The 52,365-nt window shown below is 41.1% G+C and overlaps 2 protein-coding genes across 5 annotated transcripts; one reads left to right on the top strand and one right to left on the bottom strand.

The window, feature by feature from the left end:
- Positions 1 to 239: 239 nt before the first annotated feature.
- Positions 240 to 29,646, bottom strand: PECR (peroxisomal trans-2-enoyl-CoA reductase). 2 transcript variants are annotated; one of them, XM_077885709.1, is made up of 8 exons: positions 29,444 to 29,643; positions 26,244 to 26,377; positions 25,165 to 25,330; positions 18,839 to 18,920; positions 13,936 to 14,032; positions 11,094 to 11,204; positions 3,656 to 3,767; positions 240 to 643 (listed from the first exon to the last, which is right to left on the bottom strand). In XM_077885709.1, exons 1-8 carry the CDS (start codon positions 29,565 to 29,567, stop codon positions 558 to 560), a joined length of 912 nt encoding a protein of 303 aa, XP_077741835.1. In that variant the 5' UTR covers positions 29,568 to 29,643; the 3' UTR covers positions 240 to 557. The 2 variants fall into 2 exon arrangements, with proteins under 2 accessions (XP_077741835.1, XP_077741836.1); XM_077885710.1 differs by lacking the exons at positions 240 to 643; positions 3,656 to 3,767 and adding an exon at positions 9,360 to 11,010 and having other exon boundaries at positions 29,444 to 29,646.
- Positions 29,647 to 29,721: 75 nt separating this feature from the next.
- Positions 29,722 to 51,784, top strand: TMEM169 (transmembrane protein 169). 3 transcript variants are annotated; one of them, XM_077885763.1, is made up of 4 exons: positions 29,722 to 29,831; positions 30,271 to 30,394; positions 46,934 to 47,298; positions 49,414 to 51,784. In XM_077885763.1, the coding sequence occupies exons 3-4, from the start codon at positions 47,028 to 47,030 to the stop codon at positions 50,034 to 50,036; spliced, it is 894 nt and encodes a 297-aa protein (XP_077741889.1). In that variant the 5' UTR covers positions 29,722 to 29,831; positions 30,271 to 30,394; positions 46,934 to 47,027; the 3' UTR covers positions 50,037 to 51,784. The 3 variants fall into 3 exon arrangements, with proteins under 3 accessions (XP_077741889.1, XP_077741887.1, XP_077741888.1); XM_077885761.1 differs by having other exon boundaries at positions 30,271 to 30,499; XM_077885762.1 differs by having other exon boundaries at positions 29,734 to 29,831; positions 30,276 to 30,499.
- The last annotated feature ends 581 nt before the right edge of the window (positions 51,785 to 52,365 follow it).

Here is a 52,365-nt window from a genome sequence, read left to right as displayed (position 1 = left end):
TAGTTTTTGCATAAGTACAATTTGATTTTCATTTTTCAAATATCTTTTTTTTTTTTTTTAATTTTTTATTTATTTATGATAGGCACAAAGTGAGAGAGAGAGAGAGAGGCAGAGACACAGGCAGAGGGAGAAGCAGGCTCCATGCACCGGAAGCCCGACGTGGGATTCAATCCCGGGTCTCCAGGATCGCACCCTGGGCCAAAGGCAGGCGCCAAACCGCTGCGCCACCCAGGGATCCCTCAAATATCTTTTTTTCAAATATCTTTCTTAGAAATAAATATTCATTTTTCAAATATCTTTCTTAGAAATAAAAGGCACAATCACAATGTATGCTAAGCACCATTCCTAAAAAAGAAATCTTTAATCACATGGTGTTGGTTGGGGCTTAAAAATGCACTTATTTTGGGAATAGTTTTTGCATAAGTACAATTTGATAACGTTAAAAAGGCAGATAGTGATTGCTGCATACAAATTATTAGCTCCCGTAAAGTACCAAGGTGCATTCTTGATATATTAAGGCATTTGGAGACCAGAGATACCTCTATAGTTTCCTTAGCTTAGAGCTTGCTTTTACTCTTGAAAGTATTCTTCAAATGTTTGACAAAGGAAACGTCCCCTGCTCCATCAGGCCAGTTGTCATGATCTGTTAAGGAAGTGGAAAACTTCATGTCAAGCGCAAACCTATAACCCTCCTTAGTCCCCTTAGTTTCCAGCAAACCCCCTTATTTTCCCTGGCTTACCCCTTTTCTCAGCAAGAAAAAGAAATCATTAGGACAACTGGCAAAGGTCTTGAGAAAATCCCGGTTTTGAATCCCAGCCCTGCCATGCACTGGCTTTTTCAAATTTGGAGACGTTCCTCTTCCTGAGCCTGTTTCCTCATCGATTGCAGACACTTGTCTTCTAAAGTTGTGAAGATTAAATGTGACAGCCTATGTAGAGCACTTGGCATACTGCAGCCACTCAATACATACCACGTCCTTAGTAACCAGGATGACTTGAAAACCACGTGTGTACTTGGTACCGGGCACACATAGTTGCCTGCCCAGCATCTAGTCCCTCATCCTCTCTTTCCAAGTAAGCTTCCACTTCTACTTGGGAATCCATGAGGTTCTGGAAAGTGGCCCCACTTAGATCACCAACTGAGCTAAGTCAATCAGGGCACGCCATCCCCCTGGGTGAGGGTGGCCACTCACATAAGCTTGTCCAAAACAGAGTAGGTCTCAGAACTCTGCTAGAAATGCTGTAACAAAGTCATTCCCCTCCCCTCTCTCTGTCCAGCTGCCTGTGAACAAAGAAGCGAGGGGCTTTCAGGGTGGCAGGCAGCCATCCTGCAACCAGCAGAGTCCATCTTAAGATAAAGCCAACATTACAGAAAAAAAAAAAAATTGTCCTGATGAGCTCAATGAGCAGATGATTCTGTTTGCTGTTCAGTGCTGTGGGCCAATAAATGCCCTTCCTGCTTAGGCCAGTGTGAGCTGCAGCTAAAAGCATCGGATCTGATACAGGGCTTTAAATGTGCATTATCTAATTAAATACTCCCAACTGTTTACTCAGAAAATGCTGTAAGTGACCACACTTTGCAGAAAAGAAATCGGAAGGCTACAGAAATTAATTTTCCCAAGATCACACAGCTAGTAAGAGTCGAGTGGGGCTTCCACCCCAGGCCTTGTCACTCCAGAGCTGGCAATCTTAAAGAAAACACAGGACAGAAAGGCTCCCTATTTCCACTCGTTGTTTCGGGGAAGTATATTCTTGAAAAATTGCTGTAGGGATCCCTGGGTGGCGCAGCGGTTTAATGCCTGCCTTCAGCCCAGGGTGTGATCCTGGAGTCCCGGGATTGAGTCCCACATCGGGCTCCCTGCATGGAGCCTGCTTCTCCCTCTGCCTGTGTCTCTGCCTCTCTCTGTGTCTCTCATGAGTAAATAAATATAAAATCTTAAAAAAAAAAAAGAGGTAGAAATAACTTTAAAAAAAAGAAAAATTGCTGCAGCTGATTTTGCCAAAAACTTAAAAAATATTTTTACGCTAATAAATACAGTGTTTTGGACATCTACGAGGTGCAGTCTGTTAAGCTTCTGGCTCTTGGTTTCAGCTCAGGTCATGATCACAAGGTGGTGAGAGGGAGCCCCCACATCCAGCTCTGAGCTCAGCATGGAGTCTGCTTGCGATTCTCTCTCCTGCCCCTCCTCCTGTGCTCACTCTCTCAACTAAATAAAATCTTAAAAAACAAAAGTGTTGGAATTACAAAAGAAAATTATTTCACTGGAGGCCTGGAGAAGCAGCCACCTGGGGTTACTTTCCCTTTCTAAAAGAAAAGTGACAAATACCCTCCCGCCCTGGCCACTTTAAATACTATCTGAAAACTACTGCATAACAGGTCGGCATTTCTGTTTTTCAAAACACGAGCCTTAAAACCACGATATCTTATGCACATTACCACACTGATGTTATTAGTAAAGAAATATAGATGGGAGGGGGAAATAATAAATAATGTTGAAGTCCCATACTAATCACTTATTAATGCAAAGAAGGTCTGAAGCCTTGTGTAGATTGTTAGTACTCTTCTGTGGAAGAGGAACCTAGGTCCCTGCTATGAAATTAAAATACACATGTGGGGTACCTGGGTGGCACAGTCAGTTCGGTGTCCGACTAGGCCCTTGGTTTCAGTTCAGGTCTGATGTCAGGATAGTGAGATCGAGCCCCTTGTCGGACTCCACACTCAGTACAGAGTCTGCTGGAGACTCTCTCTCCCTCTCCCTCTGCCCCTCTCCCCTGCATGTGCATGTACTCTCTCTCTCACTGAAATAAATAAATCTTAAAAAAAAATATACATGCATTACATCAGCTACATTTTAATTTGCTAGTAGCCACTTAACACTCTTTAGCAACAGTGAAAATACTTCTGAATTTTATATTTGTATGCAACATCTATATCTGGTTGAACCTTTTTTTTTTAAGATTTTATTTATTTACTCATGAGAGACACAGAGAGAGAGAGGCAGAGACACAGGCAGAGGGAGAAGCAGACTCCCTGCAGGGAGCCCGGTGTGGGACTCGACCCCAGGACCCTGGGATGGTGCCCTGAGCCCAAGGCAGGTGATCAACCACTAAGCCACCCAGGTGTCCCTGGTTGAGCCTTCTAAAACTACTGCTTTTGTATATTAAATATAGTTGAATACAGCAAAATCATATGGTCTCACTCAATATATATATCCCAAAGATCACGTAAAATAGTACCGTGGACCCCACCCACCTAATAGGTCTGATTCTTCTGCTCAGATATACAAGCCACTTATTAAAGGAAAAAGAAGGAATTAAATCTTAAAAATACAGCAACCTTTTGCCTCTTCTATCTCCTCCTTATACATATATCATATCGAGTATATTTTTCAAGGTTAAAATTCCACCAACCTCTGCACACACAGGCAATTTTTAAAATATATAAAGCAATGTACTACGATAAAAAAATACTTAGATGTTTTCTTCGACTGGGAACATTTCCTTTAAAGATCCTATCAGGAAGATAAACATTTTGTACATTTTTGATGTGCCATGAGAGTCAACCCTAATCATTTACACGTAACTGCTTAAGAAATTAAGCACCTGCACCTGCAAGGGCAGACAGTTAGTGATGGCGCATCTCTTGAGGGCTCACCTGGTACGTCGAATATGTGCGTATACAGAGACTGGCCCCCGTCCACGTTCACCAACTGTCCAGTGATGAAGGAAGCTGCAGGAGACAGCAGGAAGCAGACCACCGAGGAGATCTGGAAACAGAAGCACACATGTGCATACAGAAAAGCAGAGGCTCCCCACCGGGGGCTGCCTCCCCGCCCAAGGAAACACATCTGGAAACACAACTGTAACATGAGTCCTGAAGTCGGCGTGCACCACAACCTGACAGCACATGGACAAATAAATGCCTTTTTCTATCTGAGAACCATTAAAAAACGTGACTAGCATGGCAGGAGGTGAAGGAACATTATTATTATAATATATAATATATTATATTAATATAATTTATTATTATTATATAGGGTCAAATAAGCCACACAATGTGAATAAGCCAGGTGAACACATGGCTTGCTTCTTCCTGACAGCCCAGCTCCTCCCATCTATTGTTGCCCACCATAACCCACTTGTCCACACCATCCTGTGCCTTTTCTGTTCTTGTCCCTGAAATAGCCCGCGTGGTTACTCTGAATTGACATGTGCTGTAAGCGCAAAATACACACTAGGTTTTGAAGAACTGGTATGGAGAGAAGAACGCAAAGTCTACAGAACGTAAAATGATGTTTAGATATATTGGATTGAGTAAAACCTTATTAATAATAATATATAATTATTTATATTATTATCTATTGTATATTAAATTACTATCACAATCTTCATTTCATTTCTTTTTACTTTTCTTAATGCGGATACTAGTTACCTTAGAATTACCTATGTAACTATTACGATATTTCTACTGGACAGCAGTAGTGCAGATAATTTTTAAAAAGACTTTATGTATTTATTCATGAGAGACACACAGATAGAGGCAGAGACACAGGCAGAGGTAGAAGCAGGCTCCCTGCGGGGAGCCCAACGTGGGACTCGATCCCGGGACTCCAGAATCAGGCCCTGAGCCAAAGGTAGATGCTCAACTGCTGGGCCACCCATGCATCCCTAGTGCAGGTAGTTAATCATTGAAAACTTCCCCCAGCCCTGAGAAGGGACAGATAGTTCTGAGCTATGATCAAAAGTAACCACCAGGACTGATTTATATTAGCCTGTATAATCAATCAATGACAACTCACCCCAAAAAGCTCCTTTCTGATGCCAGCCAAACAAGAACCCTCTCGTCCCCATAACCATGACTTCCAGACCCCTAAAACCACACTTGCCCCCACCAAAAGAGAAAGAGTTCTAGTTTGCTCTGTTCAAAGAGACTGTGCCTGACCTGCAATAAATGTGGCTTTGTGCTGAATTTTGTTTGAAAGATTGACTGATGGCCTCCTGTATTTAAGATAAAAATAAGTACTTAATACATGTTCATAGAATGAAGGATCTTCATCCATCTCTCCCCTTAAAATGAAGGGATGTTGCATCACCCAGCTCCTGCTACAGCATTTTGTCCACAGACCAGGCACCATTAAATGATACTGAACTGAACCGAAACCATGTGCTAGGTAAAAGATAAATATTCATGATGCCTGATTTGCTTTGGGAGCTCAATGCAGAGCTAAACTGAACTAATACAATTTTTATAATTACCAAATTAACGAGGCACTATCGTACTATCTTCAGATAGGTTCTCCTTAACTTTCATTTTAACAAAATCCATTTGATGGATGGATTTGAGGCACCAAGCCATTCACAAGAGTTGTATCAATCAGTAAACATGATTAAAGGCTAGCAGTATCCTTTAATATCCTGTGTTATCAAGTGGGAACTACACATTAGCTTTTCTGCTCCATAGCGAAGTCTAACAGTTGAACTAGTTGAACTAGTCACTCTCTTCATGAAAGACCATTTTTAACTTGAATGACTAACATACTATGGTTATTCATACCGGGATACTTGAACCACCCTTGCAGCCCAGGAATAAATCCCACTTGGTCATGGTGAATAATCCTTTTAATGTACTGTTGGATCCTATTGGCTAGTATCTTGGTGAGAATTTTGACATCCGTGTTCATCAGGGATGTTGATCCGTAATTCTCTTTTTTGATGGGGTCTTTGGTTTTGGGATCAAGGTATTGCTGGCCACATAGAAAGAATTTGGAAGTTTTCCTTCCATTTTTATTTTTTGAAACAGCTTCAGAAGAATAGGTATTAATTCTCCTTTAAATATTTGGTCAGATTCTCCTTGGAAGCCATCTGGCCCTGGACCCTTGTTGGGAGGTTTTCGATGACTGCTTCAATTTTCTTGATTATGGGTCTGTTCAGGTTTTCTATTTTTCCCTGTTTCAGTTTTGGTAGTTTATACATCTCTAGGAATGCATCCATTTCTTCCAGATTGCCTGATTTGTTGGCATATCGTTGCTCATTATATGTTCTTAAAATTGTATTTTTTCACTGTTGGTCATGATCTGTCCTCTTTTATTCGTGATTTCATTTATTTGAGTTCTTTCTCTTTCCTTTTTGGTAAGTCTGGCTAGGGGTTAATCAATCTTATTAATTCTTTCAAAGAACCATCTCCTAGTTTCATTGATCTGTTCTACTGTTCTTTTGGTTTCCATTTCATTGATTTCTACTCTAATCTTTATCAACTTTCTTCTCCTGCTGGGTTTAGGCTTATAGACATGGAGGCTAAAAAGCATCCTACTGGAAAATGAATGGGTCAAGCAGGAAATTAAAGAAGAATTTTAAAAATTCATGGTAACAAATGGAAATAAAAACACAACTGTTCAAAACCTTTGGGATGCAGCAAAGGCAGTCCTAAGAGGGAAGGATATAGCAATACAAACCTTTCTCAAGGACAAGAAAGGTCTTAAATACACTTCCTAACCTTATACCTAAAGGAGCTGGAGAAAAACAGCAAATAAAACCTAAACCCAGATAGGCTGGCAGCAGACCTATTCGCAGAGACCTGGTAGGCCAGAAAGGACTGCCATGATATATTCAGGGTGCTAAAGGAGAAAAACATGCAGCCAAGAATAATTTATCCAGCAAAGCTTGTCATTCAAAATAGGAGAGATAAAGAGTTCCAGGAGAAACAGAAACTAAAAGAATTTGTGGTTACTGAACCAGCCCTGCTAGAAATATTAAAGAGGATCCTTTAAACAAAGAGAGAGCCCAAAAGTAATATAGACCAGAAAGGAACAGAGACAATACACAGAAATAGTGACCTTGCAGGTAATACAATGGCACTAAATTCATATACATAAGGCTGCTGCCAGCCTTATGTTTCTACCCTTGTAGGTTATGGGCCTCTTGTTGCAAGGGGCTTTCAGGATTTTCTCTTTGTCTCTGAGATTTGCAAGATTCACTACTATAGGTCAAGGTGCTGACCTATTTTTATTGATTTTGAGGGAGGTTCTCTGTGCCTCCTGGACTTGAATGCCTGATTCCTTCCCCAGATTAGGGAAATTCTCAGCTATAATTTGCTCAAATATACCTTCTGCCTCTCTTTTTCTTTCCTCTTCCTCTGAGATCTCAATTATTCTAATATTATTTTGCTTTACGGTATCACTTATCTCTTGAATTCTCCCTTTGTGATCCAGTGGTTGTTTATCTTTTTCTCAGCTACTTTATTCTCTATCATTCGATATCACTAGTTCATGGTATCTTCTATATCGAATTCTTTCTTCTTATTTATCCTAGCAGTTAGAGCCTCCACTTATTGCATCTCATTAATAGCCTTTTTGATTTTGACTTGATTAGATTTTAATTCTTTTATTTCTCCATAAAGGGATTCTCTAGTGCCTTCTATGCTTTTTTCAAGCACAGATATAATTTTTTTTAAGATTTTATTTATTTGTTTATGAGAGACACACAAAGAGAGGCAGAGACACGGGCATAGGGAGAAGCAGGCTCCCCAGAGGGAGCCTGATGCAAGACTCAAATCCCAGACCGCGGGATCATGCCCTGAGCCAAAGGCAGATGCTCAACCACTGAGCCATCCAGGCATCCCCACGTAGTATCTTTATGACGATTATTCTGAACTCTAACTCTGACATCCTACTTATATCTATGTTGATTAGGTCCCTGGCAGTCAGTACTCCCTCTTGTTCTCTTTTTTTAGGTGAGTTTTTCCATTTTGTCATTCTTTTTTTTTTTAATTTATTTTTTATTGGTGTTCAATTTACTAACATACAGAATAACCCCCAGTGCCCGTCACCCATTCACTCCCACCCCCCGCCCTCCTCCCCTTCTACCACCCCTAGTTCGTTTCCCAGAGTTAGCAGTCTTTACGTTCTGTCTCCCTTTCCGATATTTCCCACACATTTCTTCTCCCTTCCCTTATATTCCCTTTCACTATTATTTATATTCCCCAAATGAATAAGAACATATAATGTTTGTCCTTCTCCGATTGACTTACTTCACTCAGCCCATTTTGTCATTCTTGTAGAAACCAGTTGCTTTTCTATTTGTAGAACTGCAGCAGTTCTCTTTTAGATCTCCAGCTGAGTTCACAGGTGTTCAGGACGATTTGATAGTTATCTAGCTGAATTCCTGGGACCAGACAAAATGAACTCCTCTGCCATCTTGGACTCCTCCCACATGTGATCTTTTGATATTGTATAATGGATTGTGTGTCAACATCTAGAAGATTTCCATAACTTGGTGGACCAGTGTTTCCCAAAAAAAGAGCAATAACTGATGTCACAAAATCATCTGTGGGTGAGAGATCTAATCAAAGTGCAAAGAAAGCCCAATGGATTTTAATGTAACTGATTACAAAAGGTTCACTGACATGGTTTGATATCCCCCTACATTGCAACCTTATCTTTAAGAAACAGCCACTTGGGATCCCTGGGTGGCGCAGCGGTTTGGCGCCTGCCTTTGGCCCAGGGCGCAATCCTGGAGACCCGGGATCGAATCCCACGTCGGGCTCCTGGTGCATGGAGCCTGCTTCTCCCTCTGCCTGTGTCTCTGCCTCTCTCTCTCTGTGTGACTATCATAAATAAATAAAAATTTTAAAAAAAATAACAAAACACACATAAAAAAAAAAAAGAAACAGCCACTTGTCAAACATCAAAGAATATCCACAATCATCTAAAAAGATTGCTAAAACACTCCTCCCTTTTCCAATTGTACATGTACATGAAGCTGGATTTTCTTCATATGCTTTAAACAGAACAACATATAGCAATATATGGAATGCAGACTCAGATGTGCGAGTCCAGTTGTATTCTGTTAAGCCATACATTAAAGTGACTTAAAAAGTGTAAAGCAAATGCAAAAAAAAAAATGGCTTTCTTTTGCTTTTCAAAATACAGCCATTTTTAATTAAAAATATTTATTCTTTAAAAAATATTTAGGGATGCCCATGTGGCTCAGCAGTTGAGTGTCTGCGTTCAGCCCAGGGTGTGATCCTGGGGTCCTGGGATCAAGTCCTACATTGGGCTCCCTGCATGGAGCCTGCTTCTCTCTCTGCCTGTGTCTCTGGCTCTCTCTCTGTGTCTCTCATGAATAAATAAATAAAATCTTCAAAAAAATTTTTAAATAAATAAATCTTAAAAAATAAAAAAACAGGGGCTGCCTGGGTGATTCAGTGGTTGACTGTCTGCCTTTGGCTCACTTGGACAGTCCCACATCAGCCTCCCCATGGGGAGCCTGCTTTTCCCTCTGCCTATGTGTCTACCTCTATCTCTGTGTCTCTCATGAATAAATGAATAAAGTATTTTTTAAAATTAAAAAAATAAAAAATATTTATTTTAACATGTAATGCCTTTATTACTATTATCTTAAATGAACAGATAAATATTTCTTACTTCTCAGTTTTGATTTCTATACAGTAGAGACAATATAGTTCATGTAAACAAAAGGAGTGTTCTGTCCAAAATAAAAATTTGATCATATCATCCCCTTGATTAAAATCCTTTAAAACCCTTCTCGGTTTTCAGAATAGAAATCTAAGCATCTTGCTTAAAATGGCCCATCAAATGTCTGATTTAACTATATCTTCTAAAAACGTATTTTGCAGAACTATTTTACTTCAGGAATTCTAGAAGTTACCCCTCACACAAGAGTGCATATCTGTGTTCAAGGATGTTCACTGCAGATATACTACAATATTGAAAATATGGAATCTAAATGTGCAACAATGGAGCCTAATTAAACATAACATGGTATATCCGTAGCAAGTTGCAGAAAAGTACATACAGTAGAATCCCATTTTGTAACAAAGTCAATAAACACAGGTATTTTGGGGTATGCATAGCAAGTTTATGGAAAGAAATATATCAAAATAACAATGAAAGCTCATTTAGAAATTAGAAAACATTTTAAGAGTTTTATGGTTTTGCTTTTACATTTAGCACGTTAATATATTTGAAAATTGTTTTGTATGTGATATGAGACAGGAGGCCTAATTTATTTCTAATTAAACAGCCAATTGCCGTAAGTCTTATGCTATCCTATCTTCACAGATTTGAAATGCTACTTTTGCTGTATAAACTCCTCATATATACATGGTACTGATATAGGAGTGCATTCTCTTCCACTAAAATCTATTCTAGTGCCAGCACCAGATATCCTAAATAAGTACAGCATTATAATATGTTCTAATATTGCAAAGGTCAAATCCCCCCATTATTCTTTTTCAAAACATTTTTTTGGTGTTTTTGCATTAATATTTTTCTAGACCAACTTTAGAATCTGTGTGTTTAATTCCAGTACAATATTAAATGTGTGCATTAATTTAGAGAAACTTGATTTTATTTATTTTTATTTTTTATTATTTTTTAATTGAAGCACAGTTGACACACGATGTTACGTTAGTTTCAGGTGTACAACATAGTTTTTCATAACTCTGTGATGCTACCCTCAGCACAAGGGTAGCTACCCTCCGTCACCAAAGGGAAACTTGATTTTAATAAAATTGATTCTCTCCATTGAGGAATATGACATGTCTCTCTATGTATTCTTGTTTTCCTGTTCTTCAGGAATAAATTTCATGTCAGTGAGAGCTAAGCTTATGTCAAGTATTTCCATTTTTATTATTGTTGTAGAAAAGATAGCCTTTTTTTCATTGTATTTTAAGACTAATATTGCTGGCCTTTAAGAAAACTTCTGATTTCTACATACTTAAATCTGGCCACCTTACAGAAATCGAGTATGGAACTCCACCCTAGCCATAATCACCTGATTTGGTTTAGGGTCCTGTGTACCAACAAAGGCCATGTGATTAAATAACACTACTGAAAAGTGCAATGAAACAATAAAACCATGCTGTTCTTGATTCACACTGCAGTCAATCCCGGATAAAGACTGCTGTGAGTGTGCAAGTCACAGAGCCAGAAAGTGCAGGGAAAATGGGCTGGTGGCAATGGGAGCACTCATCTCCATCAGCCAACCAGACTGTGTGAAAAGGACACCAAGTGTTACAATTTTCCAAAGTATAAAAGAAAGCAATTGGAATCGATGTTAGAAATATACATTACCTCCTCAGGCACTCCAATTCGCTTAGCTGGGATTTTCTCAAAGTACCCTGCAAACGTGTTTTCTGCCAAAGGACCATAGTTGTCAACAGCACTCGGGGAATAAATGGTTCCCTATGTTTGAGAATAAAACAAGAACAGAATAAAGTACATAAAACTAAATTTTATTTTTTTAAGATTTTATTTATTCATAAGAGACACAGAGATAGAGGAAGAGACACAGGCAGAGGGATAAGCAGTCTCCCCCCAGGGAGCACAATGTGGAACTTGATCCCAGGACCCCAGGATCACGACCTGAGCCTAAGGTGGATGCTCAACCACTGAGCCACCCAGGTGGTGCCCCCATAAAACTAAATTTTAAAGTCACAAAGACATCAAGGAGGTCATTGACCAATGCCAGAAAGTAAGTGGCTTAAGTTTAATAGAAAAATCAACATTTCTAATATTAATTTTTCTCAGTATCATCGAAGTACCATTAACCATAATTATAAATGGAATATCTGATGAACTCATTTTGTGACTTCCTCTCCCTTAATGACCAGCCAAGCCCTAGATTTTTCCTGAAAAGACAGGTTTTCTAAAAACATAATTAAATGAATAGATCAGAGAGGCACTTCTCTGGGGATAGGGAGATAGGGAACTTCCACCAGGCTTCTCTGTTTTATAATAGAAGCCTGGGCTATTGTTATGGGAGACTTAGAAAAGTCAATGTTTTCATGGGTTTTTCACTATGGTGAAATCACAGAGAAAACATCTGAATCCAATATAAAGGAATTAAAATTTTAATTTTGGGGGAATTCTTTTATTTAGCTTTTACTAGTTTTCTAGGGTTTATAAAGTCAAGAAAATTACTCACAACTGTGTAACACATGATAAAGCTATTTGTTACTGACTCATAAGTACAGCAGAGGTTATGGGGAGGAAGAGAGTGAACAAAAGGAATGAAAGGAAGATGGGAGAATTTGGTGGCATGAATTATTCCAAATGATAATGGGTAATATACTGGTTTCCAATCAAACAATTTGGAACCTTCTATTTAAAGAGTATGAGGGGTGCCCAGGTGGTTCAGTCAGTTAAGCATCTGACTTTTGATTTCAGCTCAGGTCATGATCTCAGGGGGTGAGATTGAGCCCCACATAAGGGTCTACACTCAGCAGGGAGTCTGCTTGTCCCTCTCCCTCGGTCTTTCCCCATCCCTTCTTCTCCCTCTGCCCCTCCCACCCCTCAAAATAAAATAAAATAAAGAGGGTGAAATCTTCTAGAAATATTAAGGTTTAGACAAAATGCCTCTAGAGAACAAATGTGATTTTAGTAACACTAACATACCATTAAACGTTTTCAAGAAATGCACTTTTGGGGGCCAGTATTCCAAGATATCAACACAAAGAATGGAACTGTAATGATTTTTTTTTCCTAGAAATACATGAGTGTAGTGTGGGTAAGGTCAGGTCAGCTGTGAGGTACTGAAGGGAAATGAAGTTTCTGGTGGCAAGTCTGCAATCTGTTAGAGATGAGATTTCTCCAGTGACTTGCTTAGTTCTCACCGAGTAGCATGGGTAACAATATCTGCAGATACTATATAGAGAGACCTGTAGATAATACCCACAGATGTTATTATAGTTTCAGATACAGGGATGATTACTATCTTAGCAATAACCAAAAAACATCACAGAGAAGTGGATACGAGCTGAGTTTTGCAGGATGAATGAGATGTTTCACGTGACCTTTCTCCTGGAGTACATGGCCAATATGCAATACCCAAGGAGGCTTAAGCTATATGTTGTCTCACAAAAAATGAAATTGAACATATCATGATTTGAACGTATTATGATTTTTTCCTCTACAATTTACAGTATGTCGCCGAGACATTTTCTCTTGACTTCTAATCGATCTTTAACTTGAACTAGACTTTGGTTTTTTTCTCTCTCTCCTAATGAAGCACTAAGGATATACTGAGAAATAACAAAATAATCTGGCAAAATTCGTTCTTTAAAACAGTGGTTCTCAATCTTCACTGTACATTTAAATTTCCTAGGTGGCTTTTAAAAATACCAATGCCTAGGGACACCTGGGTGCCTCAGCGGTTGAGTGTCTGCCTTTGGCTCTGGGCATGATCCTGGGGTTCCGGGATCAAGTCCCACATCAGGCTCCTTGCAAGGAACCTGCTTCTTTCTCTGCCTGTGTCTCTGCCTCTCTCTGTGTGTCTCTCATGAATGAATGAATGAATAAATAAATAAATAAATAAATAATCTTTTAAAAAAATAAAAAATACTAAAAAATAAAAATACCAATGCCTAGATTCCATAGTTTGGAGTCAGGCTTACATATCAATATTTTTTAAGCATTTCATAGATAATTCTAATATATTGACAAGATCTAGAATCATTGGCTTAGTGCTCACTTCAGCAGCACATATACTAAAAAAAAAAAAAAAAAAAGAATCATCGGCTAAATGTAAACTTGACAGTCTGGTTGTAAATCACAGAAATCACAGAATACCTCTTTCCAATTTTATCTATTTTTATTTTATTTTATTTTATTTTTTTAATTTTTTTAAAGATTTTATTTATTTATTCATGAGCAACAGAGAGAGAGAGACAGAGAGAGAGGCAGAGACACAGGCAGAGGGAGAAGCAGGCTCCCTGCTGGGATCTCCAGGTTCACGCCCCGGGCTGCAGGCGGCGCCAAACCGCTGCGCCACCGGGGCTGCCCTAATTTTATCTATTTTTAAAAGCCAATCTTTTCTATTATACACGTGTATTAACAAATACCTCCATTGACAACACAAAGGGAATCCTCAGAAGAGCACAATTTGTCAACGGCTTTTGTATGGAAGTTTACCTACAGGGGCAACACAGTTGATCCTTATTCCACTGCTGGCCCATTCCACAGCTAAGGATTTGGTGAGGTTGTAAACCCCTGCTCTGGCAGCTCCACTATGCCTTAAAAGACAAAACATAAAATTACAATTGGCTTCCATCAAATGTTTTTCTCGTTAACTAAATGAACAGGTTTGTCAGTGACCTACCAGAGCCCCACCAATATATTTTTGTTGAGTCTGTCTTTTGGACTCTTGAACAATGGGAAAGAAGTGGACGCTTCGATGCTAAAGCCAAAACACAGCTATCTGACAGTTGAACAAATCTTACATTACAGGCACACATAAGATCCTCCAAAATACCATGACCATAAGAAATATTCCAAAAACCTTTTTATGATGTAGAGAAACTATCAAATTGGTAATCTTGAGGGTTACAAGTGTGGTTATTTTTAAAATGATTTATTTAGACGATAGGGATAAATTTATATATGAGGCTAAAAACAGTATTGATAGAATTTCTAGACACCCTAACATTTAATTAAATTTTAACATACTTCCAGATAGGAAGTTCAAAATATTTAAGTTTTCATCTCTATGGGGTCTTATGCATAAGGTACAGATACACTGTGGCTTAGAACTTATTACGAGGTCCTTAGAAGCAAGTATGTGAGATCTGGGGATGTATCCATTTCTCACTAGAGAAGACTTAGAGAGCCCAACCTTCCTGAAGAAACCCATCACTGTCCCAGTGTTGGCTGCAACAATCCTCGTGGGACTCCAGGCAGAAGCCAATTACTTTGTCAGAATTCTCCAAGCAATCCCACCACCATCAGATGTGGCCACAACTTCTGTTGCTATTGCCATTAAGCAGTCCTGGGTCAATCTACAGGATATGCTCCCTTGCCCTGCCTACCGCCACCAATACTAAGAGGGGCCCTAACCAACACTCAGCTGGGAAGAATAACTGAAATTGCCAGGCTTCTCCATAATACCAGGAGCAAGAGGCAGGGGCAGGACCAGACATGCTTATGTAGAAGTACAATCAAGTCCTGACCCTTTTCTGGGAGGAAGACCTAGAGTCGTTTGTCCCTTGCACTCAGGCCCCTGATCACCAGGGCCACCACATGAAGTCCTGCCTCTCATCATAGGAAAAGGCTAAACAGTCACATGAGGCTGAAGAAGCAAGTGGCAGATGTTCCGAAACTGGTAGCTGCCCAAGAGAGAAAGCCACTAGAACTGAGAGACAGAGCTGGAAAACCAGAGACTGGAATTATTGAATTTCAGCATCTGAATTAGTTTGTAGCACATGAGCAAGAGGCAGTTGAAGGGCAACAGAATAAGCCTCTCCAAAATATGACAGGAGCTCAGGACATGCCACTCAAAATATGCTGCTTTGATCAATTATGTTGACTGTAGGCATTTGAAAAACAGCAAATGCAGGGAGACACTTTCTCTGAACTCCCCTTATCTGCCTAAAGATAGACTGGGTTCCTTCAAAAGCAACTTAGTTGCCATAAATCCCCTCCCCAAGAGTTTCATCAACCAGGGAAGATGGTCTGTGGTCACAGGTATAAAGACTAGCAGTTGACTCCACACCCACACACAGTCTGTCACAAATTACCAGACTTCCCATCTATTCTTCCAAGGGCCCAGGCATCTTTCTTAAAAATTACTTTCTTTTTCTCTACAAGGCCCCCATTTCCCATTCCCTTTCCTTCTAAGATAATGGTTCAGTCTGTAGTCCAAGCTACTCAGGGAGGCTACTTGTTTTCCCCTGGGTATCTCCCATCACAGATACATGATGTGTGTGTGCGTGTGTGTGTGTGTATGATCAAAGTTGTTTTTGTCTTGTTAATTTGTTTTTTATTACAGGGGTCTCAATAAGAACTCAGAATGGTAGAGGGGTAATTCCTTTTCTTCCCCTACACAGTGTTCGCAAGCTTCACAGCTTCACAGATGAAGAGAAGGCACTCAGTAGAAACTGAACACAAACATAACAGTATTTTCAGACTATGTTTCCATACTCAAAGATCTACTAGAGAAGGTAGCAGAGAAGGGGGTGATGTCGGAAGTGAAATGACTGATGATGTCAAAAGCATGTGCAACAGGTGTGAAAACCTGAGGCCCCCCACTCTATACCCGTTCCAGTTAAGGAAAGAAGGATGCAGTCTTCCTCCATGGTATTCAGTTCTGCAGAGTTATACTGAGAACTCGAAGAAGTTACTCTGGATCCCAAAACAGCACATCCTAATCTACTTATCTCTGGGGATAAAACAAACAAACAAACAAACCAGCAAAACCAAAAAACCCAAAGAACAAAACAACAACAACAAAAACCTATGACATTTGTGAAGAAAAAAGTGAAGAGTTCATTCAAATCCAGAGAGACTTACAGCTGATCCAGTACTGTGTTCTGAAGGACTTGATACTGGTGGCATCCCTGGGAGGTCCAGGTGGATGAGAAGCCTGAATGGACCATGGGGGTTTTGTAAAGACTCCCTTTCCAGGAAGGGAGAGTGGTCCCTATCAGGACAAATTCAGCTTGGCAGTGACATGTCATATGAAGTGCTGCTGGCCCAGTCACTCTTCTTCTAAAGGAAAAGCCCAGAGGGACTGACATTTATTTGAACTATGAGTTGAGTGAGATTATATGTTACCATTTCCACGACAGGTCTCACATCCATTCTTTCAATGACCAATTTTCTGAAGTATGAAGGTCTTATTTCTGTATCAGATATGATTTAAAACCTCTTACAATCTGTGTGGGAACATATTATAAGTGATAAACTGTCTTGAAGTCTGTCACACTGCTTCATTTTCTTCCTCTAATTTATAAATAGGAGGGAGAGGGATGTACAACTCTCAGTGAATATAGCACTAACGAATGTTTTCAACGCTTCTACAACTTAAACACATAAAACCATACAGTATACGCTCTTTTTCATCTGGCTTCTTTCACTCAGAATAATTATTTTGAGATCCATCTAGGTTGTTGCATGAGTTAATAGCTCATTCCCTCTTACTGCCAAGTGTAGTCTGTTATGTAGACATACTACAGAGCTTAGTCATGCGCCGAGTGATGGGCGTTTGGTTTACACACTCTCTGTCCATGGGAGATGTGAGTTGCTTTTTTTTTGGCTTATCTTTTGCCCTTGTAATTATTGACAATGACCCAAAAGATCAACAGCAGGCTAAACTCCCCTGTGTCAATGTAATGGAAAATAAGACCAGCCTCAGACAACATTAAGAAAAATATGCCAGGACAGCAATACGATTCAAACACATACAGAAGACATCCAGATAGCTTTTCAACAAATCAAAAGATGCTCCATGAGAATCCCATTTCTTGCCCATCAGAGTTGTCTAGAAGTTGATGACACACACTTTGGGTCAGGCTGTGGGGAACACACACACTCATACTGTGCTGGTGGGGGAGCAAGATGGAAAGAAATTTGGAAATACCTAAAAGTATGCATTTATCTTTCACCTGCACCCAGCAATCCAACTTCCAGGATGTACCCTGAAGATATAACTCCACCAATATGAAACAAATATGTACAGTGTTATTCACTGCAGAATTACTCGTAATGCAAAATGTAGAAACAATACAAGATTTCTATTAAGTTTGAGATCTTACATGCCATTTGAAAAGAAAAATTTGAAAAGAAATCCGTAGACCTGTAATAGTGGTATACCAAAAAATTTAATAATAATAATAATGATAATAATAAATACAGAGAGAAAGGGAGAAGGGCTGTTGCAGAAAAGTCTCTTTTATAAAAGAATATCAGCTAATAAATATAGAAATAATCATGACATCAGAAAAATCAACATTTTCTCACCCCTAATGTAAGTGATTCAGGTAAGAATCAACAATGGTTGCAAAAATCATGATGGCAAACAGAATATTCATCACCCTGTAGATCATGGATTATACACTACTAATAAAGAAATTCAGGTCACTGTCTTACTTGGTTACACAAGTTATTTCTGGGATAAGAAGGTAGAGTATTCAACTTTGTATCTTACACAGTTTTATATATATATAAAAACTAGCATGCTTTGATTTTATAATACTAAAATAGGCCTATTTCATAAAAAGAAATATTCTATGTTGGAAAATAAAAAAAATCCTTAATTAAAAAAATGGAAGGAATCAGAATTTACTAAAGATATGAAAGAAATCAGCAAAACGATTTATTTGTAAACCAGACTTTTTAACTACTAAACGTGTGGTTTTCAAGTAGCTTCCTGGCACACTGTTTTTCTCTGTGGTCTAGGTGGATGCCCTTTTAGGTTATTATGAAAGAATCGACTGAGCCACTAGGCTAATTAGTTCACTGATTGACTTTTTTTTTTCTTTTTTAATCCATTTCCAAATTCCACATCAGAATAAGAGTCAAATATGTCAAATTCCATTATGGAGTAACAATTTAGCAGTTTTGTCTAAAACTGAATAGGTATATTCACAGTATTCAAATCTAAATCAATCTAAATTAGTTTCATTTCCACACATTAACAAAAAAGATATCTCCAGGCAATGATGACCAGTTTAGTGACATCTGGATTAGGATTACTGGATAAAATATAGGACATTCCATTAAATTTGAATTTCAAATGAAAATTAAAAAAAAATTTTAACATAAGTATGCCCCATGTAATATTTGGGGCAGACTTAAAATAAAAAATTTAATGGGGTGTCCTGATTTTCTTTTCATGGTAAACCTGGGAAGTCTAATAAGGATGGGAATACCTTGGAAGTATATTTTTAAAGTTCAAATAAAGGGCAATGCTAAGTATTAAGATCAAAACTCATTAAAGAATTAAGGATTGTGACTTAAGAAATTTTCTCCACTCTCCTCCTCCTCATTCACAGGACAAAACCCAAAGACATAGGAAAAAATAAATATACATTAAGTATGCTTACGTAAATCCTGGATATCCATTTCTAGTAAGGATAATAATATTGACAATAGATCCTCCATGCTCTTTCATCCAGGAATTGTAAACTGCAGGAAACAGAACAATGACAATCACATGAAATAGTGTTCTGACTCTTTTCTCATCCACTATCCCAGCACATTGCTTGTTATTTTAATATTTTTAATTTAAATTTCCTTTAAAAAAAAGGATTTTATTTATTTATTCATGAGGGGGAGAGAGAGAGAGAGAGAGAGAGAGGCAGAGACACAGGCAGAGGGAAAAGCAGGCTCCAGGCTGGGAGCCCAAAGCAGGACTTACCCAGGACCTCAGGATCACGCCCTGGGCCAAAGACAGACACTCAACCACTGAGCCACCCAGGTGCCCCTACATTTCCTTTTTTTTTTATAAAAAGCCCGATTGAAAATAATTTACATATCACAAAATTCATTCATTTTATGTGTATAATTTAATAACTTTTAATAGAGTCATGCAACCACCATTACAATCCAGTTTTAGAACATTTCCATTACCCCCAAAAAGTTCCTTTGTGTCTATCTGCAGCCCAAGCCATCCCTAAGCAAACCTTCATATACCTTCTGTTTACATAAATTTGGCTTTTCTGGACATTTCATATAAATGAAATCACACAATATGTGGTCTTCTGTGTCTGGTTTCTTTCAATTAATGTTTGTGAAAAAATTTTAAAAAAGAATAATGTTTGTGAAGTTCATCCATGTGGTAACATGTATCCATAGTTAACTTTTTATTGTAAATAGTATTCCAGTGAATACATATGCCATATTTCATTTATCCACTCCTCAGCTGATGAACATTTGGTTTCCACTGTTGGGTGTTTATGAATATAAATCTTTGAGAGGACATGTTTTTATTGCTCTTTGGTAGACACTTAAGGGTGGAACCGCTAGGACATATGGTAACTGTATGTTTGACTTTTAAGAAACTGCTGAACTATTTTTTGGTGTTTCTACTATTTTCTATTCCTACCAGAAATGCAAGAAGGTTCCAGGTTCTCCATACTATTATTGTCTGACTTCTTGATTATAGTCACTCTAATGGCTTGAAGTGATATTTCACTGAGACTTTTTCTTAAAAGATTTTATTTGAGAGAGACAGAGAGAGAGAGAGAGAGCCATGTGTGCAAGAGCAAGAGGGGTACAGGGAGAGGGAGAAGCACGCTCCCCGCTGAGCAGGGAGCCCTACACCGGGCTCAATCCCAAGACCCAGGGATCATGACCTGAGCTAGAGGTAGACACTTAACTGACTGAGCCATCCAGGCACCCCCCACTGAGGTTTTGATTTGCATTTCCCTCATGACTAACAGTGTTGAGAATCTTCTGATGTACTTATTAGCCATTCATATATATTCTTTGGTAAAATATCTATTCAGGGACCCCTGGGTTGCTCAGCGGTTGAGCGTCTACCTTTGGCTCAGGGCATGATCTTGTGGTCCTGGGATCAAGTCCCACATCAGGCTCCCTGCATGAAGCCTGCTTCTCCTCTCACTGCCTATGTCTCTGCCCCTCTCTCTCTCTCTCTCTCTCTTTGTCTCTCATGAATAAATAAAATTTAAAAAAAATCCAAATCTTTTGCCCATTTCTTAATTGATTTGTTTTCTTAATATTGAATTCTAAAAGTTCTTTTTATACTCTGGATTTGAGTCCTTTATCAGATATGTGATTTGGGAATCTTTTCTCCCAGTCTATGGCTTATCTTTTCATTTTCTTAGTGTTGTCTTTTGAAGCACAAACATATTTAATTTTGATTGATTAAGTCCAATTTATCAATTTGTTTTACTCTGGTATTTTGTGGTGTATCTCAGGACTCTTTGCCTGAGACAAGGTAGTAAAGATTTTGTCCTTTGTTTGCTTCTAAAAATTATACAATTTTACTTTTTACATTTAGGTCCATGGTCCATTTTGTATTTTTGGCTAACTTTTATTTATGGTGTGAGGTAAGGGTCTTTTTGCATGTGGACAGCCAATGTCCCAGAACCATCTGCTGAAAACACTATCACTTCCCCATAGAATTGGCCTGGTCCCTTTGGCAAAAATCATAAATAAAAGAGTTTGACTTTTATTTCTGGACTGACAAATTTGTGCCAATGATCTATACATCCACCCATACTATACAGTACCATACTGTCTTGAAGTCAAGAAGTATTAAGTCCTCCAACTTTCCTCTTTTGCAAAACTGTTTTGGCTATTGTGAGTCCATTGCACTTGCACATATATTTGGGATCTGCTTGTCAATTTCTGCAAAAGTAATAGGAACTACACTGAACCTACAGATCAATTTGGAAAGAACTACCATCTTAACCATATCAAGCCTTCCAATTCATAAATATCAAACGTGTTTCTATTCATTTCAATCTTTCATTTCTGTCAGCAATGTCTTGTAGTTCAGATATGGGTCTTATCCTTCTGTTAACTTAATTCTTTAGGTATTTTCTTTTCTTTTCTTTTTCTTTGGGGAGAGAGAGTGGGAGTGGGAGGGAGAGGGGGAGAGAGAGAATCTTAAGCAGGCTCCATGCCCAGCACAGAGCCCCACACCCACACAAGACTCGATGTCACGACCCTGAGCTCATGACCTGAGCTGAAATCGAGAGTCGGATGCTTAACTGACTGAGTTACCCAGGCATCCCTCATTCTTTAAGTATTTTATCCTTTTTCAAATAGGATACTTGATATTTAGTCATCAACTCTATTCATACAAATCAAGGCAATGCCAGATATGTACCCTCAAGACTCACTTCAACAGAAATCTAATTTTTAGAATATAAAGGCCAGAGAACAATGTAAGACCCATTCCTATTAAAGGCTTGGGCAAAAATAAGAATGCTTTCCTATTATTACTTATTCCTTTCCAGTGAATTCTTACCAATACATAATATATGACCAAAAAAAAGGAGGTAAAGCCACTAGAAAAGAAGACATAAAGTATAGTATTTCTGAACTCTATGAGAATTCTTTCTTATTATCTTCACATTGTTGAAACGGGGATATATCTCATAGTTGGTGGCTTCTTAAGATTCAAATGTACGTTCTTAGGGATATACTGTACTTTCTTAGGGTTATATAAAATGATCGTGCACTTTACAATTGACTGTATCTTTGACAATGAAACACAGCATTTATTTTTGGACAACATGGTTGTGTTGCCCAAACACTCAAAAGACTAATTTTAAAAACTATTAGATAAAACCACAAATTACTAGACATAGCTACAAGACCAACTTGAGAAAATAATTCTTCCAGAAACCAACAGTAATCCAGTTGAAAAATAATTGGGGGAAAAAGCCCATTCAAGGGGCACGTAGGTGGCTCAGTAGTTGAGTGTCTGCCTTCAGTTCAGGTTGTGACCCTGGGGTCCTGGGATCAAGTCCCTCATCGAGCTCCCCACAGGGAGCCGGCTTCTCCATCTGCCTGTGTCTCCGCCTCTCTCTGTGTTTCTTATGAATAAATAATTAAAAAAAAAAAAAGCCCACTCAAAAGTGCAGAAGTTATCAAAAATATCTGATGTAGGGGATCCCTGGGTGGCGCAGCTGTTTGGCGCCTGCTTTTGGCCCAGGGCGCGATCCTGGAGACCCGGGATCGAGTCCCACATCGGGCTCCCGGTGCATGGGGCCTGCTTCTCCCTCTGCCTGTGTCTCTGCCTCTTTCTCTCTCTCTCTCTGTGACTATCATAAATAAATAAAAATCAAAAAAAAATATCTGATGTAACCTTAATAAAAAAAAAAATACAAGAGAGGCACCTGGGTGATTCAGTGGGTTAAGCATCTGACCCTTGATTTTTGGCTTGGGTCAATGAGCTCAGGATCATGAGTCCAAGACCTGTGTTGGGCTCTATGCACAGCATGAAGCCTACTTAAAAAAATAAAATAAAAAGAGATTTAAATGTGATGCAAACATAAACCTTTGCCAAAAATTATAAAATAAGAATCCATTAATAGAAAGATGTGCCATGATGGAGAGATGGCATTTCAACACATTAACTTTTTTCAAATTGTTGATAGGTTGAACACAATCCAATCAAATTCCCCACCAGGATTTTTGAGGAAAAAACCTTAATATAAATTCATCTGGAAGAAGAAAAAGTCATGAATAGCCAAGAATAGTTTGGAAATTAAAATAAATAAAGTACTATGTGCCATATCAATTATCTAAAAACTTACTTAAAAAAAAAAAGAAAAGGGAATAAGTTTATTTAAATTACTCTACACAGACTTTCTGGCTTCTGGTTAAAAAGCACTATATGTCAGAACTCTGAAATGAACTTTGTACTTTTGCCCTGACTCCTCCAGTGCTTTCATGGGAATATTTCTTCAAGATATGTGAAATAGTCATCAGATGCTGATCACAAGTCCATGTTATTACCTGTGCTTCTGGACAACTGGCTATAAATCAGTGGTTTCCATGAACCCTTTCTTGGATTTCATTAATTCACCATTGTGGCTCATAGAACTCATGAAACTAGTTTACACACTACATTACAACTTATTAGAATGGATACAGAGCGATATGAATCAACAGGCAGATGATGAAATACACAGGGCAATGTCTTGAACAAAGAAGCCGCTGTCTCTGTGGAGTCTGACTCTGGCAGAATATCACGTGAAAGTGTTCTCCTTTACCATAAAGCCCTTTTGTGGCTTTATGGAGGCTTCATTCACTGTATTGATTGATTAAATCATTGGCACTGGTGACTGATTCAACCTTCAGCCCCCTCTCCTCCTGCCAGAAATCAGGAGGCGAGACTGGAAGTTCCAACTCTAATCAAGGTTGGTTCCCACCAAAAAAAAAAAAAAAAAAAAAAAAAAAAAAGGTTGGTTCCCACCAACCAGCCTGCTGCCATCTTTAAGGGATTTCCAAAATTAACATTTAGGGGATTTCACCTCATTAACATAAACTCAGTTGTGGTGAACAGGATTTAGGAATAACAGACACCCATTTCGCCTAAGTGGCTCTGAAGTCATTTCAGGAATTATGACAAGAGATCAAATGATAACAAAAGACTGGGCAGCCCAGGTGGCTCAGCGGTTTGGCACCACCTTCAGCCCAGGGCATGATCCTGGAGACCTGGGATCGAGTCCCACATCGGGCTCCCTGCAGGGGCCTGCTTCTCCCTCTGCTTGTGTCTCTGCCTCTCTCTCTCTCTCTCTCTCTGTCTCTCATGAATAAATAAAAATCTTAAAAAAAAAAAAAAAAAAGATTCTCCCATCGCCCTTATTGCTCAGGAAATTCCAAGGGCCATGGGAACATGAATGAGGAACCGCAGACAGACTAAAATATATACTCATTACAAATCACAACACATCAGTCCCTAATGATTATGGACTTCTTATGTGAGGGAGAAACAAACTGTCTTATTTAATTTCCTGTTTTTGTGATGGTCTCGACACTGGAACAGCCAGCCACAACCAATAGGAAACTTTATACTGCTAGTGAGATAAAGTTGAAAGCTGGCAATGTCTGCAAGATTTTGACTTAGAGATATTAAGAATATAAAGCCTAATCTGTAGTGGGGTGAAGACCCTTTGGGTTGGAATTATACTTCCTCTGTGGTTTTCATCATAAAAATGTCTTCAATAGCTTGTAACAAAACCCTTGAGTTACTCCACTTCAGGAATTGGATAATTGGATATCACCACCTATGAAACAACTTTCAATCCAAAAGCTGCATGCCTGCTAATTAGTTTTAGTCGGACTCTGGCATACTCTCTGAAGATCTGACAAAGTTAATGAATATGCCCTTACAATGGATTTAAAAGATTTGTTTCTTGGGGAACCTGGGTGGCTCGGCAGTTGAGTGTCTGCCTTCAGCTCAGGACATGATCCCGGGGTCCTGGGATCGAGTCCCTCATCCCCTGGGATCGAGCTCCCTGTGAGGAGCCTGCTTCTCCCTCTGCCTATGTCTCTGCTTCTCTCTCCATGTCTCTCATGAATAAATAAATAAAATTTTAAAAAAGAAAGAAAAGAAAAAAGATTCGTTTCTTTAAAACAGAGTGTGAGAATTTTTTTAACTTCAAGAACAACTTTGTAGCTATATCTTTGTACAGATTCTTAATGATTTTCTCATGATAAAGTCCTAGAAATAAAATTATAAGATTAAAGCATATCCATATTTTACAAATACTGTCAAATTACTACCCAAAAAATGCAACAAGTTACATTCCTGTGTTGTATGTGAGTACATGAGGGCAGTAAATGCTAATGACATGGAGTTTCTGAGCCCCTGACAATTCTCTTTCAAGATTATCTATGATCTTTAAATAAAGACACCTTGACTTTTTGGGTTATTGATCATACTTGCCTGCTTTGCACATGTAGAAGGTGCCTGTCAGGTTGGTTTCAATCACAGCATGCCATCCCTTTGCATTAATGTGTTCCATAGCAGCCACGAACTGGCCTCCTCCATTGTTTACCAAAAAATTGATTTTACCATAAATCTCTAAGGTGGATCTGACCAAATTGTTCACCTAAAGAAAAATGTTAAAAGGAAACTGGTTAATAATCTAACTTGCTCCTTGGACTGATAGCTTGCTCCAGGAGAGGAAAAGAACTTGCAGTCTGTTGTAGTCAATGGTAACTCTAAATGCCACAATATCTACAGATCATAAAGCTAAGTTGGTCATTTAGATGACAAGATTTATCCAAGAGCCGGGATCACTCCTAAATCCAAGCCTACCTGTATGAGTTTGTAACCTGTAAACCTAGAATAATGAATAGTACTGAAATCAGGTTAAAATTAACATTAAGAAATGAATGAAAAGGGGCGCCTGTCTGGCTCAGTTGGTAGAACCTGTGACTCTTGATCTTGGAGTTGTGAGTTTGAGCCCCACGGTGGGTGTAGAGATGCCTGATTACTTAAAAAAAAAAAAAAACAAAAACCTTGGGATCTCTGGGTGGCCCAGTGGCTTAGCACCTGCCTTGGCCCAGGGTGTGATCCTGGAGTCCTTCCCTCCTGTGTCTGGAGCCTGCTTCTCCCTCTGCCTGTGTCTCTGCCTCTCTTTCTCTCTCTCTGTGTTTCAAATAAATAAATAAATAAATAAATAAATAAATAAATAAATAAATAAAATCTTTTTTAAAAGATTTAAATAAATAAAATCTTTAAAAAAATAAAATAAAGAAATGACTTAAAGGGCAAAAGGCACAAAAAGTAATCTCGCTGAGACCACATCCTTGCTTAGTTTCCTTATCTTGTTTCTTTCCATCTCTTCCTCTGGAGGTAATTTGCTCAATACATCATTAGCAAAAGAATCTCTTTCACAGGCTCTGCTTCCAGTCCACCTCATCTAAGACAGCTACCATAGGAACACCTGAACCACAGGGATAGGAACCACTACTGTAAATAAATTGAATGAACAAACAATATAGACATATTCACATTACCTCTTCTTCTTTGCGAATGTTGCATTTTATGGGAGTGACCTGAGCCTTGTTGGTCGGGGGTAGGCTGGCCCTCAGTTCTTCTGCAGTAGATTTTAATCGATCAAAATTACGAGATGCAATGACCACATTACATCCTGAAAAGAAAACAATCAAAGAGTAAATATACTTTCATTTTTTTTTTTTTAAGTCAATTGAATTAGGAATTCTGGGGGTAGGGCCCAGCAGTTTCAGTTAGTCCTCCAGGTGATTCTGCTATCCATTAAAATATAAGCGCTTTTGGCCTAGGAGATTTACAAGCCAGCAACAGAAGTTATTTTAATTATCCAGAGTGCATTATTCCCGGAAAGTCTTCTCCATCTTGTGTTGACTTGCATTCCTCCTTGCCAGCACATCTACTCTTCCCACACCAGCCAACTCCCAGGAATAAGTTCATATACTTCATCAGTTTCATTCTTCTGAAAAATATATTTATAAAGTAAATATGCTTTCACTGGTTGTCCAAACTAAAAAAAAAGTCCCTCCCCCTGCTCTTTCTCTCTCAAATAAATAAAATCTTTTTAAAAAGAGCTGGGGTGGGGGGCATCTGGGTGGCTCAATTGGTTCGATAAGTATCTGCCTCCTGCCTTCAGCTCAGGTCATGATCCTAGAGTCCTGGAATTGAGCCCTGCATGGGACTCCCTGCTCAGTGGGGAGTCTGCTTTTCCTTCTCCCTCTTCTCTTTCCCCTGCTCCCTTTCTATCTCTCTCTCCCTCTCTCTTACTCACTCTTTCTCTCTCAAATAAATAAATAAAATCTTTTAAAAAAATGTTTAGAAAGTGTTTCATGTGTGCCCATAAAAAAGATGAATCGAGGGATCCCTGGGTGGCTCAGCGGTTTAGCGTCTGTCTTCAGCCCAGGGCCTGATCCTGGTGACCCAGGATCGAGTCCCACGTCGGGCTTCCTGCATGGAGCTAGCTTCTCCCTCTGCCTGTGTCTCTGCCCCTTTCTCTCTCTCTCTCTCTGTGTTTCTCATGAATAATCTTTTAAAAAAAAAAAAAAAGAAAAGAAAAAGGATAAAGCTTAACAATGCAAAAAAAATTTTTTAAAGATCTTATTTATTTATTCATGAGAGACACAGAGAGAGGCAGAGACATAGGCAGAAGGAGAACCTGGCTCCAACCCAGGACCCTGGGATCACGCCCTGAGCAGAAGGCAAACACTCAACTGGTGAGCCACCTAGGTGTCCTGACAATGCAAACTTATCAATAAGAACAAAGTTCAATTATATGAAAATGCATAAAAGGTTCTGCAAAGCAGAGCCAGGATCTGACAACTGTGTTCGGAAGGTCATTCTGACCTTCACATAAAATGATCATTGATTCTGCTATTTTTACAGTTTTCCTGAAATGGGATAGAATTTGGTGTTGGGAGTGGAATGTTGGGTGATGAAGCCATGCTCAAGCCAGAATAAGAAATGTTCATTTCCATTTTTTTTTTTTTTTCAGGACTCCTGGCTGGCTCAGTTGGTAGAGTTACATGACTCTTGATCTCAGGGTTGTTAGTTGGAACACCACCATGGGTAGAGATTACTTAAAAATAAAATCTTTTTTTAAGAAGATATATTTTTTAACATACTTTTTTTTAGTTCATACTACATGCGAATCATTAGAAACACAACGGTAAGTAAAGGCGATTTATGTGTTCCTGAAAAAAATTTTTAAATGAAGACAGTTTAACCAAATCACTTACAGAAAAAGTTGTTCCTGTTAACAATGTTACAAACTGCTTTCCACTCTTTTTCTATGTATTTTTCATTAACAACCAATTTTGAATTGGAATATTTTGTTTAGAATCCTGCTTTGATTATACATTATACCTTTTCCCACCATAGTCTTCAATAGTAAGATGTTTCAATAGTAGTATTTTTCATTCTTACTGATTTAATGATTGCCTTTTAATGGATACTTGGTCATTTCCAATGTTTCACTATTCAACACTATAGCCTTTTATGCAAATCTGTGTTTGTCTCTGTTTCCTTAGAGTAAAACCCCAAGAGAAGAATTACTAGTCACAGAGCCAGAACATTAATACTTTTTTAAATCTTTTTTTTTTTCCAAATTGTCCTTTAGAAAACTTGCAATAGTTTACGGTCTTGCCTGCCTTCTCACTCTCTCAACATTTACATTTCCCCCAATGTCTTAAAAGATTGTTTGCAAAACCGTGGCATCGTATTACTGTTTTATTTTGCATTTTATTCCAATAGAGTTGATTATTTTCTCATACGCTTATGACTTATTTTTAGTGCTCCATTTGGAACACTTGGTCCATATCATTAGCCTGCATTTCTCTGTGTTAGCTCTTTTCCCTATTTATTTGTGTTAGATCTTTTCCCTATTTGTGGGAGCTCTATACATTTGTTGTACATCGTACATGTTTTTCTTCTTATGCCTTTAAACTTTATTTACATGACTTTTAAATTCAATAAGGATTTACATCTTCATAGAGGTAAACTTAGCCTATTTTCCCTTTTGCGATTTCTTGTTCAAGTGCTTACAAAGTCCCCCCTTCTCCCAAGTTAAGGTAGTAATACAAGAGAGGGGGCACCTGCATGGCTCAGCGGTTTAGCGCTGCCCTTTGGCCCAGGGCGTGACCCCGGAGTCCCTGCAGGGAGCCTCTGCCTGTGTGTCTGCCTCTCTCTGTCTCTCTGTGTCTCTCAGGAATAAATAAATAAATAAAATCTTAAAAAAAAAAGAAAAAAAAGAAAGAAAGAGGCCATGAAGATCATGTACGATAGGAGTCTCTCGGTGTTACAACCTTTCACACTTAAGGGAGTGAAATGAAGTCGTCTTGTGTCTCCTCATTAGGTAACACATGGGATGGATCCCGTGTAGACACATCTACAAATAACTCCACAGCACGTTTCCGCAGGTCTAAGGAGAACGACCTTCCCCACCTCGAGCACGATCATCTCTGATGCTATCTGTTCCCTTGACTTTACCAACAGGGGCCTCACCATTCAACGCTTCCGCACACTTTCTTGGCAACTGCCGTGGTCCCCCCGCGGTTTCGAGTTCGCGCACCTGCACAGCCTCGGGGCTCCGCAAGTCCCGGTCGCCCAGGCCCGCCTCGGAGCCCCCTGGCTCCGACCCCAGGGACCGCGGGGGCGCGACCCCGGAGGCCCTCGATCTGGGCAGCCCGACCCGCGGGGCCTGCACACGTACCCAGATGCAGGAGCTCGGTGGCGATGGCCTTCCCGATGCCCGTGGCCCCGCCGGTGACGATGGCCAGCTGGTGCAGCAGCAAGTCGGGAGCCAGGAAGCTCCTGCGCTCGACCCACGGCCTCATGTCGGCGGAGCGCCAGGCTCGCTGCAGCGCTGGGCTCCCGGGACCGCGGCCCGCGGGTGGGCGGGGCTAGAGGCCGCCGCCGCACGTGACCGCAGGCCCCGCCCCCGTCCCGCCTTGGCCCCGCCCCCGCCTTGGCCCCGCCCCCGAGGCCCCGCCCCCGCCGCCGCGGCTCCGCAGCCTCCCCGCGCGCGGCTGCTTCCCCGCGGCGGTGCCCGCTTGCCCGGGTCTGGGTCCTGCGCCGGACTTTGGCCCCGGCATGCGCAGGTGAGACGCTGTCGTTCCTTGCCGTTCGTTTCTGCTTTTGTGTTCACACTCCGGTGCCATTGCGGTGGCTGGAGGATGGGAAGCGGACAAAAAGCGGGCGCGTGCTCGATTTCCAAAAATCCCCGGTGCTCCCTCCAGCCCTCGCGGTTAATTAAGATGAAATCTCCGGGGGCATCCGGGGAAGCAGAGGCTGCAGCTCGGGAGCCGTGCTGCTGCGCCCGCCCTGGCTGCGGACCCCGGAGGGAGGGAGGGAGGGAGGGCGGCAGCTTGGCCTCCGGATCCTGTCACCCTCCGGAAGGGATGCTGGGGCTCGGAGGGTGGGGTGGGGGTGCAGTGGCAGTTATCCACAGCGCCCAGATAATACATGGTTTTAAAAATAACTGGAGCCCACTTCCACCTCCCCTCCCTTCCCCTTCCCCTTCCCCCCCACCCTCCCCAGCTCAGGAATGAAGGGAAGAGGCGACCTTTACCAGACTGGAGACCTAATCCATCTCAACCCGGCTGCTGCAGAAACTGATGAGTCCAGGGGTGTGTGCTTCCTGCAAGGACGCATGCGGCTCCAGGTGTGTGTGTGTGAGATCCTCTCTTCTAATTCATTCCCTGTGCAGGGAGGCCAGCAGCCAGCGCCTGGGGACAGTTTCTCATCCACGGTTTAATGCCCAGTAATGGTAAGTTATTATTCAGATCCTCCTCCGTATTGTTCACCTTGCTTCATGCTGTCAGCCCCCCCCCCCCCCCCCCCAGAGTTAGCTTATACCTGGACTGGCCTAGTGAGACTTGGCCTAAGAATATGGCAGAGCTAGGGAATGCGTGTGGTGCTGTGGTCTTCACAATCCAGGGAAGATGCTATTTCTGTCTGCTGTGAGAGTACAGTATTTTCCCCGACAAGGTATTAAAGTGACGTAAAAGCAACAAATGCCATCATTCTTTTGTTGGGCCCACCGACCAGCTAATTGTTCACAAAGTGAATTAGAAATGGGTCTTGTTAAAGGTGGAATCAGACATCACTTCCTCTCTGATCCTGTATCCCCGTGCCCTTCTCTGACCTTCTTTAAGAAATACTTGCCCAGGCAGCCCTGGTGGTGCAGTGTCTCTGCCTCTCTCTCTCTCTGTCTCTATGAATAAATAAATAAAATTAAAAAAAAAAAATACTTGCCCAGGGGCACCTGGGTGGCTCAGTCAGTGAAGCATCTGACTCTTGATTTTGGCTCAGGTCATGATCTCTGCGTTGTGAGATCGAGCCCCACATTGGGCTCTGCGCTGGGCACCCGCTTGAGATTCTTTCTCTCCCTCTCCCTCTCCCTCTGCCCCTAACCACCCCACCCCCTAATCCCTGGGCGTTTTTTCTCTCTCTAAAAAAAAAAGAAAATTAAGAGAAGTACTTGCCCTTCTCTCTTTGTTGATGACAGATTCCAATCTACACTCATTAAGGAAAAGGAGAAATCAATCCCTTTTGCCTTCTGCTTCCCAGTTGCTAGAGTGTGCTTTGATTCCAATGACAAAGTATTTTTTTTTTTAACAGCAAGAGAAATAGTGACTCAGTTTTAAGGAATTTCTTATTCCAGAAAATTCCATAACCTTCTTTCTTAAGAGCAGAGAACACTTTAAATTTCTTTTAAAGATGCTTTTAGCACAGATGTCACATAACATGATTTGCTATCTGGTCTGCACTTGTGGATTCACAGAGCTCGGCCAGCGTGGGTCAGTGTGGGCCTGGCTCTACTGCAGCCTCGTATGGACAGCTGAGGGGACTGAGGGGTTCTGCAGTCCTCCAGCGAAAAGGTGACTGGCCTGGCTTTTTTTTTTTTTTTTTTTTTAATTTTTTTTTTTAATTTTTGTTTATTTATGATAGTCACAGAGAGACAGAGAGAGAGAGGCAGAGACATAGGCAGAGGGAGAAGCAGGCTCCATGCACCGGGAGCCTGATGTGGGATTCGATCCCGGGTCTCCAGGATCGCGCCCTGGGCCAAAGGCAGGCGCCAAACCGCTGCGCCACCCAGGGATCCCTGGCCTGGCTTTAAGCCACTTTTGCCCGCTAAGGATGACAAGGAGCCATTCCTTGGCTCAAGGAAGTTGCAATCTGATTAGAAAGCTCTCTTTCACAGTCTAGAGAGAGTCTGTGATTGACAGAGATGTTGGAGTCCCTCTGAGAGATCTGTTCAAATGAAAAGGCATCTTTGGCTCCATCATTTTAATTCTGGCTCCTAGTTGAGCCATCTCTTCCCACAGCATCCACAGCATCCCAAGGGATGCTCCTTTGGCGGAATCAAGTGCTACCCTGGGCTCTGCATCACTGCCCCCTTTGTCCCAGGGAAAAAGACGTCTCCTGGGCCACGATCCTTCCACACTCCCACTCTGTCACACCCTATTAGCACCGACTCCCTTCATCTTCTGAGATGCTCTGGCCCTCACCCATCTTCCCACCCCTCCCCCACCCCATCTGCCTGCTAGCTTCATTTTCTTCCTGCCTCAAAGCAGCTGCTGGCTCACACCGACAGGGGCCAGTGAGATCCTCCACATTCAGACTCACAGAATCTCGTGCTAACAGAATGTCAGTGAGGCATCCAATTACCCCTCCACCCCCGCCTTGAAGCAAGAGCTGTCCTGAACTGAACCAGCTCCCACAAATAAGACGCTAAGCTAGTTCCCGGTATTCTGCTAATATCTACTGAGTACTTACCATGTGGCAGGGACTGTTCTAGGCACGGTGGATACAGAACAGTGGCCAGGACAGTTAGCTGTCCTTGCTTTTGTAGTGTTTTGATTCCAGCATGGAGGTATGATGGGAGAGAGAATAGGGGGTGGAAGGTGTACATGTGCCTGAGGTCAGTTAGTGAAGATCCAATTTTATAGCTCTTAACAATATGAAGATGCTCAAGCTCTTGTAAGCCACTACCCTCGCTACCAGGAACCATTTCCTGAGTAGACGGCCAGGTGCCTCCAGATGATGAACCAGTCCAGGTGGGAGAGCATTGACCAAGAAGATACTGCTCACCCTACCAGGACCGTGAAGGAACGGGATGCAGTCTAACTCATAGCCAATTCACAGCAACTGGCAGGAGGTTAGGGTTTAAAGTTGCTGTTCCATCATTGTTCCAATCATTTAACATCAGTTTGAGCTAAATTCTCTTCCACCTTTACGTTGGTGAGACTGTCTTCCTAAAGGAAGCTATTGGTAATTTTTAGTGGTAAAATGGTAAGCGTTTCATTTCCGAGCTGGCGTAGTGCATCTCGTGGTGGTAAACCAACAATGCTATATTGGAAGAGTATGGCTACCCCCAGACAGCTGCTATGTGCCCTTTGGGTGCCAGATACAGAAACGAGAGAACAGAAAGAGCAATAAGGTTGGAGTAAGGCAAGTTCACTGTAGTAAGAGTAGTAAATTGGCTTGAGAACGATCATACTCCACCCTTCCAGCCCCGGGTTGGGTTCCTTGGAAGAGGGGGATGTGACCATCTGGGTAAAGGTACAAAAAGCAACCCTGGAGGAGTGGAGAATAAAAAAAAAAAAAACAAGGGATCCCTGGGTGGCGCAGCGGTTTGGCGCCTGCCTTTGACCCAGGGCGCGATCCTGGAGACCCGGGATCGTGTCCCACATCAGGCTCCCAGTGCATGGAGCCTGCTTCTCCCTCTACCTATGTCTCTGCCTCTCTCTCTCTCTCACTGTGTGCTTATCATAAATAAATAAAAAAATAAAATTAAAAAAAAAAAAAACAAAAAACACAGCTCCCGATTGTTCTTAAATCAATGGCCCAGGCCACACTGATCTGGAAGCTTTATAAACCAGAGGGTGCAAAATAACGGACCTCTTAGTGGTTTGTCTACATGGTAACTTATTTAAATTTGGACTAATCACAACAATTAAAGCCAGGAACTTTAACATGAAATTCCAAACAACCCATACCAAATGGGTCTGCATTTCTCTATGAAAGCAGTTGGCTGGATAGTGGGCTTGGTGGGTGGGAGAGAGGGAAACGACAACTTCCTATTGACAATTTCCTGTTTTTGGAAGAGGCCTGTGCTCTTGTGTTTACCATAGCCACCCCCAATCCCCCGACTCCTTATTGTAGCCAGAAGGTAAGCCTTGGTGTCATTGCCGTTTATTAGCTTTTTCCAGCCATGATTCATCCATGTAGGTTACATTCTTTCCTGTAGTGTACCTTAGGGCAGAGGCTTCAAAGCTTTCTGGTTCCTCCACCCACCAAATCCCCAAGTTCTGCTGGGTATCTGGATGGGTTTGGAGAAGATACTGGAACACATTTGCTCCTATGACCACCTGGGACCAGAGAACTGTGAGCAGCCTCTGGGGAAATCATGCCTGATAGTGAGAGGTCTTTGAACCGGTGGCAGTGGACTACCGCTGCTGAGGTGTGTGTTTTGGGCAGGGCTGGAGTGGGGGCGGCGGCGGGGGTGGGGTCAGTTAGTGACTGAGTGATTGGGAACTGGCCAGTGGAAAGCAAGGAAGAGAGTCCTTTGTTATGACAGCCTAACAAAGGCCCAATATGCTCATCTTGTGGTGTTGGGAGTTTGGGTTTTTACTTAATGCCTAAGAGCTGTTGATCTTTTCTTTCTTTCTTTCTTTCTTTCTTTCTTTCTTTCTTTCTTTCTTTCTTTCTTTCTTTTTTTTAAGATTTTACTTACTTATTTGATGGAGAGAAGGGGGTGGAGAGAAAGAAAGCAGAAACAGGGGGAGCTGCAGGAGGAGAGGAAAAAGTAGGCTTCCCACTGAACAGGGAGCCTGACATGGAGCTCGATCCCAGAATCTGGGATCATGACCTGAGCTGAAGGCAGACGCTTAACCGAGTGAGCCACCCAGACTCCTGTATTAATCATCTTCTTCTTTTTTTTTTTTTTTATCGATCTTCTTTTAATAAAAATTCTCACTGGATACTGTCTAGCCCACTATGAGCAGAGAATACTAGCTGTCTTAGTCTTCCCAGGCTGCTATAATAAAAATGCCACATACTGGGTGGCTTAAATAATATACATTTTTTTTTCCTCATAGTTCTGGATGCTAGAAAGTCCAAGATCAAGGTACTGGCAGATTCAGTGTCTGGTGAGAGCATGATTCCTAGGTGGCCATTTGGTTGCTGTGTCCTCACATGGCCGAAATTGCAAGAAAGTTCTCTGGGATCTCTTTTATAAGGACACTAATCTCATGTGTGAGGGCTTCACCCTCATAACCTAATCACCTCCCAAAGACTCTACCTCCTCCTACCGTCACTTGGGGTTATGATTTCAACATAAGAATTTGAGAGGGCCACCAACATTCAGCCCATAGTAGTACATAGTGTATTGGACTCTCCAGTGGGTTTCTGGTAGGGCTGAGCCAGCATCAATATGATATCCTTTGTACTGGACACCTGAGTTTTAGAATTCCTAGCCCACTCTAGAAGATAAAAACCCCATTACCAGGGTACCATTTTATGCTCCAACTTTGAAATGTTGAGATGTGTATCAAGATCTGCCTATGCATCAAGGCTGACAAATTAGAACACAGTAAAGAGGGTGAGACATAAAATAGCTTTTTGGACAATCCTATCTAGTATATTAGATGGGATTTCTGTGTGGTTGCCTTAGAAGACCAAAATAATCCTGGATTAAAAGAAGATAAATATTGGGGTGCCTGGGTGGTGCAGTCAGTTAAGTGGCCAACTCTTAATTTCAGCTCAGGTCATGATCTCAAGGTTGTGAGATCAAGCCCCAGGTCAGGCTTCACACTCAGTGGAGAATCTGCTTGAGATTGTCTCTCCCTCTGGCTCTACTGCTTGTACTCTCACTCTCTCTCTAAAATAAATAAATCTTAAAAAAAAAAAAAAAAAAACAAGTTAAACATTTTTCTTTCAAAATACAATCCAGAGGGGATCCCTGGGTGGCGCAGCGGTTTGGCGCCTGCCTTTGGCCCAGGGCGCGATCCTGGAGACCCGGGATTGAATCCCACGTTGGGCCCCCAGTGCATGGAGCCTGCTTCTCCCTCTGCCTGTGTCTCTGCCTCTCTCTCTCTCTCTCTGTGTGTGACTATCATAAATAAATAAAAATTAAAAAAAAAAGACAAAATACAATCCAGAGGAAGAGGGTTTATGGCTTTCCCAGTGGCTTTAATTCTTTTTGTCTCAGTCCACTGTCATCTCTGTGGGGTTGCCTTTGTCTGCATGGCCAAGGATGCCTCATCAAGTTTACATTCCAGCTCTCAAGAAAGTGAAAAGAGGAAGGAGAGGGCCAAGCCGGGAAGTTGCACACATCACATCTACTCATATCCCTTTGGTCAGAGACTAGTCATACGATCACACCTGCCACAAAGGATGCTGAGAAATTTTATCTGTAGGAGGGAAGTCATGTGACCTGCAGAACCCTCCATTATTGGAGGAGAAAATAGATACAGGAGGAGTACCTATCAGTTGCACCATAACATGGCTTATTCGCATAGAGGAACTTTTTAATGTCTTTTTTTTTTTAATTAAAAAAAAAACTATTTTTAAGTAATCTCTACCCCCAATGTGGGCCTTGAACTTACAGCCTCAAAAGATCAAGAGTCACACACCATCCACTGAGCCAACCAGGCACCCTTTAATGTCTCTTTATTAAACTTTCTTTCAGTCTTAGTCTTTGACACGATCAGGGTAATCTTTAATTGCTACCAATTGAAATTGCCCCCCCAACCCAAAATCAATCCAGTCACTTAAAATTTGCTTATTGAACACCTATGTGTTGGCCTACCTCTACCTCTGCGGTACCATTTCCTAGAGCTTGTAGTCTAGTAGAGGAGATAGAAAATAAGCAAAATAACAAAATAGAACTTAATTACAGATGTCAGTAAGTGTTGTACAGGAAACAGACTATTGTGATAAAGAATCATAAAAGGCAAGGCAGGGAACCTATTTTAGGTTTGGTGTCAGGACAGCTTTGGAGGAGCTGACAAGTAAACAGAGACTTGGGAAATACAAAGATGATGGCCATGTGACAGGGCAAGATTGAAGCAGATACCAGGAAGGCAGACAGTATGTAAGGCCTCAAGTGGGAAAACATTTAGTGTTCCTGAGGAAAGCATAGGCAGCCAGTGTGATTATAGGAGGTATAGATGAAGGAGGTGGTATATTGGCAGGATGGGGAGGTGCCACATCACTCAGGTCCTTTAGGCAATATGAAAAGGTTTGAATTATGTTTTATACCAATGAGAAGTCAGTGGAGGTTTTAAGCAGAAAATGGCAGGGTTTTATTTATGTTGTCAAAAGATCTTTCTTACTGCTGAGTGGAGAATTGATTGGAAGACAGTGGGAGTAGAAGTCAGAAGATAAGGAGCATTTTTTAGAATCACACATAAGAAAAGATGGCCTTGGGGCTCCTGGTTGGCTCAGTTGGCTAAGCATATGACTCTTTGATTTTGGTTCAGGTCATGGTGTCAGGGCCCTGGGATCAAGCTCCGTGTGCAACTCCATGCTGGGCTCTGCATGTGCAGGCTGAGTTCACGCTCTCAAATAAATGCATAAAATAAAAAAGAAAGAGGAAAGAAAGAAAGAAAGAAAGAAAGAAAGAAAGAAAGAAAGAAAGAAAGAAAGAAAGAAAGAAAGAAAGAAAGAGAGAGAGGGAGGGAGGAAGGAAGGAAGGAAGGAAGGAAGGAAGGAAGGAAGGAAGGAAAGAAGAAAGAAAGAAAGAGAAAAAGAAAGAAAAGAAAGAAAGAAAGAAAGAAAGAAAGAAAGAAAGAAAGAAAGAAAGAAAAAGAAAGAAAGAAAGAAAAAAGATGGCCTCTTAGACAAGAATGGCAGCAACAGAAATTGGAAAAAGTGGTGGATGAATTTACGAATTGTCTGGAGAATTTTCTTCAAGAGTGGCTTAAAACCAGTTGTTTTATGCATGAGAGCCTAAGCATGTTTTTTAAACCCTATTTTTTCCCTTAGGATTACCAAGAATTTAGAGTTAATGGTTGATTGAGATTAGTGTCCTGCTATATCATAATCATTAATCATCCTTGTACCACAGAAGTGGAGGATGGGTGAGGGCTAACTTCCAAAGAGCAAAGTCTTGTCTCTTAATTCTATTGATGAAAGCCTTGGAAACTGAGGAAATTTGTTTTGCTCCGTCTTTTATGGAGTTTAAAAGGAAAAAGAAATGTTTAGCTTCTCAGATCATAATAACAGATAAAAAATATATTAACAGTATAATAAAGTGTACAAAAACAGGGAAGATAATCAGACATTCCTTTCTTAACAGTTATAACCTATTTTTAAAAATATTTTATTTTTTTATTTGAGAGAGAGAGAAAGAGAAAAAGAGAGCAGGAGGTGGTGGGGGAGGGAGGAGCAGAGGGAGAGGGACAAACCAATTTCACACCAGACGGGGAACTCAACCCACCACTCAGTTTCACAACCAAGATCATGACTTGGGCCAAAATCAAGAGTCAGATGCTTAACTGACTGAGCCACCCAGGTGCCCCCAGTTATATCCTATTTCTGAATAGGCATTTTTTCTTCCTCTCTGTCCTATCAGGTCAATAAGGACATATTGAGTGTCTGCTACACGTCTAGCCATAGGGTCTCCCCGTTGGAGGTGAAGAAGTATGAGACAGGTCTTGCTTTCTAAAATTTTATAATCTCCCTGGGAAGGTAAATGAAAAATAATGAAGCCATTCATACTCAATACAAGATGATATGAAAGGCTGCATAATTAAGCACTGAGAGGGTGTAGTAGAGATGACAAATGCTACTGAAATGCAGAGTAGAAGGCGGCAATAGAAAGGGACCGGAAGCTAACATTTATGGAAGTATGAATCCATCTAAGGTATTTTATACTTGAGCACTCATTCCATTCTCCCCACTCTTATACAATAATAGGATAGGGGTGGGGACAGACAGGTGGGCTAGAGTAGTCACAGAAGGGGACGTGAGTGAGTGAGTCTGTCTTGAGTAAGGCTTGAAACAGGTAGAGAAGAGTGAAGATGGTGATGTAACCAACATAAATGCATGTGTTGACTGGTCATGTTGTGGGGAAGGGGAAAAATTGATACTAAGCCCTAGCATGGGGCATAAATGTGCAGAGCCTCAAACACCAGGCAGACCCTTTAGATATAGTTGAGTCAGTGATGGCAAGATAGTGATGATGACTGGACAACATAAAAATGATGGTTTTTTGTTGTTACTTACCATTTAAAATGGTTAAGGAAGAATCTGAGATGGAAGGCTAGAAACCAACTTGAGGAAGTAGTAGTAGAGCTATATTCCAGGGATCCCTGGGTGGCTCAGAGGTTGAGCGCCTGCCATCAGCCCAGGGCGTGATCCTGGAGACCTGGGATCGAGTCCCACGTCGGGCTCCCTGCATGGAGCCTACTTCTCCCTCTGCCTGTGTCTCTGCCTCTCTCTCTGTGTGTCTCTCATGAATAAATAAATAAAATCTTAAAAAAAACCAACAAACTATTCCAGCATTTGGGGGGAGTAGAAATTCAAATGAAGACATTAACAAAGAGATTTCATAGGAATGAGTGGCAGGACTTAGAGACTGATTACTATTAAAGACATAAGAATATATCCCTAACATGGGAAATGAATTCATCAAAGACAACTCTAGACAATTCTTAGACAATGCTAAGTATAGAATCTTGGGTAAATGCTGGCAGATAGCATGGTACCATGAATAAAACATGGGCCTTAAAAATAGCAAACCTGGGTGTAAGTCTCTGCCCCCACTACTATGTAACCTGGGCAAATTACTTCTCTAAATGGGAATAATAGTTCCTACTTAGAAAAAATAGTGTCTACTTCATTAGTTTGCTGAGACAAATAATATGATCACTGTAAAACACCTAGAACAGCACCTGACACACAGTAAACATCCAAGAAGTTTTAGTTGTTACTAATTTTAAGTCCAAATGTCCTCATTCATAAAATGCTGTTTGTTTCTTAAGATGCTTAGGACAGTTGTACAATATCTGGCACATAGTATTGTCCAAAAAAAAATGTTAGAATGGAATTAAATGGGAGAACCATGTCTGAGCAATTAACACAGGGACTAACGAATCATACAATCAGCAAATGTTATGTTTTGTGAGAATAGGCACAACATAAATGTTGTAAGGTTTCCTTCTCCATCCCTTTTCCTTTCCTTCCCCCTTTATCTATCCTCTTAGTAACACTGAGATTAAGTCTTCTAGAAATAAAGATGATGAATTTGGTTTGAACATGCATAGCCAGAAATGATGAGATATTTAAGTGGAGAATATCCACTAGGCTGCTGGAAGTACATCTGAATGAATCATTAACTCTTGACATCTATATTTGGGCGTGCTTGGCATAGAGGTGTCTTGTAGAGGTAGGCAGGAAGACTGCATATTCCAACAGGAGGAAGACAATGTACTATTGAGAATAGAGGGCAATCAGTTGAGAATTGAGTCTCAAAAGCATTGGCAATTATGGGTGGAGGAGACAGACAAGGGTACAAAGGAGGCAAAAGGAAGATTGGAGAGGTAGCAAGAGAATGAAGGAAGAAAATCAAAGGAAGTAAGGGAAGGTTCAAGAAAGACCTGGAAGTAAGCAGAATTAGGGCTCTGGTATGGACAAGGAGAATAAGAAAGGTAAAATCATCATTGTAGTCACATTGCTGACTTTTAAGGCTGTATTCCACACAGAAAAGAGTGGCTCTATCACCAAAGGAAAGAGGAATGAGGTTCGGGCAGTAAAAGCCAAAACAACCAAACAAACAAAAAACCCAAAGCATACACAAAAACCACCAAATAAAACAAAAACCCTTCAGTTGTCTACTGCAGCCACCACTAAAACTTCCTTCGTCTAAATTTTGGTGGGAAAATTCTGGGCTTTTGAAGTTATGCAACTTAGACTTAAATCCAGGTTCTCTTACTTCTTTATGTAACAGTGAGCTTGTTGAGATGTGCGTTGAGATGTAAGCTAAAGAACATATAACTTACAGCCTGTCCTATAAGGCTTGATAGATGCTCATTTCCTGGCCATTTTTTTATCTTTCCAAGTGATTTACCTGTGTGTATACAGGTGTGTGTGTGTGTGTGTGTGTGTGTGTGTGTGTGTGTGTGTTAAAAAGAGGCTTGGGAGAAGGGAGGATAAAGGGAACGGGATATTGAGAGGATGAATAGATAATGACTGTAGACTATTTGATGGAGAAGCTTAGTTACGAATGAGAAAAACAAGACATAGGTAGAGTTAGTAGCAAAGTAAAGCTGATTTTTCCACATTGGGAATTCTGGGTTTGTTTGCAGGCAAAAAGGAACCAGCAAAGGGGAGAAGTTGGAGCTATTAGAGAGGGAGGAAATCAAGAATAAGAAAGAGATAGGATCAAGAATACAGTTGAGGGGACACCTGACTGGCTCAATCAGAAGAGCACATGACTCTTAATCTTGGGATCATGAGTTTGAGCTCCACCTTGGCGGGAGAGATTATTCAATAAATAAACTTAAAAAAAAAAAGTATAGTTGAAGTGGTCAAGAAGAATATACACCAGATCACTTACCCTGAGGGAAACCAGACACTGTTGAGAGGATACTCAAACAACCCATGGAGAGGCCCGCATAGTGAGGAACTGAGTCAGCACCACGCAAGTGTGCCATCTTGGAAGCAGATCCTCTGAGCCCTTCCAAGCCTTCAAATGAGTGCTGCCCTGCCATCTTCAGAGACCTAGAGACAGACCTATCCAACTAAGGCACTCTCACATTTCTGACCCAGAAAATCTATTCACAGGAGAACCACAAAGATTTGAAGAGAATTCTATTGACAGAATACTTAAAAGAGTTCAGAGACTGTCCAAAACAAAAAAGGCCTTTGGAGCCCAAAATTCTGTAGGTGGGAAGCAGACTAAGAAGTCTACTCCCCACCCAGCTGAGACACTCTCGAATTACTGACACAGAGAACTGTGTAGGATAGTACAGCCCTCTAAACTTGGGGTAATTTGTTACAAGACAGTAGATAACTGATACACCTTGTTCTGAGACCCATCTGGTATTTCAGCCTCACAGCGAATAGAGTTACAAAGTTCCCACAAATTTAGGAAAAGACTGTTCTATGGGCCTAACAAGTAGTCACCAGAAGAAGTTTTAAACCTGTTTGCTCAACAGCTCTCTGTGTGAATATGATTTAGAATGACCACTCATTAGTGGAAGTCCCTGGCTTCCAATAGGCAGCCAGTCAGCAGCAAATTCACTGACCTGACTTTTAGAAATGAAGGGTGGACTCTAATGGGCTGGTTTCTTTTTCTTTTCTTTTCTTTTCTTTTCTTTTCTTTTCTTTTCTTTTCTTTTTTTTTAATTTTTATTTATTTATGACAGTCACACACAGAGAGAGAGAGAGAGAGAGAGAGAGGCAGAGACACAGGCAGAGGGAGAAGCAGGCTCCATGCACCGGGAGCCCGATGTGGGATTCGATCCTGGGTCTCCAGGATCGCGCCCTGGGCCAAAGGCAGGCGCCAAACCGCTGCGCCACCCAGGCATCCCCTTTTCTTTTCTTTTCTTTTCTTTTCTTTTCTTTTCTTTTCTTTTCTTTTCTTTTCTTTTCTTTTTCTTTTTCTTTTTCTTTTCTTTTTTTCTCTTCTCTTCTCTTCTCTTCTCTTCTCTTCTCTTCTCTTCTCTTCTCTTCTCCTCTCCTCTCCTCTCCTCTCCTCTCCTCTCCTCTCCTCTCCTCTTCTCTTCTCTTTCTTTTCTTTCTTTCATTTTATTTACTTTTTCACAAGAGACCCAGAGAGAGGCAGAGACAGGAGAAGCAGTCTCCAAGCAAGGAGCCCAATATGGGACTCAATCCCGGGACTCTGGAATCATGCCCTGAGCCGAAGGCAGACGCTCAACTGCTGAGAGGGAGGCGTCCAGTGGGCTGGTTTCTAAAACCATGTCCACTGAGGGAAGTTGTTGTTAATCAACTGAACAGGTTCAAAACTTGTTCTGATGGCTATCTTTTACCACAGCTACCAAACAAATCATTTTTAAGTTTGTCGGGCCATTTTGTACTCTCACATCATGGGGGTTTTTTGTTTTGGTATTTTTTGTTTGTTTTTTGGTTTTTGTTTTGAAGTGAATCAGGGAGAGTTACCTGTTTTGCAAGTAGACCCTGGCTGGGTACCTGTCTAAAAATAGCTGTGCCCGAAGCAGGGCATAGATCCCTAAGGTGAATTACCAGGAGCTCACCATTTCTTTATATTTCATGCTTTCTCTAAAGGATTTTAATGGGGTCTCTAAGGGTCATTTCCTCTTTTGCTTATAGATAGAATTGTTCCTCCCACCACTCCATCACCTTACAAGATAGCCAAGTTTGTCTTTACATCCTCAAGAGACACTAGTGCTTCTCTTGACTCCTGTTTTCTGTATTATTCTGTCCTACGGCTCCAGAAACTTCCTGTTACCTAACACTGGTCTCTCTCATTGTGGCCACCCAAAACGGAAGAGTTAGAACACTACACATGTTATCTGTTTGCAAAACCCCATTAATAGTGATTATTAATCACTAATCACATGCATGCCTGATGCATAGAGAAGTCCAAAGAGACAAAGAGAAGATGTTTTTATTAGGTTTTGGAAGGAAATTGGAGAAGGTTGTTTTAAACAAAAATACATTGAAAAACAAGAGTTTGGGATCCCTGGGTGGCGCAGCGGTTTAGCACCTGCCTTTGGCCCAGGGCGCGATCCTGGAGACCCGGGATCAAATCCCACGTTGGGCTCCCGGTGCATGGAGCCTGCTTCTCCCTCTGCCTGTGTGTCTCTGCCTCTCTCTCTCTCTCTCTCTCTCTCTCTCTCTCTGTGACTATCATAAATAAATAAAAATTAAAAAAAAAAAACATAATCATTACCATCAATAGCATTAAAAAAAAGAAAAACAAGAGTTTGAGGGATGCGTGGGTTGCTCAGTGGTTGAGCATCTGCCTTAGGCTCAAGGTCATGATTCTGGGTGTCTGGGATCAAGTCCCAATCAGGCTCCCAATCGGGAGCCTGCTTCTCCCTCTGACTGTATCTCTGCTTCTCTCTCTATGTGTCTCATGAATAAATAAATAAATCGTAAAAAAAAAAAAAAAAAAAAAAGAAAGAAAGCAAAACAAGGGCCTGAGGTTGTGGCTGTTTCTCATTGGCTGCAAGCAGTGTTTAGTGCATTGTTGTTGAGGGAAGGAGGAATCATTCTTCCTTTTCAGGAAAGCAGGAGATGAAATTCCTATGTGAAAGTGGCCTACATGTCAAGAGGGCTGGCTCAGTTGGAGGAACATGCGACTCTTGATCTCAGGGGTGCGAGTTCAAGCCCCACGATGGGTGTAGAGATTACTTAAATAAATACAACTTTTAAAAAAAGATAATTGTCAATCTAATTCTTAACTTCCTCTTTCTGCTGGTTGTGCAGGCTGCAAGGAGTGGTACGTGTATGAGAGCTCCCCTGTCAGGGCTTCCCAACTCTATTTTAAATGAAATTTCTTTTATTTATTTTCACACTCTCAAGCTCTGATATTTGTACACTCAGAGTAGATATAACGTGGTGTGTTCATAGGTCACCTGCATCACAGAATTACCTTGGTATGCTTACACAGTATTGGTTTTACGAGAGGATTTGCACTAGGGAAAACATTTTTTTTTGGGGGGGGGGGGGAACATTTTTATATTAAATACAGACTCTTAGAAAGTAGAATTCAAAATTCACATCCATTTTTAACAACAAACCCCTAACCTTAGGGACATCTACACACAGCCTATCCTTTCTGTCCTTTCTGGCTGGATGTCCACTCTTCTGTATTGGGGCTACTTCGGTAGGAGAGCATTGTTTGAGCTTATTGATACCATTAAGGCAAACCTCAACACTCAATTAAGTGTTTACTAGGCACTCAATATTAAGGCAAACTCAAGATTCTAATAGTTGGGTTCCATAACCCAGCTTCTCTTCAGACCACTTAAATCTTTGGTTGGGTTCCTTGTTTTCTGATCAGTTTATCTTGGGAAGCGTTTGTGTTCTGGATCTTTCTGTTCTTGGACCCGTCACCTAAGTTTGAAGTCCAGCAAGTTGTATGCATAGGATTATGAGGATAATGACACTTCTTCTGTTCAAACAGCCCTCCTGCTCCAGGCAAAGTTAGGCTGTGAGGATGTCTTATTACCTTCCAGTTCTACCTATGGGCATTTTCACTTCTGTCACTCAGTACCTTCTTTGTTCCAGTCCCTGGACTATGTTCCCAGGACACAAAGATGATTGAGAGTAAATATTTATAATCTAGTGGCAAGACAGATATGAAAATTAACAATTAAAGGGGAAAGGAGAACATGGGCAAAGTGCAGTAGGGCAGAAGTTACTCGCTGAGAAGGTAGCTCAGCCTTTGGAGTGAAAAGTCATTCCATTGGTCTGAAGATGCATCCAAATTTTAGAAACACTGAGATAAGAAAAAAAAATGTGTGTTTGGCATTTGAAGTTGGCACTCTTATGTGATAATATCAAAGATGCATAATTTTAAGACATGAGATTTGCTTCAAACTGAGTGGCATTTGGTGCCTAGCTAGATTTTTTAACTTATTTTTGTCCTCCCCTCCTGGTTGGGCCAGCCCACTAGCTATAGGGGCCATTTAATACAAATGAGAGGAGAAGCCTCGTTATTGGGGATAGAGAGAAATCAAGGAATATGCATGTGGGATTGAAAGAAAGGAAATATGCAAAGACCACTGAAAGAAAATGAGGATTTGGAAATTGAGAATAAAAGTAACAGAAAGCCGGCAGTCTGGAATCACTAGAGAGTGGCCAGTCTCCAGAATCCTGGGGTGGCAGGATTGTGAGTAGAATCTGGCAATTCTCAATTGTAAATATAGCTATTTGTGAATGGAGAAGCTTATTTGGTAAATAGGTCAGAATTTTTCATATTAATAAAAGCTGTCGGGATCCCTGGGTGGCGCAGCGGTTTAGCGCCTGCCTTTGGCCCAGGGCGTGATCCTGGAGACCCGGGATCAAATCCCATGTCGGGCTCCCTGTGCATGGAGCCTGCTTTTCCCTCTGCCTACGTCTCTGCCTCTCTCTCTCTGTGTGTGACTATCATAAATAAATAAATAAATAAATAATAAAATAAAATAAAATAAAAGCTGTCACTGTAGTCATTAAAGAAAGATGTTTTCTCAGTATAATTACCAATAATAATGGATAACAACAAGGCCCCTTGCCTCCTTTACCAAGTTTAAAACTGGGTTTGTTAAAAGTTCATGAGAGTATTTTGGCTAATAATGAAGAAATGAGAGAATGGGAATATCACCATTTTCTAACTTCTAATGAATTAATAGGTCTAGCCAATATTATCAATGGCTACTAATTTCACCAAAAAATAAAAAAAATAAAGGCCTCTATAATGCTGTCTGGCCGTAATAACCAACCAAAAACATTCCAACATAAATCTGATCAAGCCCATTTAGCTACCAATTTATAGGAAATACATGATTCAAAGGAATACCCTACAGGAATGCAATCAGCAAAATCTAGACTGAGAATCTGCAAGGTAAATGACCTGCTTTCTTTAATAAAGAAATTGGAAGGAAAATAATTGGAGGGCCCAGCATATACACCTGGCCAATACAGTAGTCAGTAGCTACATGTGGCTATTTTAAGATTGATTAGAATTCAATTAAAAAAGAAAAAGCAGGGCAGCTGGGTGGCTCAGCGGTTTAGTGCCGCCTTCAGCCCAGGGTGTGATGCTGGAGCCCCGGGATTGAGTCCCACATCAGGCTCCCTGCATGGAGCCTACTTCTCTCTCTTTTGGATGGCCCCAGCCATCCAAATCATCATGTTTGGTGGGAGTGAGAATAGTTCTTAAATCCCATTTATCTATAAAGCTTCCTCACCCGAATTCCTTATACTCAACATCTCCCAGCTAAACTGATGGGTTTTGCATAATATTATAAGTTTACATAAATGACAAAAATATTATTGCCACACAAATAAAATTTTATTTATTCACCACAACCCAATCTTGAGAGAGTATCTCCGTAGCACTCCCAAAACACAGCGTTAAGATAAGTGAAGGGAGGAGAAGCCTTCATGCCAAGTTGAGAATCATTTCCCAGCCCCCTTCCCCTCTCATCCTATTTCCTTCCCATTGATAACTTTGCTTTCTTATCTCTCCTGTGGAACTTATTGATGCAACATCTTTGCACAGCCCCATCCAGGAAGAAGCTCTGTGATGTGTGAATCGTGAGTTTGCTCAAGCAAGTCAGACCCTTCCCACGGAATAAGTAGACCTGAGGACTAGGATGGAAGAGCTGGCACCAGTAGAAGGCCATGGCCAGCTCCCAAGCCCCCACCAGGGCTCTCTCAGGAAGGCCGTGGCTGCTGCCTTGGCCCTGGATGGGGAATCCACGATGGGTCGCAGGAAAAAGAAGAGGAAAGAGTCCCGCCCAGAATCTATCATCATCTACCGTTCAGAAAATGACAAACTGGAGGAGGAGCCCGGGGAACTAGAAGGTGGAGACCAGCCTAAAGAAGAGGAGGGAGATGATTTCCTAGACTATCCTGCGGATGATGGTAAGTCTCTGGGGCCACTTACTTTAAACCACGGGAAGGAATGAGGATTCTCCAGAAGACAGGGATTTGCTCACTCACCTCTTTTGTCTTGTTGATACATTTCTTCTTGCGATGTTACAGTCTTCATTCAACAAATCGGCAGTATTTATTAAGTATTTATAATGTTCTCTTCTCAGTGATGTGGAGATCTCTGTCCTTTCTGAACTCTTAGTGTAATAGAACAGACCGATTCATACACAAAAATTAGTAATACAAGTAGACTATGCTAATTAATTATTGATTTTTAAGACTATCTAATTATTTAATACATATAAGATAAAGAAGCTAATAGTGGGCTTTTATAATAATCAGGAAAATGCAAATTATAACAGCCGTGGGTTATAATATTCCTCCACATGTAAGCTGACGAAAAATTGGGTAAACTTAGGATAACATCAATGTGAGAAAATATACCTCAAGTGAAATGGGATCTGTTTTACCCACTTTGTAGGGAAATTTATTGATATTTATTAAATTCAAACTGTGTGTATCTTGTGTTCTAGAAATTCTCAGAATCTACCCCATGAAACTTATGCTCATGGGCATAAGGATGCATGTATAAAAACATCTGTTGAAGCCATGGAGTGTCCGGATTAAGCATCACCATGCAGCAATAGATGGATGGGGTAGATCTATTTGTGTAGATTAATTGATGTCTAAGACATAGGCCCACAGTGGACAAGACAAGCAACGTCCCTGCTCTTGTACAGTTTACCTTCTAGTCAAGGGAAGACAGTGAATAAGGCAGTAAATACAAGGTAATTTCAGGTAGTGGTATGAGTTGCAAAGACAATAAACCATGGTGATGGGAAGAGAACTGGTGAAGGGTGTGGGGGAAGAGATTGCATGGCCATATGAAGACCTCTGGGAAGTGACGCTTGAGCTCATCAAGATGAAATGAAGGACCAGCCATGAAATGCTCTTGGCAGAGCTTTTAGAGGAGAGGGAGCAGTAGGGGCAAAGATCCTAAGATGGAAGGTGTTGGGAAAATTGTACAACCCATCTACCTGTGTAGTCAAAATCTCTGCCACTCTCCTGAGCCCTGCTCTTTAGGTGGGTCCATTCTATTCCTCTTCCAGTCATGGAGCAAGGAACCTAGCCTATCTATAATCTCCCCTACCTCCACTTCTAGACTACATTTCACATACCAAGGGCCACAGGCTTCTGTGTTTTAATATCTCCAATCTCACTCCAGGATGGCCAAAGGATGGCCATTTGATGGTGATGGTGGTGGTGGTGTGTGGGTATGTGTATATGGTGGGTGTACACGTGTGGTATGTGTGATACGTGTGTCCAGAGCTTGGACATGAGGTCTGAGATGTCCACAGACACGAGGAAGCCTCCTCTCATGGAAGCATAAGTACAGGGATAAGCAGATAAGCAGGGAAGAGGAGTGAACTGTCCAGCACTATGATATGCACACAGCACAATCTTCACACACACTAGTGGATATTCATGTACCTATAAACTAGAAATAAGATTATTATGAAGTGGTGTCTGTGGCAAAATTCCTCATACCCTTCCATATCACAGAGATCATGCCAAGATTGAGGCCCAGAAAGTGGAGAGAGAAATTAAAAAGCAACAACTTTCTTTACAGTTTTTTCAGAGTCCATGTGTGTGGAGTGAGAGTTCCCTGGGGGAAGTAATAATACCAATAATCACCTTCCTGAGGGAGATCCACTCCATCCGTGCCTGAGTAATTGACTCTAGGACTGTGCCAGGTGCTATAAAAACAGGAACTGTTGGGGGGGCCTGGGTGGCTCAGTTGGTTAAGCATCTGCCTTTGGCTCAGGTCCTAGGATCAAGTCCTAAGTCCTGAGTCAGGCTCCTTGCTCAACAGGGAGTCTGCCTTTCCCTCTCCCTCTGCTTGCTACTCTACCTGCTTGTGGTCTCTTTGTGTGTCAAATAAATAAATACAATCTTTAAAAACAAAAAGCCTTAAAAAAATTAAAAAAAAATAAATAAAAACAAAAAGCCCCAGGAACTGTTGTATTCAGCCCCCAGCTCAAGTGATGACACTGTGGTGAAATGTCCACATTCTGACCTTGACTTCACCTCCTTGATCCTCTGCAGGTATGTGGAACATGCCCATGGACAGCCGCTATGTCACATTAACTGGGACCATCACACGAGGAAAGAAAAAGGGCCAGATGGTGGACATCCATGTCACACTGACAGAGAAGGAGCTGCAAGAATTGACCAAGCCTCAAGGGTCATCAAGGGAGATAACACCTGAAGACAGAAAGGCCTGCCAAATGGGAGCAGACCGTGGGCCCCATGTGGTCCTCTGGACGCTGGTCTGTCTGCCTGTGGTCTTTATCCTCTCTTTTGTTGTCTCTTTCTACTATGGCACTATCACCTGGTACAACATCTTCCTTGTGTACAACGAGGAGAGGACCTTCTGGCACAAGATCTCGTGTTGCCCTTGCCTCATTCTCTTCTATCCAGTGCTCATCATGGCCATGGCCTCTTCCCTGGGCCTCTATGCCGCTGTGGTCCAGCTCTCATGGTCCTGGGGAGCATGGTGGCAAGCTGCCCGGGACATGGAGAAAGGCTTCTGCGGTTGGCTCTGCAGCAAGCTAGGTCTGGAGGACTGTTCTCCCTACAGCATTGTAGAGTTGCTTGAATCTGACAATATTTCAGGCAATCTCTCCAACAAGGACCCCATCCAGGAAGTAGAAACTTCCACTGTCTAAACTTCCAACATCGTATGTTCTTCTCTCGTCCCAGTAGCCTATATGCTGTCTTCCAATTGCAGAAGATTCTTTCTTTAAATTAGCCCCCTACCTCTCACAGTTCTGGAAAATTGTAGCCCACACTGTTCTGTTCTACCATCTTGGTGGTTCCAGGAGCGCAGGGAACAGAAAAGCAATTTATGCCAAAGCTGTCTATCCACGGATGAATTCTCATTTCCTGCCCTAAAATGACCATTGATCTGGGACAAGGAGCTCAGTTCTAAGTTCAGGAGTTTGAAGATGTTACTGGTGCCTGCAAACCAGGGGAGTATGTGACTAAATGTGACAGGGGAAAAGGGAGACTCCAGGAAGACCAAGTTCACCAAAAAGATAATAAGTAGGATGGAGAGAAACACTTAGGACAGGGCTACCACAGTGCAGCAGGATGTGAAGATTTTTGTGCATTACTTAGATTTTAATATAGTGGCATGTAATGCAAATCCTAAAATATCAGTGGTTTAAACAGGATAGAAGTTTCATTCTTTCTTGTGCAGAAGTCTGGAGGCCGACCATCAGGGTACCTGACCAAGTCATCCAAATCCCAGGCTTTATTTCCCTACCATTGGGATGTAGCCCTTTGTCCTTGTAAGGAGACTTCGGGGAAGTCTCACTCAACACTTCCTATCTTTCATTGGCCAGGCCTTGGTCACATGACCTCACAGGCGAAAGAGGCTGGGAAATGTAGTCTCTTAGTTGGGCAGCTATAGTCTACGCAAAATATTTGGGTTCTGCTAATTTAAGCAAAAAAAGAAAACATGGCTATTTTGGTAGGCATAAAAGAGTCTCTGCCTCCTGGTAATTATTTAAATATATTCAGGTCCCAAACTGCTAATATAGTTGTATTTATTTATTTATTTATTTAGGACTGAATGTTACATAGAGAATTTATACATAGACACTAGCTACATATACTGTGTATATGCTACCAATAGATGTTAGCAGCTCTTGTACTTTGCAATTAGTCTGTAATGTCATGTGGTTTCAGGGTTTTTAGAAAGGAAGAGTGAAGAGTTGAATATAATTAGTAGCATAACTTTTTTCCTGGTAGTGAAGGCAGGACTGGGGAATGATAGTTAATATAATCTACATATTAAAGACTGTGGAGGGAGGGCTTGCAAACTTCACCCAACAGGTTTCAGTAGCCCTAAGTGCTCAAAGACAGGATTAGCCTTCGGTTGTTTGGCAAGACCTCACAGCCTCACTCACTCAGACCCTGCTGGAATATCTTGGCTGTGCTGTGAAGCTTGTGTCCTCCTGGCCACTAAGGGGTGTACACCAGATGAATCTAGATTCATTGAATCTGAACTTTTTTTTCTATTTAAATTTATTCCAGAGGCTAATTTCAAAAAATCAAATCCCAAGAGATGAAGTTTTTTTTTTTTTTTTTTTTGAGGTTTGGGTCTTTACAAGAACACCTGATGCCCATTTCTTGTTCATGTCTCAGGAAGAAGCTGTGTTAAGAACTGTGAATCAAACCAGATGGGTCAGTAGTGCTCTCCCACAGAAGGACAGGGACATTTGCCTAAAGTATGTTGAACACCGTTTTCAGAAGAACGCCCTTTAAAAACAACAGCAACAACTATTATTAGTTTCACACAAAACAAAACTGCCCAGCATTTTTGAAAGTAACCTTGGTGCTCTCTGGTGCTTTTGCAAAAATGTAAACAATTGAAATGAAGACAAAGAAAATAAAAATAAAATCGAATTAACGTTGTTTGCATGGTCTTTGAATTTCTCCAAAGTTGCTTTGAGTGCTACAATTTCCAGAAAAAGGTGAGTGTGGTGGCTGACCTATGTACATATAACGATCTTAATATGGATCCTTAGGTCTGGACTCTTTCCACGTACAACTTACTTATGGAGATTCCTTTTAGGTGGACTGTTTCCACAGACCACATATTTACCTATAACCTAATGTGATGTTGGAACTGCATGTCACATTTTTTCCTGGAATTAGGGAAATCAATGGTCAAGGCCAAAAATAATCAATATTAAAATATGGGGGCTGTGGTAGAATGGAGGAGGATGGGGTGAGGGTGGGGCCCAAGGGATATTGAAATGAAGTGGACATGGCCCTCATCCTAGTTAGGCTCACAACCTAGAGGAAGAAACTGAAATCATTTCAGAAGGGCTCTAAGAAGGTATGTAAAAGCCCAGAAGCAGGAAAACTTAACCACTTACCTACTGATATTGAGCAACACCTTCATATTGATTCAAGTCCAAGGGGGAATAAACCCTTTATTCTCCAGGATTTTCAGTGAAACAAGATGCTAAGTCTTAAAAAGTTTAG

The sequence above is a fragment of the Canis aureus genome, chromosome 36, assembly GCF_053574225.1.
Source record: "Canis aureus isolate CA01 chromosome 36, VMU_Caureus_v.1.0, whole genome shotgun sequence".
Taxonomy (NCBI): Eukaryota; Metazoa; Chordata; class Mammalia; order Carnivora; family Canidae; genus Canis; species Canis aureus.
The sequence above is the reverse complement of the archived record's forward strand: the minus strand, read 5'-3'. Positions and strand labels throughout refer to the sequence as shown.

What these genes read in the sequence shown, in the direction of transcription:
- PECR (XM_077885709.1), bottom strand. Translation starts at nt 29,567, where the DNA reads ATGAGGCCGTGGGTCGAGCGCAGGAGCTTCCTGGCTCCCGACTTGCTG. An exon ending in ACATTCGCAAAGAAGAAGAG is followed by an intron (nt 25,331 to 26,243) that starts GTAATGTGAATA and finishes ATTTTTCTTTAG; the next exon opens with GTGAACAATTTGGTCAGATC. An exon ending in GCACATATTCGACGTACCAG is followed by an intron (nt 644 to 3,655) that starts GTGAGCCCTCAA and finishes CTTCCTTAACAG; the next exon opens with ATCATGACAACTGGCCTGAT.
- TMEM169 (XM_077885763.1), top strand. Translation starts at nt 47,028, where the DNA reads ATGGAAGAGCTGGCACCAGTAGAAGGCCATGGCCAGCTCCCAAGCCCC. An exon ending in AGACTATCCTGCGGATGATG is followed by an intron (nt 47,299 to 49,413) that starts GTAAGTCTCTGG and finishes GATCCTCTGCAG; the next exon opens with GTATGTGGAACATGCCCATG.